Genomic DNA, 60,948 nt, shown 5'->3' on the forward strand with positions numbered 1-60,948 from the left:
AACCAGTTTGGTCGACCCTGATCAATAAGTATAGATCACCCATCTACATATAAAGCAGTTTTTCAATTTAAAATGTTGTACTCAATTAAAAACCTTAAAAGGCAGGCTAGATTAATGTATTTAGATTACCTTTGGTGTAATCACTGCAGCTACAGGAGAGGAAGTAGAAAACCAATATCGGAAATTGGATGGTGGGACAGAGGGGGGTTCGCTTTTGACACAGCAGTGGTTCTTATTAAAGAAAATAAAAAGTTACACAGAACTCAAAATTGCGTTCAGGAACTATTTGTCCTGTAGAGTTCTTCAGTTCACATTATTCTGTTGTTGTTGTTTTTTCTTAGAGCGTTTGTCCTTTGAGTGTGCACAATCAACACACCCATCAATAGCTCTCTCCCTCTCTCCTCCAGAAAAGCAATTTCCTCGATCCCCGGAGCTCCATTGTACAACATGAATGAACTCATTATTTAAAGCAATGCAAAGGGCCTGTGGAGGGCTCAGAGCGAACGGTGTCCCCTGGTGCCCTCTCTGCCAGCCGCTGACAGCACCACCACCACTACACAATCATGTCAATGGGCCCCACTGTTCCAGGGCTGTCTAGACTGACCCGGGCCTCCCTCCTGACTGCCTGAATACAACTTCTTCTACAATCCCGAGTCGAGTCATCCACTCAGACATACAGTACACTCCTGCTTAAGAGTCCTCCAAACACACTGCTTGTAGACTCCGCTTGCAAATTCGCAGCAACGACTGGCCAGGGAGGAGGGCTTCTGGGTGATGATTGGTGGAGGTCCCTACCTCTGTCCATCTACAATACACACACACACACATTTTAAATGGTTCGAAGTCTTTGATCAAGAGCCAAATCTTTGCTTTTCTGACCAGTTGTAAAAGGTTTCGATGGGCGAGTAAACAGTAGACATGGGCTGGGTGTCACAGTGAATTCAATAACCTTTATTTCTTCTAGGGAGAAGTAATATCAGCAAACCACAAAAGTTCATTCAACACATGGAAAGCAAGGTGATCCCTTTTTTTTTACTCCCAAAATGCAATATAGTCAGAAACATTGAGGACCCCCCTAAAAAAAATCTCTCACCAAGCAAGGTCTGCATAATGTATATATCAGGATTTCATAGCGGCCATAAAACATTAATAGGGGCAATAATTTGGGACCATTGTGTTTGACCTGGTATGAGTGAAATTCTTGCTTACTCAGGCGTTGGTAATCGCTGTCACATTGAGGGCCTGGTGGAAAGGTCGTCTGTGTGACAGCAGAACGCAGCAGAAATACTGTTACATGAGGGAACGTCCGGCAGTTGGGTGGCTGGGTGGGTGGAGAAGAGGGTGTGTAAGGGGCCTCCTTTGCTGAATATGCACCAGCTCAATGGGGGGGAGGGGACATTACAGAGTCTGACATTGGAATTTACTTCATTCTTATTTCGGCTGCAGCATGTGACCTTTGCACACCTCCATCCATATATTGTTCATCATTATTGTTGTTCCTCTGCAGCGTCGGCATGACCACGGGCCTTCGTACCTCCGTCCTCCATCCCACATGCTCAGCTGGATTTCCCCCTCTTTCTTATAGGACCTGTATCAACCAAAAGGAACTCCATAGAGTCAATGACTGGAATTTTAATGGTGTTCCTTTCAGCCTGGTCTCCGAGCCATATGAAACATACTTTACGTATTTCTGAACACCTCCAAGACATATGATACCTACTAATGGTCTAGTTACTTTAGACAGAGACGAAAGTAGGGAGGTTGGTTGAGAAGGACGGGTGGGCGTAATCCGTGACAGTCTAGCAATCAAAAGGTTGTGTGTTTGAGTGCGTAGCGTTTTAGCTAACCCTTCCCCTAACCCAATTAATTTATCCTGCTAAGTAAATTCACCTACAGATGTAGGATCTTAGTTTGATAATTATTTTGTTGCAGAGAATCTTCCTGCACAGCAGAAATGTAAACTTCTAGTGTATTTGAGTTTTAAAAAGGCTTCTAAAGTTCTTCATTTCCACTTTGAAACTTCAGACTTGATTTGCCCTGATGGGAAATGTATCAACCCCTACAAAAATGTCCATTAATTATAATACACATAATAATTTGCATTTCCTGTTGCTGCAGGATTATTTCCCTCCTGTAGCAAAACTGGCTCAAATGAAGATCCTACATCTGTAACCTTTGTCATTTTAGTTCCCCTAACCACCAATGTAAATTATCCCTGTATTTTTAATTTGTTGTTACAGTACAACAAGCAACCTGTCCTCCAAATTGTATGATAAGTAACATCATCCAATTCGTATGCTATTGTACAACCGGGTAGGACGTATGATACTATGCATCCGATAATTTGTATGATATTGTACGACCGCTATTCCATTCCTAATGTAGCCTACCGTAACGTAATATATGATACTAAATGGGGTGTTACAGATTTACTTACAGAATAATACGAATTGCCCTGAGACCACGTTGTTCCTTCAGAATGCTGAGATTGCTCAGTGTTCTAGTCACTAGTCATGCCCGAGCCTGTTAATCAGGTGTTTTATTGCCCGGGGGACAGAGGGTGACGCATGTCCATGTTGATGTGACTGACAAGGGACAAACAATGTGTTTGGAAAGAAGTTATAACGTCCAGGCCATGACTCCCCAATACATTCACCCTGCCTCGTCACAAGGTGATCCCATGGATTTAAAATGGGAGGGACAAGATGTTGAGGGAACTGCAGATGGTGTCAGTGAGAAATCTCCCTCCAATTAATGCATAGACATACCTACAAATACACAGACAGAAAAACTGCACCTCATCATCAGAGACTGAAGGTAAGATCAAAGTAGCATATAAAGACACGAGAAGAAGCTAGTCTGAGAGATTTGGACAGAGCTAAGATTATAGATCCAAAGTGAATAAGAGAGATGTATGGATCCTGCGGGACTCTGAAGACACTACTGGTAGAGAGAGTAGAAAGGATTTTGAATAGCCCATACAGAGTTGACAGACAGCGTGGACTAACTTACTCCTTCCTACAAGAGAGAAAGGGAAGAGGAGATATAAGACAAACAACAAGAGCTAATGCACTATTCTGAGAGGACGGAAGGAGAAAAGTAAATTGGGGAGATGCTGACAATGAACTTAAGGCATGAAGCAGCTAATATAGTAGGTCTGACAGAACCAAGCAGCCAGACACTGTATGGCTTAGCATGGGAAGGTAGGTGGAGGCAAGGGAGAAGCACACACACAGATATGTATTCGATTCCAGCCTATAGCTCCTCCCACCAGCCTCCTCTGGCCTCCACCAACCATCCCAAGCTAAGCCATATAGCAGGGATCATCAACTTGTTTCAGCGGCAGGCCAATTTTGTCTTGAGCGAGGAGAAGCACACACACACAAACACAATGGATGCTTAACAGCAATCAGCTGAGAGCAGAACTGGAGGCAGCCGGACCAACGTGCTAATTAAGACTACGAAGGGGGAGTTGCTAATACGTAAGAGTTACTGAAGAAGACAGAAGGTTACATTTAAACGTTTTTTTTTTAACGGATGATAACCGTTTCATCATCTTAAATCAACAAACCAATGGCAACCTCTGAGCCAACAGTTTGTTAGAGAAGAAGGAGGAGGGTTTAAAGGAAGGGAGGTGCTTTGATGGTGAGTGAGTAATGAAGGGGAGGATGACAACATAATGAGAGAAGCTAGGGAGGCTCCAGGGGAACGGGCCCCTCAGAGAACGGGCCCCTTCATTACAGCAAAGAAGACATATGGTGTGGTGTTTATAAACAAGAGGTAATCCAAGAGTCAACACTGTACACTCTATAGGCTTTCCCCAAACAGAAACTCAGGACAGTAAAGCTATAGTCAATATTAAAACCACACACCCAGATAAAATAAGGTAAACAGGACTAGACAGTCTAGACCACGGATCATCAACTAGATTCTGCCACGGGCTGATTCTTTCTTGAGCGGATGGTCAGGGGGCAGGAACATAATTAAAAATCATTTGTAGACTGCAAATTGACCGCAAGAATCCCAAACAGATATAATATTTGAGTAAAACATAATAATTTCAAACCTTGCTTACATTTCTACAACGAGTGGGTCTAATCCTGAATGCTGATTGGTTAAAACCGCATTCCAGCAGGTGTCTATTCCACAAGTTACCACCGGCTAAATCTATGACATTAAAATGCCTATTCACTGTCACATCAGCCCAGCCAAACAATTAATAAACTTGATCTCCACTATAAAAAGCATCGAGACATTATGTCACATTTCTTTTAGACTAACATTTAGTTTTCAACAGTGGATTTGTATAAACCTTGCTGTCTGTCTCTCCGACAATTGCAACATTGTTTCAATATTCAAATTCAATCTCCAGCTGTCCCATAGTAATGAACGAGTCGGGAGTCGGGACGAGACAGAAAGACAGACAGGCAGACAGACAGACAGGCAGGCAGCTTTTCTCAACCAGTTGAAATCATGAATCAGCTTTTTATGGATATATACAAATGAATGTAAATTGAAGAAAGGTTAAACGAAACGAAGTGCTGCTAGTTTACCGTCTTTCCAGCTTCAGTTTGAAGTGATTGTGTTAGTTGTGTTGTTGGCTAGCTCCTCTGAACAACAGTGTCCTGACGAGAGAGCACATTTTCTATGCCAGGTGAAATCGCGCCTCATTGTTATGGATGTGTCCAAATAAATGTCTCTAGAAACAGCTTAAACAAATGTAAATGGTGTTACTTTGCTGTTATTCTGATTGCACTTTTTGCGTGACTGTAAGTTAGCCATAGTTGGTTAGCTAGCAAGCAAGGGAATAAGAATGTTGCCAACCGGTATGGCAATGGAACATTTAGAACGAACGACTAGGTCGCGTCTCTAGCAACCAAACCAATAGAACAAACGACCAGCCAGACTGGGTAGAAACCCTAGATTTATGTCGGGACTATATCTTGTGGAAGGATGAAATAGTATGAATAAAGTAATCTAAATAACGTTTTTAATGAAAATATGTCAATCATTATTTGAATATGTTGGTAACCCATTGTATAAAAGTGATAATGCCCTCGAAGCCGGTGTTTGGAGGATGTATTGGATATAGTGCCAATACACCGGCTTCTTGGGCATTATCACTTAATTGTATCACATCCAATGCATTTGAAAAGTATTCAGACCCCTTCACTTTTCCACATTTTGTTACATTACAACCTTATTCTAAAATGGATTCAAATTATGTTTGTCCTCATCAATCTACACACAATACACCATAATGACAAAGTAAAAACAGGTTTTAGATTTTTTTTGCAAATGTATTAAAAATAAAAAACAGAAATATCTTATTTACATAAGTGGAGATGGGAGAACCTTCCAGAAGGAGAACCATCTCTGCTGCACCAATCGGGCCTTTATGGTAGAGTGGCCAGACAGAAGCCACTCCTCAGTTAAAGGCACAAGACAGCCTGCTTGGAGTTTGCCAAAAGGCACCTAAAGGACTCTCAGACCATGATAAACAAGATCTGATGGTCTGATGAAACCAAGATTAAACAATTTGACCTGAATGCCAAGCATCAAGTCTGGAGGAAACCAGGCGTCGCTCATCACCTGGTCATTACCATCCCTACAGTGAAGCATGGTGGTGGCAGCATCGTGCTGTGGGGATGTTTTTCAGCCGCAGGGACTGGGAGACTAATCAGGATCGAGGGAAAGATGAACGGAGCAAAGTACAGAGAGATCCTTGATGAAAACCTGCTCCAGAGTGCTCAGAACCTCAGACTGGGACAAAGGTTCACCTTCCAGCAGGACAACAACTCTAAGCATACAGCCAAGACAAAGCAGGAATAGCCTCCGGACAAGTCTCTGAATGTCCTTGAGTGGCCCAGCCAGAGCCCCGACCTGAACCTGATCGAACATCTCTGGAGAGACCTGAAAATAACTGTGCAGCGATGCTCCCCATCCAAGCTGACAGAGCTTGAGAGTATCTGCAGAAAAGAAAACTTGGGGGGCCCAAAAAAATCATCTGCCAGCTGGGGAACCCTGGTGTATACAAAGGAAAGTACAGTATATGTCATCCAGGTGATTTTTAGTTTGAAAGCAACAGGGACAGGACATTTTAAGTCTCGGTGAAGTAATTAGAGGGTAGAGGAGATCAGAGATATCCATCTTACTGCATACTACCGACAATTGCCACATTTTGTGGTAGGGCTACTTGGCTATGTTAATTTCTAAAATTAAGGTAAACGGCACTTCCTGTGGAGCATCAACCACGTTTACATTTTACATTTTAGTCACTTAGCAGAAGCTCTTATCCAGAGTGACTTACCGTATTGAGTGCATAAATGTTCAGATATTTTTTCGTACTAGTCCCTCGTCGGAACCAAGTCTCACACAATATGAAAATCCATTACGAAGAATTTTAATAAAAAATAACGATCCATAGAGGACACAGGCCTCTGTGAACCAAAACAACATTTTGAGGACATAAAGAGAAGGGATATTTTTCTGCATTAACATATTGCATTCACCTATGTGCGCACACATTGGTCCACAAATGTCCTCTTTGAAACATACAGCACCTATGAAAATTCCATAAATCCCAACTATTTCCGTCAACAGCAAACTTTCGCACACCTTGACCTCCCTCTGAAGATAAAGCAACAGCCAGAACATATCGGATAGGTATGCTTTGATAAGTATTGGTTTTATTCCCGATTTTCTTTATCTGCGAGGGGGAGGCTTCCCCCCCAGAACCCAGTCCATATATTGAAATGTCAGCACCGGGGAGCCCCCGTGGCATCTGTTCTGCCAAAATATCCAGGTTTAATGAGAGCATTTAGTGATTTAGATTTTTTAAGGAGCAATCCAGAAGGATGGCGGAAGCGGATGTGGAACTTGAATCGGATGGCGGTGGAAGTGGGGATGAAGAGACTTTTGTCCAAAAGAATGGGAAAATAAGCCAAATTGAAGTTGAAAAGAAAATGTGTAGTGTTGATAATACCCCATCATATCTGGTAGGAGTACGTTTTCAGGGTGTATTGGTGCCCGACTTGGTGAATCTGTTGAACATATCCAAAATGGTGGAGAAAGCCTTGGGTGAAGTAAAATCAGTAAAGATTATGAGAAGTGTGCTTGTTTTGATTTCTTGTGTTTCTGCTAATCAGAAAAGGTGTGGGTTGGGTCTCACTCGAGTTGATGATTATGTTGTGTCGTTCTTTGAGCTACGGAGAAGGGCACCTGTCAAGGGAGTAATTTCTGGATATACTACAGAATATTAATGGTGGTCAATTGGCAGTAAAGTTTTTTATTTTTTATTTTATGTGGAGTCCCTCCCAACATGAGTGCAGCTGGGATATGTGTACTATCCCGTCAGAGCTTTGTATCCAGGCCATTACAATGTCATCGTTGTAAAATGTGTCTGCAGACAGAAGAAGCGGAGATGTGGGATGTGTGGCAAAGATCACTTTGAAGGTGATTCCTAATGTGTACCATAAGAGAATGGGGCGAAATCCTTGGAATGCCTGAGTAGGGTGAAAGAGACTGAGGTTGCCAAAATCAGTGCAGTTGAAAGTGTCTCCAATGCAGAGGCTGTCAAAAGGGTAGAGAAATTGAGTATCTCTGAAGGTCCTGTGGTAGTGAATCACCAACAGGACCTAGAAAATCTTCATGTGAAGAAAGTGGACTTTGTGTCTTTTATAGCGATGGTGGTAAACGGCACTGCACAAGTTGAAAAGAAGTCAAGAAAGATCGACTTCATTGTTTATGCAGCTGAACTACTTCTGGGATTAAAATACTTCATATCTGGCGAGTTATATGATCTTGTGCGGTCCCACCCTCTCAGGCCCTAGAGCCTGAGCAGAGTATGAGTGTATATATATTTTTTATTATTGTTAATTCCTTTTTTTGTTGTTTGTGTGGATTATTTTATTTTTTTGTAGGCACTAACGGGGGTTGACTCCGCCATGGCTCGCTGGCCAAAGCCTATGGGGAAATTAATGGGGGTTTTGGATAAACATAAATGCCGAAAATAAGGTCTGTGGTAAACAGGCTTAGGAGATCTTAAACATTTTGTTCTATGAGATAATCTTCATCAGCTAAAGTAACTTTTTGTGAATTTATGTAATCAAAATAAGTCCATAAAGCACATACAGGCTTCATAATTCTTAAAGGCCATGTTAACCGACTGATATTATCTCATAGAACAATACATTTAAGATCTCCTAAGCCTGTGTTAACCTCAGACCTTATTTTTGACATTCATCCCAAAACCCCGTTCTTTCCCCATAAGAAAGGCTCAACGAACCAGTTTCACGTTACGTTTTTTAGGACTACAAACTGGAAAGCTTTATATTCCCAATATCAGCCAGAATCAACCACCCTGCATAACCTTGACATCCCATTTTATTTTTCAACATCACTACAGATTTGTCTCATTTACCCACTATCTTGTGCTTTCATGTATAAATAGAATCTTTGGTTTCAATTCAATTGACATGCAAATCAACCATGTAAATACATTATTTATTTTTATTTAACTACATAAGTACGTTCTACTTGCTTACACGGTTATTAACATACTAAGTTTTAGGATGATGGAATAACCGTTCAAGCTAAAACAGTCTTGTACTCAAGCTGGAAGTGCATTTCTGAATGTTCTCTTGAATGGTTGAGCTGCTGTTCAATTGTCTGATCACTGACTTGTAGGTCTCTACTGCCATCCAAGGGCCATATGACTAACTGCAGCCTTACCCTTTGGTATGTGCCTCCTTCAAGAACACCCCCCCCCCAAGACACAGCTCATACCAACCTCTTCTAACGCAGAACCACCATGCAAGTTCAAAATGCTATTGACACTGCTTAGGATTCAGGATTACTCACTGGGGTGCTTGGATCGATCAACAAACAAGGATATGACAGAGGTAAGTATTGCTGTCATCATACAAAACAATAGCAATGGAATGATTGAGTGGATAGGGTAGAGTCATGTGGTCACGACAGGCTCATTTCCAAGGACATTTCCAAAGCATTCAATACTAATGACGAACAGTTTTTTGATGACTCCTAAAACCTGGTGTGGACGTTATGTTCACTTACAAGAAACAGACTAAACAGATTTTTCTAAATATATTTCTTAGAAAACAAAGCATTAGCAAGAGGAAAAACAAAAAGGGGCCCCCAAATACAATTGTGCTTTATTGACATACAATTGTGCTTCATCGGCAAACGATTGTTCAATCTCTACAGTTGATTGCAAAGGCAATGTCCATCCACCAAATGCCATATGAAAGCTACACAATATACTTCCTGTTCCATGCATGACAAAACCTCCCTTCCATGCTTTAGCTATTGCCGTGACACTCAGATTACAATGCTTTTCCACGGTCCTGAAAAGACAGCTGGAAAAGTATTGGGGATTGATAAGTGCATGAGAATTGATTGATTCTGGATTCATGTCATAGGATATGGCATTAGAATTGAAGACTCGTTAAGGTAATGACGAGTGAGCGACGGTGGTTGTTATCCAAATGGTACCATATTCCCTACATCTATAGTGCACTACTTTTTACCCAGAGCCCTAGTGCCCTGTTCAAAAGTAGTGCACTACATAAGGAATAGGGTACGTCCCCAGATTCAACAATCAGTTCTCTGTCCCCTAAAGTAATCTGTGTAGAATGTGTTTTACATGCACATTAGGCAGCGTGGGGAAAAAAGGTCCTACAGAAGGAGAGCACTGCGGTCGAGTGTCCACATGGTTCGAAGTCATTGAGAAACGAATGGAGAAATCTCAGTGAGGAATTTTTACCTGACATCTGAGACTTCAAAGTCATAAAACAAATACAAAAAAAAGGGGGGGCAGCACTGGGATTAGTGCATAGCACAATCTGGCCAACATGTTAATAAGAAAACCAGTAAAATGGCAGATTATGGAAAAATACAATTTCAGGCAAGGGAATTACTGCCACCATATCACAATGTGGTGGGCTCTGTCATGTCAAAAGTCCTCACTTGTCTAATGGATTCAGCGTAAGAAATAACCACAAGTTCTGAACATAAATGTATATTGTGTAGTACGCTACATATGTACAATATTCACTTTTACAACTGCAAATGCTTTGTGGATTGAGGGCTTTGAGGCGAACCACTACAAATAGCCTTCATTCATTCATTCATTGCAGGGCAGATTAGTGACTAGCAAGTAAAGTACAGTATCATTGGTTATTAATCTTGGTATTGATTGACAATATTTACATTCCAATTTTCTGAGTGTATAATCTGCAATCAGCACAAACACTTAAGAGTGTGCAAAACAATAAGTGTAGAAGGACAGTAAGGCTTAAACATGGTGAGAACATATTTCATACAGACCAGTATAGGCCACCCAAATAAATCAAATACTAAATCATAATTAATTTCAGAAACTAGGACTATGGTTAACAAAACAGAAAATAATATTTCCAGCATACGTGGGCAAACATTGAAAACGTGTATAGATTACAGAGTGGTAGTACAATCAAACTCCCTCCTGCCCAGGATTTCCTGAAGCAAGGAAAAGTGGGGCAAGCAAGCGTTTGAACAATGCAGCTGGAAAAAGGCTTGTTTAGTTCTTTCAACTTCCTTCTCTGCTCAGAAGATGTAATCTTGAGTCATCTTGAGGGAAGGCATGGCCTCGTTGACGTTCTGGTCCAGCCGATGATACTCCACATTGTTGCGAGAACACAGGCCATCCCTCCAGCGCCGACTCTGGGCTAACAGGAAGATCTGGAGAGATGGGAGAGTGGATATTCAAGTTAACCTTTTTATTGAATACTGGGCTGTCCATTCATAAAGCGTCTCAGAGTAGTAGTGCTGATCTAGGATCAGGTCCCCACTGTCCATGTAACCCTATTCATCAAGATCTAAAAAGGCAAAGCTGATCCTAAATCCGCATTCTTACTCTGAGATGCTTGATACATACGGAACCAAAAGTAACTAAAATAAGCGCCATCAGGGTGATGTTCAAAGGAACACAAAAAGGACAATGAATGGAGACTACCCACGCTAACAATGTAGCTAGGCTACCTAAAAGGGAAGTAAATAGTCACTCAATATGCATTTCTGCATAATGTTAATATTTAAGATGACTAAAGTTCATATTTAAAATTGGGCAACTTTTATAGGGGTGGGGCCCCCCCAAAAAAAAAATCTGGCTCGTGGGACTGTGTACCCACATCCATCCCCTCACATGCAGTCAGAGCTGGCCCTAACCTTTTGGGGCCCCTAAGTGACATTTTGTTTTAAAAGTAAATTTGCTGCAATTTTACACATTTTGCCATGGGGCAGAGAACTTTTTTCAGCTAATTTCTTGAAATTCTACACATTTTGACATAGGGTAGATAGAGAAATGTTTGCAGTTTTTAATATTATATCTGAATGAGAGTGACAAAATGTTTAAAAATGGGGGCCCCCGGTCTGTAATTCAACCATGTTTACAAGTTTAGATAGCAGTCTAGACTACCTTGAAAATAATTGTTAGCTGATTAAGTGACTGTCAGCAGCTGACATAAAAAAATATATATATATATATAAAAAAAAAAAAATTCAGCAAATAATATATATATCTTTTTTAAAAGGCACTTTGTGTATTGTACCATTCTCTCTCAACAGTAAGTTGAGAACTTGACTGAATCCCTCCCCCACAAATTATTATTATTTTTTGTTGTAAATTGACCCACGGGCCTACAAAAAGGGGGGCCCTGACAGATGCCCATCCCTGATTTAGTGATCAAAACAATATTTAGCATATTTTGAGTTTCTGTAATACGTCACATTTTCTGTGTTCTGTTTGCAACACTCAAGGTGCGGGCTGATGGTCACTAGACTTGTAATGGACTATTCTCATATGTTGATAGTGATTGACGCCAGACTGGAGGTACAAGGACCGAGGACACTGATTATTCACTGTCGTATTGATGACATTCTATGAACACTGTGATTCTGTAGCAGCTGACAAAGACACCCTTTTGTTTGGACTTCCCACAAGCCTCTTGGGCTGGTGTTTGGAGAACATTTGGTGCAGTCTGATTAGGAGGACATAAAGGACCTATCTACCAGAGGCCAGTTAGACATTTTCTCTGCATCTGTGCTGGGTGGCGTCTCCCTATTGCAACTTGTAAATAAACCTGATTGACATTATCTGCGACTGCTCGTCTTTTGTTCACCTGGAAATTCCCATTACAGTGTGTGTATACACTGTGTACAAATCATCAGGAACACCTGCTCTTTCCCTGAGTGATTGACCAGGTGAAAGCTATAGTATGAGCCCTTATTGATGTCACCTGTTAAATCCACGTCAATTAGTGTAGATGAAGGGGAAAAGGCAGGTTAAAGAAGGACTTTTAAGCCTTGAGACATGAATTGTGTATGTGTGCCATTCAGAGAGGGAATGGGAAAGACAAAAGATTTAAGTGCCTTTGAACGGGATATGGTCGTAGGTGCCAGGCGCACCATTTTGTGTGTCAAGAACTGCAATGCTGCTGGGTTTTTCACGCTCAACAGTTTCCCATGTGTATCAAGAATGGTCCACCACCCAAAGGACATCCAGCCAACTTGACAACTGTGGGAAGCATTGAAGTCAACATGGGCCAGCATCACTGTGGAACGCTTGACACCTTTTTGTCCATGGCTCAACGAATTGAGGCTGTTCTGAGGGCAAAAGGGGGTGCGAATAGGGCTGTGGCGGTCACGAAATTGTCAGTCAGTGATTGTCAAGCAAATAACTGTCGGTCTTACGGTAATTGACATGAATTAACATAACACATTTAGCATCTGCTGGCTTCTACACATAGCCTACAAGCCACTGATGCAGACCTTTGGAACATCTACATTTTAAAAAGTCTAATAAATTCATGTAATATAGCCTACACCTTCACAATAAAGCCACTGTTTATTTTAGACAGGTCTAAAGAAGCATGACAAGAAGAAATGTAGTCCATTTCAGGAGAACAGAGTTGCCCTTATGAGGTCGTCACCTGGAATAGTATTTAAATTAATTGGTGTGCCTTCTTAATAGTTAATTTGTGGAATTTCTTTCCTTCTTAATGCGTTTGAGCCAATCAGTTGTGTTATGACAAGGTAGAGGGGTATACAGAAGATGGTCTTCTACCAAATAGGGCTAAGTCCATATTATGGCAAGAACAACTCAAATAGGCAAAGAAACTGACAGTCCATCATTACTTTAAGGTCAGTCAATCCAGAAAAAGTAAAGAACTTTGAATGTTTCTTCAAGTGCAGTCGCAAAAACCATCAAGCGCTATGATGAAACTGGCTCTCATGAGGACCGCCACAGGAATGGAAGACCCAGAGTTACTTCTGCTGCAGAGGACAAGTTCATTCGAGTTACTAGCCTCAGAAATTCCAGCCCAAATAAATGCTTCACAGGTTGAATTGCTGCGAAGAAACCACTAATAAAGGACACCAATAAGAAGAGACCGGCTTGGGCCAAGAAACACGAACAATGGACATTAGACCAGTGGAAATGTGTCCTTTGGTCTTGAGTCCAAATTGGTTATTTTTAGTTCCAACCGCCATGTCTTTGTGAGACGGGTGTGGTGTGGGTGAACGGATGATCACCGCATGTGTATTTCCCATCGTTTCCCCACACTTAACCTCTTACATCTAGACGTTCCGCTAGCGGAACACCTGCTCCAATATCCAATGATGGGCGTGGCGCAAAATACAAATTCCTCTAAAATCCGAAAACTTCCATTTTTCAAACATATGACTATTTTACAGCATTTTAAAGACAAGACTCTCGTTAATCTAACCACACTGTCCGATTTCAAAAAGGCTTTACAACGAAAGCAAAACATTAGATTATGTCAGCAGAGTACCCAGCCAGAAATAATCAGACACCCATTTTTCAAGCTAGCATATAATGTCACAAAAAACAAAACCACAGCTAAATGCAGCACTAACCTTTGATGATCTTCATCAGATGACAACCCTAGGACATTATGTTATACAATGCATGCATGTTTTGTTCAATCAAGTTCATATTTATATCAAAAACCAGCTTTTTTACATTAGCATGTGACGTTCAGAACTAGCATACCCCCCGGTGAATTTACTAAATTACTCACGATAAACGTTCACAAAAAACATAACAATTATTTTAAGAATTATAGATACAGAACTCCTCTATGCACTCGATATGTCCGATTTTAAAATAGCTTTTCGGTGAAAGCACATTTTGCAATATTCTCAGTAGATAGCCCAGCCATCACGGCTAGCCATTTAGACACCGACCAAGTTTAGCCCTGATCAAACTCCGATTTACTATTGCAAAAGTTTCATTACCTTTGTTGTCTTCGTCAGAATGCACTCCCAGGACTGCTACTTCAATAACAAATGTTGGTTTGGTCCAAAATAATCCATCGTTATATCCAAATTGCGGCGTTTTGTTCGTGCGTTCCAAGACACTATCCGAAATGGTAAATCAGGGTCGCGAGCATGGCGCAATTCGTGACAAAAGATTTCTAAATATTCCATTACCGTACTTCGAAGCATGTCAACCGCTGTTTAAAATCCATTTTTATGCAATTTTTCTCGTAAAAAAGCGATAATATTCCGACCGGGAATCTCCGTTTAGCTAAACAGAGGAAAGAAAACAAAGCTTTCGGTCGACGCGGGCACGAGCCTGAGTCTCACAGTACTGTAACCAGCCACTATCCAAACGCGCTACTTTGATAGTCCCACAAATGATAGTCCCACTAAGCTCAAACCAGATGGGACGGTGTATTGCTGTAGAATGCTTTGATAGCCATGCTGGTTAACCTGTTATGGCTAGGGGGCAGTATTTTCACGGCCGGATAAAAAACGTACCCGATTTAATCTGATTATTACTCCTGCCCAGAAACTAGAATATGCATATAATTATTAGCTTTGGATAGAAAACACTCCAACGTTTCTAAAACTGTTTGAATGGTGTCTGTGAGTATAACAGAACTCAAATGGCAGGCCAAAACCTGAGAAGATTCTGTACAGGAAGTACCCTGTCTGACCATTTCTTGGCCTTCTTGATTATCTCTATCCAAAACAGGGGATCTCTGCTGTTACGTGACAGTTCCTATGGCTCCCATGGGCTCTCAGAAGGCGGCAAAAAGCTGAATCGTGGCTTTGCAGGCCCTGGCTGAAAAACATTAGCGCGTTTGGATAGTGGCCGGTCAGAGTACTATGAGACTGAGGCTCGTGCACGAGTCGACTCCATGTTTACTTTCTCTCTCTTTGAACGAAAACAACCACTCCCGGTCGGAATATTATCGCTTTTTTACGAGAAAAATGGCATAAAAACTGATTTTAAACAGCGGTTGACATGCTTCGAAGTACGGTAATGGAATATTTTGAAATGTTTTGTCACGAAACACGTCGGGCGCGTAACCCTTCGTCACCCTTGGATAGTGTTTTGAACGCACGAACAAAACGCCGCTATTTGGATATAACTATGGATTATTTTGAACCAAACCAACATTTGTTATTGAAGTAGCAGTCCTGGGAGTGCATTCTGACGAAGAACATCAAACTTTTCTAATAGTAAATCGGAGTTTGGTGAGGGTCAAACTTGGTGGGTGTCAAAATAGCTAGCCCTGTGATGGCTGGGCTATCTACTCAGAATATTGCAAAATGTGCTTTCACCGAAAAGCTATTTTAAAATCGGACACCTCGATTGCACAAAGGAGTTCTGTATCTATAATTCTTAAAATAATTGTTATGTTTTTTGTGAACGTTTATCGTGAGTAATTTAGTAAATTCACCGGAAGTGTTCGGTGGGAATGCTAGTTCTGAACGTCACATGATAATGTAAAAAGCTGGTTTTTGATATAAATATGAACTTGACTGAACAAAACATGCATGTATTGTATAACATAATGTCCTAGGCGTGTCATCTGATGAAGATCAAAGGTTAGTGCTGCATTTAGCTGTGGTTTTGTTTTTTGTGACATTATATGCTAGCTTGAAAAATGGGTGTCTGATTATTTCTGGCTGGGTACTCTGCTGACATAATCTAATGTTTTGCTTTCACTGTAAAGCCTTTTTGAAATCGGACAGTGTGGTTAGATAAAGGAGAGTCTTGTCTTTAAAATGGTGTAAAATAGTCATATGTTTGAAAAATTGAAGTTTTGGGTTTTTTGAGGAATTTGTAATTCGCGCCACGCCTATCATTGGATATTGGAGCAGGTGTTCCGCTAGCGGAACGTCTAGATGTAAGAGGTTAAAATGTAGGCCTAGTGTCATCAGAACCACCCATTGCTTCACTAAAATGTATTGATCAATGGCTGATAGAAACATACATGCAACCTGTCCATAGCCGATTTAGTTGTTGTCAATTTTATAAGCCTAGGCCAGGCATTTCACAACTCCTCGAGTACCCACAACAGTACACATTTGTGTCTGTATATTGAAGCAGTTCGGTACATCAGAAATCAAACAAACAGTCTCGTATGGATTAATAAAGTATTCCCCCTCTGCTTACCTTCCTCTTGTTGTGGTAGGTGATGTATACAATGGCCACCAGGAAGGCCAGGATGACCAGGTGGAAGAAGAAGTGGGAGTCCTCGTCCTGGGTGGTGTAGATGTTGGTGTCCTTCATACGTACGTCTATCTTCCCAGCACTCTTTGCTGGGCTGAGCACCACCTGGTCATCGTCGGCGTCCACTATGCCGTCGTCGTTCTCCTCGTTGAGGTCTTGGCTGCCAAAGTTCTGGTTCTGGTCCAGAGGGACCTCAACACCTGGTCCCAGGTCATAGTCGTCTTCACCACCGTCTTGCTCATTGTCTCTGTTGTACATGCCTGTCTCTGTCTGAGACTCCAGGGTGTTGACAGGCCCTTGCTCATCCTCTGTAGGGTCCATGGGGCTGACGAGCTTGGTGTTGGAGGCAGGGCTTGGTTTCTCCAGGATGGGCTTCGCAGGCTCTGGGGCTTTGACTGTGGTGGTGCTGGTGGCTGGAGCTGCAGTCATGGCCGGGGCAGCATCTGAAGCAGCAGGTTTGGGAGGTAGTTTTTCAGGAGTCAGTCCTGCTTTATCCAATTTGGTTTTGTTCTTGTCTGCAGTTATTGCATACTTGCCAACAGTTGTTTCAGCAATAATGGCAGTGGATTCAGCTATAACCTCCTCTTTGGCGTATGGTGCATCATCACGTGCTATTACACCATCGATAGCCGCGTCCTTGATGGGGGTGTCAGCCGCGTCCTTGATGGGGGTGTCAGCCGCGTCCTTGATGGGGGTGTCAGCCGCGTCCTTGATGGGGGTGTCAGCCGCGTCCTTGATGGGGGTGTCAGCCGCGTCCTTGATGGGGGTGTCAGCCGCGTCCTTGATGGGGGTGTCAGCAGCGTCCTTGATGGGGGTGGCAGCAGCGTCCTTGATGGGGGTGGCAGCAGCGTCCTTGATGGGTGGGGCAGCAGCGTCCTTGATGGGTGGGGCAGCAGCGTCCTTGATGGGTGGGGCAGCAGCGTCCTTGATGGGTGGGGCAGCAGCGTCCTTGATGGGTGGGGCAGCAGCGTCCTTTGCATCTGCTGTTACAGCCTTAATTACTGTTGCATTAGGTGTTGTAGCATTGTCACTGGTTACTGTGTCTGCTTTGCCGTCTGTTGTACCAGTGCTGATGGCCATTTCTGCATCCTTGCTGGCTGGTGCCAAAGGCAAGGGTTCTAAACCATCAACTGATGGATCCAGAGAAAGTGCTGAAAAGTAGAGAAGTAGGAATTGAAAACAGTCACCACACTCATTTGAACATCTGTTCACATTCTACACTTTACAAAACAAGTCAGTCACGAGGTTTAGTCTTTTTCGTAGCCTACAGGAGATTTGAAAATAAGCGTGGTGAAATCTTTAGTGGAAAAACGTAGCCAAGTTATATAGCCTAATCATCACATTGTAGCCAAGTTATATAGCCTAGGCCTAATCATCACATTGTACATGACACACACATCTTACCACTCTACATCTGACCAGTAATGGTTGTCATAGCACCATCCCTTTGAATGTGTTTTGTGTTAGATAAAAGAAAATAGTAGGTTCTCTTTGCCCTCCGAGTAGGGTGTCCAATCAAAAATGCATATAAAAACAAAAAAGTGTACCAATGGTCCAAACCTCATAATCCGTTAATGAATTTTTACCCTTGTAAGATGGCTAAAAGTACAGTGACTAAATCAAGAGAAAAAGTGAGAAAAAATGAAATAGGCTGGATTCTGTGCAAGAATTAAAGTTACTTGCTACCTGACATGCTCAATTTCCCGTTGAACTCATCTTTCATCTCGAATCCGCAGAACATAAAATATAGATGTATGATGGGATATCGATTGAGACATGACATGTAGCATTTTAGTATATGCTTTTCATTTTAAATTGAAATCCTTGTCCTTTTTCAAAAACAAGCACCTCTCTCTGAAATGTCAACTGGGATATACCAAGCTTTTTATTTTCAAAGCCATTTAATTCAGCTCGTGTCATGCTTATTTAGCTTTTTCCGACCCACGGAAACAACGCACACAAAATGTAAAAGCCTCAAAAGTTAGGAGAAACCTGCCCACCTACAGTGCCAGTCAAAAGTTTTAGAACACCTACTCATGCAATGTTGTTTCTCTTATGTTTACTGTTTTGTACATTGTAGAATAACATTGAAGACATCAAAACTATGAAATAACACACGGAATCATGTAGTAACCAAAAACAAAAGTGTTAAATCCAAATATATTTTATATTTGAGATTCTTCAAAATAGCCACCCTTTGCCTTGATGACAGCTTTGAACACTCTTGGCATTCTCTCAACCGGCTTCACCTGGAATTCTTTTCCAACAGTCTTGAAGGAGTTCCCACATATGCTGAGCACTTCTTGGCTGCTTTTCCTTCACTCTGCGGTCTGACTCATCCAAAAACCATCTCAATTTGGTTGAGGTCTGGGGATTGTGGAGAGCAGGTCATCTGATACAGCTGGTGTCCTTTAGTAGTGGTTTCTTTGCAGCAATCTGACCATGAAGGCTTGATTCACACAGTCTCCTCTGAACAGTTGATGTTGAGATGTGTCTGTTACTTGATCTCTATGAAGCATTTATTTGGGCTGCAATTTGAGGTGCAGCTAACTAATGAAAACGTATCCTCTTCAGCAGAGGTAACTCTGGGTCTTCCTTTCCTGTGGCGGTCCTCATGAGAGCCAGTTTCATCATAGCGCTTGATGGTTTTTGCAACTGCACATTAAGGAACTTGCAAAGTTCTTGAAATGTTCCGCATTGACTGACCTTCATGTCTTAAAGTAATGATGGACTGTCATTTCTTTTTGCTTATTTGAGCTGTTCTTGCCATAATATGGACTTGGTATTTTACCAAATAAGGCTATCTTCTGTACACCACCCCTACCTTGTCACAACACAACTGATTGGCTGAAAACGCATTAAGGAGGAAAAAAAAGTCCACAAATTAACTTTTAAGAAGGCACACCTGTTAATTGAATTGCATTCCAGGTGACAATCTCATGAAGCTGGTTGAGAGAATGCCAAGATTGTGAAAAGCTGTCAAGGCATAGGGTGGCTACTTTGAAGAATCTCAAATATAAAATATGATTGATTGGTTTAACTTTTGGTTACTACATGATTCCATGGGTGTTATTTCTTAGTTTTGATGTCTTCACTATTATTCTACAATGTAGAAAATAGGAAAAATAAGGAAAACCTTTTGACTGGTACTGTATATCAGAGCTCGGTGCTTATTATCGGATGTATTAGGTTATGAAATCTGAATTTTTGGATATAATGTTAATGATATTGTAATGTAACAGGCAGGGAGCAGGTCTCGAACCCTCCACCTTCTAGCCCGAAGTCCAGCGCGCTATCGACTGTGCCGCAAAAGCATGCTCGTGCGGCAGAGTCGATATCCGCGCTTATAAACCTAGGGTCGTTCAATTTGTTAGAAAAGGACCCCACTGAGCAATTCAGAACATTAATAATCTTACTTGTCTTAGTCAAATTTGTTTTAATAACATAAGGAAGTGAAATTTCCTCACCAAACCGTGTTTTCACCCACGCTGGGCAGAGCGGGTGGACACCCTACTCTGAGTTTATCAGTATACACTTCTCACTGTAGAAATGTGCAGTGTACTGTACAGTAAATATCAACTTAATTCATATGCATTTTGTCACTGGATGCCTGACTGAACGTTTTATACAATGAGAGGGATGTTTGTTCTAGCTGCTGCCATCTCACGCCTTTGGCCGGTCCTCTTAAATCAATGACCCGATTCAACCAGAGTCAACATGATTTTATACTCATGGGACTTTTATAGGCATCGGCCAAGCTGTGGGTTAAGATGGGCGGGGAAACTGAGGAATTGAGGCCAAGTTAGCAGTAGCCACAAAGAACGGGAGTATTCATTCCTGGAAGCTACTGCCAGCATCAACATTGAATAAGAAGAGGCATGGCCGTCAGAAGATGATTAGGGACGGGGGTGGGTTGGGATAATTATTTCTCCCCATGCTGCAGACGGCTATTTCGATCCGCTCAAACAGTAGTAAAGGCCCAGTGCACTACTTTTGTGGGAAGAAAAAAATATATATATATTTAAATCAGGGAGTGCTGCAGCACGCTCAGCAGCCCTACTTCCCGTGGCTATGGAAAGACGGGTGTGAGACAAAACACCTCTTTAAATAGCCAAGTAAATGACTGGAAAGTATGGCCCATCTGCTCTGTGTAGGGACATCCAGACATCACGCAACACGTTGTCTCGTCAATATCCTTAAGTGGGATGATTTCTTCCCTCTTGCAATCTCTGTACCTAGTCTAGTGTTGCATACCAAAATATGAAAAACGGTTCGGTAGTAGATTATTTATTTTTTGTCACGGATCAAGTCTATCTGCGCAGCAGCCAATGTCCCCGTTATAGTTGGAGCGCGCAACGTGCCTGCTCCACTTACATCTCTATCACACCGACAGCGCCATTGCATTTTGGTACACCAGAAGTACATTCACTTCCAATGGAACACTGCGTTTTCCTTGCAGCATTGCGCTGCAAAGGCAGCTGCAGTGCGTTCTGTGTGGTGCATACAGTATGTTGGATTTATCTAATGCATGCATCAAAACTGTATGCAGACTGCTTGACAGAAATGGTAGCAGAAGGTGAATGTTGAACTTTTGTTGCACACATATCCAGATGATGCTGCGCACCATTTGTTGCGCAATGACGCCGTCAGTGTGATCGAGGCGTTAGCCTGCACTAGGAGTCTGGGCTGCATCATTATCGCGGGGGAAAGAGCCAATAACGTGTTGTGATACCAACACCTGACTCACATCTGCGTGACAACGTCGTCTTAAAAAAATAGCATTGAGCATCTGCAGGCTATTATAATACAGTAAACCTCAACTGTGGAAGGGTCTACTCATACAATTTTGATAGTGGTGTAGAGTACCTAATTTCTTTGGGATAGGGGGCAGTATTTTCACGGCCGGATAAAAAACGTACGCGATTTAATCTGGTTACTACTCCTGCCCAGAAACTAGAATATGCATATAAATTAGTAGATTTGGATAGAAAACACTAAAGTTTCTAAAACTGTTTGAATGGTGTCTGTGAGTATAACAGAACTCATATGGCAGGCCAAAACCTGAAGATTCCATACAGGAAGTGCCCTGTCTGACAATTTGTTGTCCTTCTGTTGCATCTCTATCGACATTACAGCATCTGTGCTGTAACGTGACACTTTAACTCTTACATTGGCTCTCAGAAGGCGCCAGAAAGTGGAATGGGGTGTCTGCTGTCTCTGGGCAAAGAACAGCAGCAGAATTTGTGAGTGGTCAGCCTGGGGACAGTGACACAGATGCGTGTCCACGAGACTACTCAATTTTTTTCTTTCAGCCTTTGAATGAATACAATGTTGCCCAGTTGGAATATTATCGCTATTTTACGAGAAAAATAGCATAAAAATTGATTTTAAACAGCGTTTGCTAAGTGCTAAGTACGGTAATGGAATATTTAGAATTTTTTTGTCGTCACGAAATGCGCTCGCGCGTCACCCTTCGGATAGTGACCTGAACGCATGAACAAAAACGGAGCTATTTGAATATAACTATGGATTATTTGGAACCAAAACAACATTTGTTGTTGAAGTAGAAGTCCTGGGAGTGGATTCTGACAAAGAACAGCAAAGGTAATCCGATTTTTTTTAATAGTAATTCTGAGATTAGGTTGTCCCAAACTTGGTGGGTGTCAAATTAGCTAGCCTGTGATGGCCGAGCTATGTACTCAGAATATTGCAAAATGTGCTTTCGCCGAAAAGCTATTTTAAAAATCGGACATAGCGATTGCATAAAGGAGTTCTGTATCTATAATTCTTAAAATAATTATGTATTTTGTGAACGTTTATCGTGAGTAATTTAGTAAATTCACCGGAAGTTTGATGGGTATGCTAGTTCTAAACATCACATGCTAATGTAAAAAGCTGTTTTTTGATATAAATATGAACTTGATTGAACAAAACATGCATGTATTGTATAACATAATGTCCTAGGAGTGTCATCTGATGAAGATCATCAAAGGTTAGTGCTGCATTTAGCTGTGGTTTGGGTTTATGTGACATATATGCTTGCTTTGAAAATGGCTGTGTGATTATTTGTGTCCATGTACTCTCCTAACATAATCTAATGTTTTGCTTTCGCTGTAAAGCCTTTTTGAAATCGGACAATGTGGTTAGATTAACGAGAGTCTTGTCTTTAAAATGGTGTAAAATAGTTGATTGTTTGAGAAAACTGAATTGTGGTATTTTAGTTAGTTTTGTATTTCGCGCCGTGCGATGCCATTGGCTGTTGGCTAGGGGTTCCGCAGGCGGAACGGCGTATCTGTACTTCACTATATATATTTTTGACTACTTTTACTTCACTGCATTCTTAAAGTAAATTATGTACATTTTACTCCATACATTTTCCCTGACACCCAAAAGTACTAGTTACAATTTGAATGCTTAGCAGTACAGGACAAAAAAGTCCAATTCACACACTTATCAAGAGAACGTCCCTTGTCATCCCTACTGCCTCTGATCTGGTGGACTCACTAAACATAAATGCTTCCGTCGTAAATGATGTGTTGGAGTTAGCCCTAGCTGTCAAAAAAAGGAAGTCGTGCCATCTGGTTTGCTAAATATAAGGAATTTGATGTATAGCATTTACTCTGTACTTTTACTCAAGTATGACTTTTGAGTACTTTTTCCACCACTGTACTTAAGTACATTTCAAATCTGATACTTTTAGACTTATTCAAGTAGTATTTTACTGGGTTACTTTTACTTCAGTCATTTTATATTAAGGTATCTTTACATTTACTCAAGTATGACAATTGAGTACTTTTTCCACCTCGGAATTTTGATTAGATTTTATTTATTTTAGGTTCAAAGAAGCATACTGGTAACTGTAGCTTTTATTCCGCAGTTTGTTACATTTTTGGCACCATTGCATTTGATGTAAACAGCATGGCAATTACGCACTCCAAGAGTAATTATATGCGACATGCATCAATCCATTCTAGGCCTATCATCATCCTAGCCTATATATAGCTAGGATCTTTCTACCTCATATCAACATCATTATTATATTGCTGACATTACAACTCGAATCGATTGATCAATTGGATACAGCCTACTGTTACCTGATAGATGTGCCATATTCGTGTCATAAGCCCCCCCCTCCCTAAAATAACATTTAGAAAAATGTAATGCGTCAGTCACTTGCAAAGTATATACTGCTGCGGTCATTTTCAGTGGCAATAGGCTCCCTCAACAAAATGAAGGAGCTGATCGTGGACTTCAGGAAACAGCAGAGAGCATGCCCCTATCCACATCGACGGGACTGCAGTGGAGAAGGTGAAAAGCTTAAAGTTCCTCGGCGTACATATCACCGACAATCTGAAATTGTCCACCCACACAGAGAGTGTGGTGAAGAAGGCGCAACAGCGCCTCTTCAACCTCAAGAGGCTGAAGAAATTCGACTTGGCCCCTAAGACCCACACAAACTTTTACAGATGCACAATTGAGAGCATCCTGTTGGACTGTATCATCGCCTGGTACGGCAACTGCACTGCCGGCAACCGCAGGGCTCTCCAGAGGGTGGTGCGGTCTACCCAACACATCACCGGGGGCACAATGCCTGCCCTCCAGGACACCTACAGCACCCGATGTCACAGGAAGGCCAAAGAGATCATCAAGGATATCAACCACCCGAGCCACAGCTTGTTCACCCAGCTATCATCCAGAAGGCGAGGTCAGTACAGGTGCATCAAAGCTGGGACCGAGAAACTGAAAAACAGTTTCTATCTCAAGGCCATCAGACTGTTAAATAGCCATCACTGCCCGGCTACCACCCAGTTACTCAACCCTGCACCTTAGAGGCCGCTGCCCTATAGACATATAATCACTTGTCACTTCAATAATGTTTACATACTGCTTTACTCATTTCATATGTATATACTGTATTTTAGTCAATGCTACACCGACATTGCTCATCCTAATATTGAAATATTTATATTTTACTTTAGATTTGTGTATATTGTTAGATATTACTGCACTGTTGGAGCTAGGAACACAAGCATTTCGCTACACCCGCAATAACATCTGCTAAATACGTGTATGTGACCAATAACATTCGATTTTATGTTGTTGAAAGTGGCTAAAGAGGACACAGTAATGAGAGAAAAATCATATACCAGGCCTACTAGAAAAATAATATGCTACTGAAAATACTAGGATAACCATCGTATAGTACAAATCATTAAAGGAGCTTGGCTACGTTTCATTCTTTGCGCCCCATTTAATAAGAGACGAAATGCAAAACGGACACCAATGCTGTCATCATTCAAATCAAATTGTATGTCACATGCGCAGAATACAACAGGTGTAGACCTTACAGTGAAATGCTTACTTACAAGCCCTTAACCAACAATGCAGTTAAGAAAAAATACAAAAAAAAGGAATGAAAAAAGTAACAAATAATTATAGAGCAGCAGTAAAATAACAATAGTGAGGCTATATACAGGGGGCACCGGTTCATTGAGGTAATATTTACATGTTGGTAGAGTTAAAGTGACAATGCATAGATAATAACAGAGTACTAGCAGCGTAAAAGAGGGGGGCAGTGCAAATAATCTGGGTAGCCATTTGATTAGACGTTCAGGAGTCATGGCTTGGGGGTAGAAGCTGTTTAGAATCCTCTTGGACCTAGACTTGGCGCTGACTACAGTTCTCTTTCTATCTAATTAAAGAGAGCCCTATTTTAGGAAACTTTCTGGAATGGACATAGAGAGAATTAGCAAACCATACATTCACACCCACCCACCTAAAATGATCCATCAATGAAAGCCGCCTGCAGCGATTCTCACTCAGACTCAAGCAAATCACATTAAAACCTTGCCTTAGCTTCAACTCCTTTCTGTAGGTAATCAAAAATGAGTCTACATTATAGGAAAATGTTAAAATCAATGTAGCCCATCATATAAATTAACAAGGAAAGTTAAGGGGAAGATAGACAGCAGTGATATTAGCCTGGTCTCAGTCTAGACATAACATAGTAAATGTAAATCCAAGATGTTACGTTTGGTATGGTTACATACAAAAGAAGGTTACTTAAGGCAAAAAACAAAAGGAGTGTGCATGGGTGGGAGTATAACACAAATGTCTAGCAACCCAAAGGTTGCATGTTCAAATCTCATCACGGACAACTTTAGCATTTTAGCAACTGTTCGACTACTTACTACTTTTTAGCTACTTTGCATGTTAGCTAACCCTTCCCCTAATCCTTTTAGTTAACCCTTCCCCTAACCTCTAGCTAATGTTAGTTAGTGGCCTTGCACAAGCCTTGGCTAGAGCAAGCCAGAATGCCCATAGCCTCCTGCCCTATCTCCTGATTCTATAGCGTGAGGCAGCTAGATCTACATGTACACCCCCTGGACAGGATGCTAGTCTATCCCCTTAATACTGAGTGGCAAGCAGAGAAGCCTCAGGTCCCATTTTTTACAGTCTGGTATAAGCCGGGGGATCGATCTCACAACCTTCCAATCTCAGGGCAGACTAACCACAAGGCCACTTGAGCTAGCTAACGTAAAGCGTTACATATTGTACGTTTCGCAAATTATCATACGAATTGTAATTTGTAACATATATGAAGTGGGTAGAAATCCACAAATGAATACATACCATATGAAACGTAACATATAATACTAAATGGAGTGTCCCGCATTTCTGTACAGAATAATACGAAATGCTCTGAGAACAGGTTGGTGATAGGCTTAGGTCAATGAACAAGCACACCTGATTCAGCTTGTCAACTAACCGACAAGCCCTCAATGAGTTCAATGAGGTGTGTTTGTTAAGGGCTACAACAAAACGGTGTACTGTTGGGGGTACTCGACGACCAGGGTTGGGAAACACTGGCCTGGACTATATGAATTGGAAATTGACAACCATTAAATACAAACAATACATTTTAGTGAAGCAATGGGTGGTTCTGTTGACACTAGGCCTACATTTTAATTTGAGTGCTTTATCCAAAATTGGTGCAACCACTTATTGATAAAGAGTAGCCTAAACTCTGGCGGATATTTCACTGTAATTCATGCATCTCCGCTGGCAACTCGCCCATCTCTTCCCCTTCTCTCTAGCTCGTAAACTAGTAGCCTTGGCTATACACCGAGTGCACAAAACGCGTTCCTAATATTGAGTTGGACCCCCTTTTGCCCTCAGAACAGCCTCAATTCGTTGAGGGATGGACTACAAGATGTCGAAAGCGTTCCACAGGGATGCTGGCTCACGTTGACTCCAATGCTTCCCACAGTTGTATCAAGCTGGCTGGATGTCCTTTGGGTGGTGGACCAGTCATGCTCTGCAATAATATAATCAGAGTTTGATTTCTAAACCAGATGAGTTCTCAAACAGCAGCTGCCCAATTCCATGGTGGGCATACATAATGTTGGAAGCATTAGAATATAATATATGGAGAATGATAAAGAGCCTGTAGGATTATATAAAAAGTAGTTGGGAAATGAATGTTTGAGTTTCAAATACTAATTGTTCAGTGAATGTGTGTATATTTAGATGGTTTAAATGATTAACTTTCCTACTAACCTAAAAGTTAACGGTGCCAATCCATTATTCTATTAACTATGAGTGCGAGACATGTTTTCCATAATGTTTGTTTCATGCACATATATGCGGAAAAAATAAGTGCTTCCCCATTTATTAAGGACGGAAACAAATCGCAAAGGCGTCTCAGGCAGTATTTAAAGTATCTAAATTGTATTTGTCACATGCGCAGAATACAACAGGTGTAGGTAGACCTTACAGTGAAATGCTTACTTACAAGCCCTTAACCAACAATGCAGTTAAGAAAAATATATTTAAAATGTTTTTTTTTTTTTTTTTTTTTTTTAAGTAACAAATAATTAAAGAGCAGCAGTAAAATAACAATAGCGAGGCTATATACGGGGAGTACCAGTACAGAGTCAATGTGCGGGGGCACCAGTTAGTCGAGGTAATATGTACACGTAGGTAGAGTTATTAAAGTGAATACGCATAGATAATGACAGAGCAGCAGAAGTGTAAAGGGGGGGGGGGGGGGCAATGCAAATAGTCTGGGTAGCCATTTGATTAGATCTTCAGGAGTCTTATGGCTTGGGGATAGAAGCTGTTTAGAAGCCTCTTGGACCTAAACATGGCGCTCCGGTATCCCTTGCCATGCAGTAGCAGAGAGAACAGGGCCATCCTCTGACACCACTTGGTATAGAGGTCCTGGATAGCAGGAAGCTTGGCCCCAGCGATGTCCTGAGCCGTACGCACTACCCTCTGTAGTGCCTTGCAGTCGGAAGCCGAGTAGTTGCCATACCAGGCAGTGATGCAACCCGTCAGAATGCTCTCGATGGTGCAGTGTTAACTTTTTGAGGATCTGAGGACCCATGCCAAATCTTTTCAGTCTCCTGAGGGGGATTCTTCACAACCTTCTTGAGATGCTTGGACCATGTTAGTTTGTTGGTGATGAGGACACCGAGGAACTTGAAGCTCTCAACCTGCTCCACTGCAGCCCCGTCAATGAGAATGGGGTCGTGCTCGGTCCTCCTTTTCCTGTATTCCACAATCATCTCATTTGTCTTGATCACATTGAGGGAGAGGTTGTTGTCCTGGCACCACACGGCCAGGTCTCTGACCTCCTCCCAAAAGGCCGTCTCGTCATTGTCGGTGATCAGGCCTAGCACTGTTGTGTCATCGGCAAACTTAATGATGGTGTTGGAGTCGTGGAGTGCAATGGAGGGCACAACCTTACAGTCCAGAAATGAGAGCTTTACTATCTATGCCAAAAGCCTGGGTCTCTTGGAGAATGTAGAACTGTCATCAACACATGCTTCTCTCTAGTAGCATTTGTGTGCCCAGGCCACATACGCGTATTGAAAAGATCCCACCATGGTGACCGATGCAGAGGGACGTTTACCTTTTTCACATTTGAGTCATTTAGCAGACGCTCTTATCCAGTGCGACTTACAGGAGGCTCAAGGGCACAGAGATTTTTCACCTAGTCGGCTCGGGTTACTGGCCCAACAATCTTAACCGCTAGGCTACCTATAGATTTTTGTAGTCTCAAATTATTACTTGGAATAAACAGAAAGCTAAAATGCTCCATGTACCGAAATGACAAGCTAGCGAGAAAGCTATCTGATCCTGCTAGCTAGCAACAGATCTACTTGTTAAAACGAGCAAGATAGCTACATTACTATGGTTTCTGTGTTCAGAGTTGGGAGTCCTTTTACAGCTTGCATAGAAACGTGATACAATCAATAACTTCATAGTTTGATTACAAATAACTAAAAATACTTTACTTGAGAGCAGTTTGTCAGACAGAGATTCCTCTCTACTACCTTAGATACAAATAACGTGATTGGCAGACGTGATAAGCAGAGATAGTACACAAATTGTGATTGGTTTACAGTTTAGTACTCAGCGGCGTTTGCCTGTCCAGCTAGCGAACATACAGTACCAGTCAAAAGTTTGGACACACCTACTCATTCAATGGTTTTTATTTTTACTATGTTCTACATTGTAGAATAATAGTGAAGACATTAAAACTATGAAATAACACATGGAATCATGTAGTAACCAAAAAAAAGTGTTAAACCTCAAATTGTATATATTTGAGATTTTTCAAAGTATCCACCCTTTGCCTTGATGACAGCTTTGCACACTCTTTGCATTCTCTCAACCAACTTCACCTGGAATGCTTTTCCAACAGTCTTGAAGGAGTTTCCACATATGCTGAGCACTCGTTGGCCGCTTTTCCTTCACTCTGCGATCCAACTCATCCCAAACCATCTCAAATTGGGCTGAGGTCAGGTGATTGTGGAGGCCAGGTCATCTGATGTAGCACTCCATCGCTCTCCTTCTTGGTCAAATAGTCCTTACACAGCCTGGAGGTGTATTGGGTCAATGTCCTGTTGAATAACAAATGATAGTCCCACTAAGCGCAAACCAGATGGGATGGCGTATCGCTGCAGAATGCTGTGGCAGCCATGCTGGTTAAGTGTGCCTTGAATTCTAAATACTCTGCGTCTCAAAGTCACGCTGGCTGGAACCGAAAATCTAAAATTTGGACTCATTATACCAAAGGACAGATGTCCACCGGTCTAATGTCCATTGCTCGTGTTTCTTGGCCCAAGCAGTCTCTTCTTCTTATTGAGGTATTTTAGTAGTTCTTTGCAGCAATTCGACCATGAAGGCTTGATTCACGCAGTCTCCTTTCAACAGTTGATGTTGAGATATGTCTGTTACTTGAACTATGTGAAGCATTTATTTGGCCTACAATTTCTGAGGCTGGTAAATCTAATGAACTTATCTTCTGCAGCAGAGGTAACTGAGGCTTCCTTTCCTGTGGCGGTCCTCATGAGAGCCAGTTTCATCATAGCGCTTGATGGTTTTTGCGACTGTACTTGAAGAAACTTTCAAAGTTCCTGAAATGTTCCACATTGACTAACCTTCATGTCTTAAAGTAATGGACTGTCATTTCTCTTCCCTTATTTGAGCTGTTCTTGCCATAATATGGACTTGGTCTTTTAACAAATAGGGCTATATCACCCCTACCTTGTCACAACATAACTGATTGGCTCAAACTCATCGAGAAGGAAAGAAATTCCACAAACTAATTAACAAGGCACACCTGTTATTTGAAATGGTTTCCAGGTTACTTCCTAATGAAGCTGGTTGAGAGAATGCCAAGTGTGTGCAAAGCTGTCATGAAGGCAAATGGTGGCTACTTTGAAGAATCTGAAATATATTTTGATTTGATGAACACTTTTTTGGTTACTACATGATTGCATGTGTTATTTTATAGTTTTGATGTCGTCACTATTATTCTACAATGTAGAAATTACAAAAAAATAAAGAAAAACCCTGGAATGAGTAGGTGTGTCCAAACTTGACTGGTACTGGATATATAATGTATCTTTCCTCTCTGTGTTTCATAATTTTCCTTCAATTCGCAAGAGGCTGAATGCATCACACAGGAGAAAGCATCCGAGCGAGTGAAACGGCGCCCCTCTGTCTCTCTACGTGTAGGCCATTATCTGATGCTGTCTGTTCCAAACAAGTATGACATTGTTGCCGCCCGTAGCATTGAAGGCAAGGGATGCCACGGAGTATCTGGCCTCCCTTGACAAAAAACAAAAATGTGCCAATCAGCGTTGAGCGAAACTGAGCAAACTCAACTGAATGGTCCTGGCGCACCAAAAAAAAAGTTAAGGGAGGCCAGCTTGGATTTGGCGTCACTCCCAACTAATCCTATTGAGAGCATACATCATTGACAGAAAAACTTGAATTGTTGCATCTCATTGTGTTGTTGTTGTCCTCCAGTGGCTAGCTCGCCAGCTAGCTAAAGTTGGCCCTTTCCTAAATTAGCCATGGATGGAGATAGGGACTTGTGGTTTTACTTAATTCTCTGTAGTGGCCAGTGATTATAACAGCGATTCTGATTCAATCATTAATTCATACATTGTTGTGCCCCTGGCCTGAGAGGATGGAAGTTCAATATGAAGCTAGATGTAGAACGCTAATGTTAACTAGCTAACGTTGCCCAAGAATGGAAGTTAGGCTAGCGAGCAAGCATTTTAGCCAGGAAGCCTAGGACAACAAAAAAACGTACGCGTGTACTGTATGACAGAGTGATCAACATGAAAGAGAGGATGGCATTGCCGTTTCTCTACAAGTAGGGTGAGTCAACATGTTTTTCTACTTGCACACACACAGCAATCAGAGCCATGGACAGCCACATAATATTTAGCTTACATTAATTGGACTAAAAGGTTGATATGTTTCAGTTGTCACTAGATTAGATAAAGCAGAGGTGATTTGATGATGTGTAAATGGTGCTGGAATAGTGGAGGCAGCTCCTGTTTTCTTTGTGACTTGCGGTAACTCTCTGTGGTTCTAAATCAATAGTTGTTTAGTGGTCCGAAAAAGTAGGAAACATTAACTTACATGACCATTTATTCTGCCACTGTGGCATCTTATTGTCTCAGCCTTTTGGCCTACAGCTGAAGTTTACATACACTTAGGTTGGAGTCATTAAAACTCATTTTTCCAACCACTCCACAAATATCTTAACAAACTATACTTTTTGCAAGTCAGTTAGGACTTCTTTGTGCATGACTGGTACATTTTCCAACAATTGTTTACAGACGGATTATTCCACTTATAATTCACTGTATCACAATTCCAGTGGGTCAGAAGTTTACATACACTAAGATGACTGTGCCTTTAAACAGCTTTGAAAAATTCCTGAAAATGATGTAATGGCGTTAGAAGCTTCTGATCTCCAATTGACTCAAATGATGTCAGTTAGGCTGTGTACCTGTGGATGTATTTCAAGGCCTACCTTCAAACTCAGTGCCTCTCTGCTTGACATCACGGGAAAATCAAAAGAAATCAGCCAAGACCTCAGAAAAGAAATTATAGACCTCCACAAATCTGGTTCATCTTTGGGAGCAATTTCCAAACGCCTGAAGGTACCACATTCATCTGTACAAACAATAGTACGCGATTATAAACGCCATAGGACCACGCAGCCGTCATAACTCTCAGGAAGGAGACGCGTTCTGTCTCCAAGAGATGAACGTACTTTAGTGTAAAAAGTGCAAATCAATCCCAGAACAACAGCAAAGGACCTTGTGAAGATGCTGGAGGAAACAGGTACAAAAGTATCTATATCCACAGTAAAATGAGTCCTATATCGACATAACCTGAAAGGCCGCTGAGCAAGGAAGAAGCCACTGCTCCAAAACCGCCATAAAAAAGTCAGAGTATGGTTTGCAACTGCACACGGGGACAAAGATTGTACTTTTTGGAGAATTGTCCTCTGGTCTGATGAAAGAAAAATAGAACTGTTTGGCTAAAATGACAATTGTTAAGGGGGAGGCTTGCAAGCCGAAGAACACCATCCCAACCATGAAGCACGGGGATGGCAGCATCATGTTGTGGGGGTGCTTTGCTGCAGGAGGGACTGGTGCAGTTCACAAAATAGATGGCATCATCAGGATGGAAAATGATGTTAATATATTGAAGCAACATCTCAAGACATCAGTCAGGAAGTTAAAGCTTGGTTGCAAATGGGTCTTCCAAATGGACAATGACCCCAAGCATACTTCCAAAGTTGTGGAAAAATGGCTTAAGGACAACAAAGTCATGGTATTGGAGTGGCCATCATAAAGCCCTGACCTTAATCCTATAGAAAATTGTGGGCAGAACTGAAAAAGCATGTGCGAGCAAGGAGGCCTACAAACCTGACTCAGTTACACCAGCTCTGTCAGGAGGAATGGGCCAAAATTCACCCAACTTAGTGGCAAGCTTGTGGAAGGCTACCCAAAACGTTTGACCCAAGTTAAACAATTTTAAGGCAATGCTACCAAATACTAATTGAGTGTATGTAAACTTCAGACCCACTGGGAATTTGATGAAAGAAATCCTTCTCTCTACTTTTATTCTGACATTTCACATTCTTAAACAAAGTGGTGATCCTAACTGACCTAACACAGGGAATTTTTACTAGGATTAAATGTCAGGAATTGTGAAAAACTGAGTTTAAATGTATTTGGCTAAGGTGTATGTATTTGGCTAAGGTGTATGTAAACTTTGACTTCAACTGTATATATCACGGTCGCAAGGCATATGAATGAACATCTTGGCTTCCCCAGTGATTTTACCCACGCTCTGCTACTGACAATAATGTGGCCAATTGCCAAGTACAGTGGTAAGAAAAAGTATGTGAACCCTTTGGAAATACCTGGATTTCTGTATAAATTGGTCATAAAATTTGATCTGATCTTCATCTAGGTCACAACAAACACAGTCTGCTTAAACTAACACACAATTATACATTTATGTCTTTACTGAACACACCATGTAAACATTCACAGTGCAAGGTGGGAAAAGTATGTGAACCCTTGGATTTAATAACTGGTTGACCCTCCTTTGGCAGCAATAACCTCAACCAAATGCTTTCTGTAGTTGCAGATCAGACCTGCATAACGGTCAAGAGGAATTCTTGACCATTCCTCTTTACAAAACTGTTCCAGTTCAGCAATATTCTTGGGATGTCTGGTGTGAACTGCGCGAGGTCATGCCACAGCATCTCAATCGGGTTGAGGTCAGGACTGGGCCACTCCAGAAGGCGTATTTTCTTCTGTTGAAACCATTCTGTTGTTGATTTAGTTCTGCCTTTTGGGTCGTTGTCCTGTTGCATCACCCAACTTCTGTTGAGCTTCAATTGGTGGATAGATAGCCTAACATTCTCCTGCAAAACGTCTTGATAAACTTGGGAAATAATTTCTCTGTCGATGATAGCAAGCTGTCCAGGCCCTGAGGCAGCCCCAAACCATGATGCTCCCTACACCATACTTTACAGTTGGGATGAGGTTTTGATGTTGGTGTGCTGTGCCTTTTTTCTCCACACATAGTGTTGTGTGTTCCTTCCAAACAACTCAACTGCAGTTTCTTCTGTCCACAGAATATTTTGCCAGTAACGCACTTTTGCAAACTTCAGTCATACAGCAATGTTTTCTTTTAACAGCAGTGGCTTCTTCTGGGGCGTCCTCCCATTAACACCATACTTGTTTAGTGTTTTAGGTATGTAGACTCGTCAACAGAGATGTTAGCATGTTCCAGAGATTTCTATAAGTCTTTAGCTGACACTCTAGGATTCTTCTTAACCTCATTAAGCATTCTGGCAGTGCTCTTGCAGTCACCTTTGCAGGACAGCCACCCCTAGGGAGAGTAGCAACAGTGCTGAACTTATTCCATTTATAGACAATTTGTCCTACCGTGGACTGATGAACATCAAGGCTTTTAGAAATACTATTGAAAACCTTTCCAGCTTTATGCAAGTCAACAATTCTTAATCTTAGGTCTTCTGAGATCTCTTTTGTTCGAAGCATGGTTCACATCAGGCAATGCTTCATGTGAATAGCAAACTCAAATTTTGTGAGTGTTCTTTATAGGGCAAGGAAGCTCTAACCAACATCTCCAATCTTGTCTCATTGATTAGACTCCAGGTTAGCTGACTGACTTCAATGGAGAAGTCATTAGCCTAGGGGTTCACATACTTTTTCCAACCTACACTATGAATGTTTAAATTATGTTTTCAATATAGACAAGAAAAATACAATATTTTTAATTAGTTTAAGCACACTATATTTGTCTATCGTTGTGACTTAGATGAAGATCAGATCAAATTTGATGACCAATTTATGCAGAAATCCAGGTAAATCCAAAGGGTTCACATACTTTTTCTTGTCACTGTATGCTCCCCGCAGGCCCAGTTATTCAGGAAAGCTTGCTCTGCCTTTCCGTTCCGACCAGCTAATCTTTGCGCATCTCGAACCCATAACTCTTCAACAGCATATAGCCTAAATATTTGTCATTTAACTTTTAAAATGTATTTCCTTTTATGTGTGGCATAAACACAACCAGTCAAAGTTGTAATCTGATTAGGCTAGTTCAAAAGTCTCCTGTAGGCTACCTGCGCACGTTCGTCCAAAATATACTGAACAAAAATATAAAAACGCAACATCTAAAGTGTTTGTCCCATGTTTCATGAGCTGAAATACAAGATCCCAGGGCCTGGCTCCCTAGTGGGTGGTCCTATGCCCTCCCAGTCCCACCCATGGCTGCACCACTGCCCAGGCATGTGAAATACATAGATTAGGGCCTAATTTATTTATTTCAATAGACTGATTTCCTTACATGAACTGTAACTCTGTAAAATCCTTGAAATTGTTACATGTTGCATTTTATATTTTTGTTCAGTATATAATTCCAGCAGCCAAACTGTGCAGATTCTAGTGTTGAAAATGCAAACCATGTTGAAGCGCCCAAAGTCTGTATGTTTTGCCTATTGGTTATTGTGCAGAAACCTGTTGGTGGAAAATTCGTTGCATACATTTTATATATTGCATCAAAATGTTGAAAATCAGATCTCCACCTAGCTGGTCATTGTCTGCAGCCGGCTCTGATTGTATTGTAGGTTTAACTACAGTTATTGTTATTTGTGGTCATAAAATGTTGAACTGTCCCATAGGTGAATTGGTGAGAGGTATCAGTAGTTTAATTAGTTGAAATGTAATTACTTTTCGCATAACAATGCAAGAACACTTTACAATGCAAGAAGATACCAGTAGCTTCCAGCCTTGTAGGCTAACTTTCCTTGCTATACTAGCTGACAGCTAAAATTAACATAAATTCACTAGCCTAGTACTTTGTGATAATTTGCAAACCATAATGTAAAATATGCTGATTTCAAAGATGATTGCCACCAAAACTTTATTAATTCACTTAAAAATCAGTCTCTTTCTCACATCTCTCTAAGATGTTCTACTGCCTCAGCGAACTGACTAGGGATCCCATGGTCAGATTTGGGTACAAGGGATCTCAGAATTGACTTTTCGTAGCAGGTTAGGAGAATTTACGCAGCAGGTTAGGAGAATTAACGTAGCAGGTTAGGAGAATTTGGTATTCATTTATTTAACTAGGCAAGTCAGTTAAGAACAAATTCTTATTTACAATGACGGCCTACCCCGGCCAAACCCCAACGACGCTGGGCCCAATTGTGCGCCGCCCTATGGAACTCCCAATCACGGCCGTTTGTGATACAGCCTGGAATCGAACCAGGCTGTGTCTAGCACTGAGATGCAGTGCCTTAGACCGCTGCGCCACTTGGTATCAGGTTAGTAGAAATAACATAGCACGTTAGGATAATTAGGTTATGGTTAGGAAAATGGTTAGTTTTAGTTAAAACTAATTTTTAAAAAACATCCCAAGATTACTGGTTAAAGACAGTGCGCAATTTTTTAAAATAAGCTACTTCTATACAAATAAGCCCCAAATTTCAGAGAAACAGATTTTCATGAGACTACAGATGACATCAGCCAAAACAAGCTCAATAACTCAATGCATGCACACATTCCTACCGAATACACATTCACCTGTATTGATTTACCCAGAGCTTTACCATTCAAATAAATTACCATTATGTTGTTATGTCGTTAAATTGGTAAAAGGCAAATTGATTAAATGAATACATAGCCGTCTCTGAAAAATATTGACGTAACATTTTTCTAATGTAATGATGCCCAACGATTGCAAAGAGCAGTAGCTGAGTTTATATGTCTGGATCAAGTGTCATTCTGTGCCGTTGGCTAATATGCCTTTTTTTGCTGTGGTATCGTTTTAGTATCGAGTATTGTGATACTCAGTTGGTAGAGCATGGTGTTTGCAACGCCGGCATGGTGTGTGCAACGCCAGGGTTGTGGGTTCGATTCCCACGGGGGGCCAGTACAAAAAAGAAATAAAAATGCATGAAATGAAAAGAAAATGAAATGTATGTATTCACAACTGTAAGTCGCTCTGGATAAGAGCGTCTGCTAAATGACTAAAATGTAATGTAAATGTAAAGAAATGCTCTCCTAACAGGTTAAACGCAGTAGGATGACAGGTCGACAGATGGGCTCTCTTTCCGTAACTCAATAAACTCTGGGGGCAATCTCAGCAGCCCGCACAGTGAATGGGCTACTGTTGAGAATGATTAGACACTGTTATGGATAGCACGTCATGTCAATTTGGATGCCCGTAGGAATAGGCCACATGGTTTCGCTTTGCATTAATGTGGCATAATGCAATGCTCCTAAAAGAGGAACAATGATCCTAAAAGAGGAACTCGTGGCACAAAAGGGACATGACTGGCTATATGAGGCGATAAGGCCAGAGTTGTTTTATCCCCCCAAAAAATCTGCTCTGGTCTCAAAAATAATGATATTTTCCTCATCCTCAAGACATTTTCATAAGGCAATAAGGACCTTGGAAAAGTATCCCATGAAAACAAGCTCTATATCAATACCATATATACAACATTATTCAAGTAAAACATGTTGATATTAAAATGATGTACAGGCAGAAACTAAAACATTTTATAAGTAGGCTTGTGATAAGGAAATCATTTTGTTGGCGTTTCCTTAGTGGGCCTCTGCTTAGAGAACAGCGTTTCCATTTCACTGGCAGAATGCTTGTTATTTCAGATACATGTTGGGGGACACCTGGACGGACAGTCCGTTTCTCTGAGTCAAACCTGGAATTAGGGTCCAAGACCCAAACATAACTCGCTAACTGTAGCTGGCTTGTTATCACCAAAATAGTATCTATAAAGTGGGTATTCTAACCATTGAGATACTATTAAATGCATATTCTAATACTTAATTATATGATTCTAACACTAAAGTATTGTGCTACTAGCTAGCTAACTACCAAATTATCAGCAGAATCGTGACATAATGAATCTTTACTTTCACTTTGACGCCAAACTAGCGAACCCTCTGTGGCTAGGATTGGAAACTGTAACGTCCGTTAGGTAACGTTAATGGTCACTGATGACAGATTAGATGATTAAGCCTGTAACATTTTAACCGACTTCTATTTCTGACAGAGTTGGCTGCCATGCTCCTCATCTGACACCTTGGCAAGTCACTAGGCGGCACCCATATACCTCAGTCAGCGGCACAGCAGGAACTGGTCGCCGACTAGTTACTGTAGCTAGGTGAAAGCTAAACGCACATAGATATTGGTTCAGGTGAAAGCTAGCTACGTTAGCTCATCTAGCTCGGTCTCAACATAAAACTAACCATAATCCATGGTAACTTCGCTTTGAATATTAAACATACCGTTTTGGGTTGCCAGCGGAGCCGAAATACAGTTGGGAGGAAACAGTTGTAACAAGATAAACACGAAACATAGAATTTTCCAGCTCCGTCCCATCTTCCTGCAAGTTGCCATCTTGTTTGTGAGTGATCATTAAGGGGCGTGGTTAAAATGCAAACAGGTTACGTGGAACAGATGACAACCGAAACTGAACGCTCCTTTGTACTTGACACCTGAGTGGGGATGAGGACTCTCTGATCAGTTGGAAAGATAGCTTTATGTATACTGAACAAAACTATAAACGCAACATCAACAATTTTACTGAGTTACTGTTCAAATAAGGAAATCAATAAATTCATTAGGCCCTAATCTATGGATATGCCCAGTCAATCAGAAGTAGTTTTTTTTCCAGACGAAAGGCCTTTATTACAGACAGAAATACTCAGTTTCATCAGCTGTCCAAGTGGCTGGTCTCAGACGATCCCGCAGGTGAAGAAACCGGATGTGGAGGTCCTTGGCTGGCATGGTCACACGTGGTCTGCGGTTGTAAAGCCGGTTGGACGTACTGCCCAATTCTCTAAAACGATGTTGGAGACGTTTTATGGTAGAGAAATTAACAGTTATAATCTAAGGTAGATATGAATATAGGCCTACAGCAAATCCAAGGCTTTTGTTTCCATTATCATTGCATTATGGGTGAAAAAAAGCACAAAGGCATTCAAGATGTTCTTTATTGAACAGGGAGTAACAACGTCAGGTACACAGAGTTTGTCTGTTCCAACACCATCATCGGAAGACTACCATTCCTTGTAAAAGCATTTGTATTAAGAGGGATGCTGAATAGTGTGCAGGACATGTTACCTTTCTCTTTAGGAACAATTGAGGTTTGCCTTAAACTTCACAGGCAGGTTAAGTATTCAAGAATATTGTTAATAAAAAATAATTCACACCAAATGCACAGACAGACGAGTCAAAAACAGGTTTTTATCCTAAATGGCACCATATTCCCAAAAAGTAGTGCCCTATTTAGTGCCTCAGAGCTAATGCTGCTTAAGTGAAGGACCACTTACCCATCCCATAATAATATAATATCTTAGACACTTCCCTTCTTTGTCAGAGTGTTTACAAGGAGAGAACTCTCCATTACAGAGGAATATTTCACCAAGGAATGTTAATGTTGTAATCCAGTACCAATGATCTGTTTAATGCAACAGCCCCACCATGTGGACAGAAAGTAAACTGTATGTTTACCAAATCCTTTTTTTTATTTTATCTACAGTATCTTATTTTCTCTTATCCGCTTTGGGAAAAAAAAAATAGAAATATATTAGTGTTTACATGATTGTAGTGAAATACAAATGCATAAGACCTTAACAGACCTTTTTCATTTTTATGTTTTGCCGACCTTTAAAACATCTTATAGTTTTATACTAAACTGGGCCCTGTATTCCGAAAAATATTTGATCTGAAATGGTCCTGTAAAAGTGGAATATCAACTGTAGTGTGATTTCCCCACGTGTGCCGCCTCACCTCAACCAAAGCACATCTACTGTAAGGGAAACAAGGTTGTGAGGATAGCTATTTCAATAAAATATTTGGAGGTTTGGGGTTGTTGTGTTCCTTGCCTTATGCCTCAAACTCTAGGCCGAGACCGAGCTTGTGCCCGCCGGTGTTAATGTTTTTCCCATCCAGGAGAGCAGAAAGGGTCAGCTTAATGCCTGTAGACAGAGAGACAGAGACAATACATCAACAAGAGGGAGTAACAAGTACGGCTGTGGTGATCACGAAATTGTCAGCCGGTAATTGTCAAGTTAATGTCAAATTAACATTTAGCATCTCCTGGCTTCCAGACCTTTGGAATACCTACATTTGAAAAAGTATAATAAATCCATGTAACATAGCCTACACCTTCACAATAAATCCATTATTTATTTTATACAGGTCTAAAGAAGCATGATATGAAGAAAATGTAGTCTTATTTCAGAAGAACAGAATAGCATACTCTGAGTTGTCCTTATGTTAGGTCCTGATCTGGCTATGCCAAATGGCTATAGGCTACACTAGTTAATTTAGCAGACAAGATTTGCTAAGAATTCCGTGGCATTATTTTTATTATTTTATAGTTTGAAGAATACAATTGAAAAAAGCTGAATAAAATAGAAAGGATATTTTCTCCAAAAGATTTGAGGGAGTGCACACACGGGGCTATTCTGTGTTGAGCGGTTAACAAAGAAATAGGTATTCCTATATGCATAATTTAGAGTTATTAATGTAACTTTAGTTGTTCTACAAACATTGGAGTATATGTTTGATTTTTAATACATTGTAAGGCTGCATGATGCGACTAATGTTGATTTGAAAAAAGTAGCTTGGAAGGCATGAGCTCTGCCTTGTTTTTTGCACAGGCTGTACACACTACAGTAGTCACTCATTCGCAATTTGACAAGCACTTGATAATGCTTAGAATTTCACAGCGGCATCCCCTTTCTGTGGCCATAATGCACCCTAAAAAAATCCATGCCATTTGTGGCCAGTGGCCGTTGTGCCTTTCTCCCTGAGTGCTGCGCACTCCATTACGTGATCAGGTCTTTCTCACAGGCTACAAGTGAAGACAGACACATCGGGGACACAACTGCACGCGTCCTTATCCAATTCCGAGGTGCATATTGAAGATATTAGAAGAACTGTCCACATATACTTTTTGCCAGCCAACAAGATGAGTAGGCCTAAAGAACAGCAAAAGCACTAGCCAATGTCAATACACCCCATCGTAAAAAGTTTGACCTATTATATTCTAAGCAAGAACTAAATATTCCAAACATAGTCTGGGACAGTTGTGGGATTCGATAGATCCCAAATTAATACAACCACTAGTATCAAAAAAACAATTTTTACGCAATGTGGCTGACGCAACAAATCAGAACATTTAGCTTTAAATCTTGATAAACTATTAGGCTATTTCTTCACATTATAGGCGCAGCAATGTGCACATGGTAGTAGGCTATAAGCACAAATGTTCCATTAACAGAAAACACCATTATCAAGTGACCACAAATGCAATTCTTTTATTATAAAAAGTACATTTTTATGGTGAAAATGATCTTCCCCAAACTTGAAACTCACATGCTGCTTATGTATGCCAGTTAGGCTCTACACCCCTTGTAAAGCGGATTAATGTGCTTCATTTTAAGAAGTTATTTAGCCACTTTAGTTGTGATACAAACAGTATTAAAACATATAGGCCTATGGGCTAGGCTACATGCGGTGTGCGACTGATTCGAAAAAGTCAAAAAATAGATAATATATAATTCACAAGTGATAGGTCAATATTGTCACCCATCAGACTATTATTGATTTAATCTTGTCTTTACATATACTACATCATATGTGAAATGTGTTTGATTTAGAATGGACCCTTATCATGCACCTGTATCGAAATAGGCACAGCGGGGAAAAAAATACATGGAATCTATGCACTTAAATAGAGAATGGAGGATGCTTTTCCCTGTGGTTTATTTTCATGCCAGCCAGGTAGGCTATACTCCTGTTGTAAATATAAACATTAATATTAGGGAAGTTGAGAAATAAATATAGTAGGCCTAGCCTATAGAAAGCTGATGCTCCTCTTTTTAATAGAGGCCATCACTCTGTTTTCTCACGCAATTGCATAGCCTACTGAAATGTTGTGCAACATGAGCTCTCAAGAAGTGTTTGATTAGATTTTCAAATACATTTGCATTGATGTCAGAGTGATTAAAGGGACAATAGAGTGCTGAGGACGAGGCAGTTAGCAAGTTTGGTAGGCTACTAATGACCATCAGCAGCATCAGAGCTTGGAGAAGCCTAATTACCATGACTAAACAGTCACGTGGAATTTGCCTGCCTTCATTACTCGTGACCGCCGGTGTGGTGGTAATACGGTCACCGCAACAGCCCTAGTGACAAGTGACAAGATCAGGGCTCATTGACTGGCTGAGGAGGTCAAAGATCAAGTGCACGCTGCTGTTCTGTCATTTCTTCCCTAAATACAGTGGAAAGGTATTTCAACTGCACATTTCATCTACACTGGCATGGAGAAAAATAATATTTCACAAGACATTTTAATAAAACTTTTGAAAATTACTAACCAGGCTTCAGAGTCTGAGTGTATCCCAGGCCCACGAGGCTAGAGTTGTTCACTCTGGCCTGTTGGAGAAATGTATAGATTAGAAACATGATTATGATAGGATAAAAAAATTAAAAAGTTAAAAAATCATTTTAAACTTATTAGCCTAGTAACTCCCTCTACCTGTCCCCTGAATGTGACCCCAGGCGGAGGTCATGTCTCAGCCAGTAAGAGGACTAGATAGAGTGGCCCCTTACCGAGAAAGATGCGTCGGCATCAATCTGGTACTTGGCTGCAATGCCAAAGTGGGTGTTGCTGTTGCCAGCGGTCCAAGCCAGGTTGACTGCTGTCTCCAGCTGGTCGTTCACCTTCTGGTAGATGGAGCCCCCGAACTCGGTGCCGTCATTTCTGTCATAAAAAAAAAAAAGAAGGTTAGTCATTATTACTATGAGAATGGGGAACTAACATGTATGCAAGTATATTGCAACATCACTATCCATTCCAGTATTCATGTTCAATAAAAAAACTAAAACAAGAACTGTTACAACTACCTAATATCACATGAATTGCAATCAGAAGATCAATATTCACAGTCTAAACTATCAAACTGAGTGTACAAAACATTAGGAACAACTTTCTAATATTGAGTTACACCCCCTTTTGCCCTGAGAAAAGTCTAAATTCGTCGGGCATGGACTCTACAAGGTGTGGAAAGCGTTCCACAGGGATGCTGGCCCATGTTGACATCGATGCTTCCCACAGTTGTTTCGAGTCGGCTGGATGTCCTTTGGGTGGTGAACCATTCTTGATACACACGGGAAACTGTTGTCGTGTCTTTGGCTATGCCGGATTAAGTGAAATGACATGCTATCCTATAAAATCCTTTCTCTGTAATTAATATCACCTGATTAGCTAATCATGTAAATGTAATTAACTAGAAAGTCGGGACACCACGGAAGAGTGTTTATAGAGCCGTTATCTTCCGAATAAACTCTTAAACTTAGTATTATTTTACATCGATAGCAGTCAATATTAATCGTCACCTTATTTTCAGTCTCATAATGAAAGTTGTAAATTCTTGGTTATCTTCACAAAACCTGGCTAACAAGTTGAATCAGCAATACAAAATTGGGTTTAATTATTTATTTACTAAATACCTAACTAATCACACAGAATTACATATACACAGAATACAAATTATGTCATACAGAAAACGTCCCTGGTGGACGGAGCCGACATGGCGGCTTGTTACACAAAGAAAGGGGGTTGGGCTTGAATGAAAGAGCGGGAAGACTGAGGAACAAAAGAAACAGCAGCTATGCTATCGTAAATACATCATCGTATGCATTCTAAATTACCGCCCATTTGGAAAAGGAAAATGCAATAAATATTTACTCTGAGCTGCGCTTCGGTAGGTTGGTCGTAGATGCTGGCCGGGTTGCCCAACAGATCTTCCTGTCCTCGGAAGAATGTCTCTGGTGGTAAATTGGATACGTTGTGGTATCTTCGTCGTGTGTTAGACTGGATCCGTCGTCCGTCCTTTCCTAGTCCACGTCTACAGCGGCCGCTGCTAACTCAACGGCTAGGAAGTATCACTTCTGTAGTGAATGAGCGTTCAAAGTTCATACCATTCACAACCAAAGCTCACGCCGAGGTTGGCTTAGTTCTGTACTTGACATGTGTCCTTTTAACGCAGAGGCTGCAGACCTCACGTAGTGGAACTAACTGGTTACATTGTGTCATTCTCTTATATAGCGGCGAGGGGAGAAGGATGTGTTTCATCGTTTATGACCCCTGTCTCTTCACAGGGGCGGGCCACTGATCAAGCAGGGCACTTTCCTTATGAAAACCCAATTCTCTCAATTGGAAGCTAAAATTACATTTAATCTCCTAACAAACAATTTCAATATCAAACATTTCAATTGCATAACAATTCCATGTGACTCTGATAACTAGAGGGTGTATACTTTCCCAAGTACAGTTTATGACATCCTGTCATCAGTCATAATGTCTCAGATGACAACCGAACTGACATCCATATTCATTATGTTCCAACGCATATTTTCAACTGGTTTTATTACCGAAATATGGTTCCTTTTCCCCCATTTATTTGATGTTCCCAGGCTCTCTATATTTAACAAAGGCTATTCAACAGTCCTTCAGTAGGGTCAGAGAGAGAGGGGAAGGGAGAAAGGTATTTATGGGGGTCATAAACCTTACCCACAGGCCAACGTCATGACACTGTTGAGCGTGAAAAACCCAGCAGCGTTGCAGTTCTTGACACACTCAAACCAGTGCGCCTGGCACCTACTACCATACCCTGTTCAAAGGCACTGAAATCTTTTGTCTTTCCCCATTCACCCTCTGAATAGCACACATACACAATCCATAACAGTGTTTGTATATGCTTATTGGTCATAGTATGGATATAGTTAGCATGCCAAAAGTTCCCAGATGTCGTACTACATTCGCCAAAATACAAAGTATACAAGCAATGGACACTTTTTCCGTGCTTTTCGGGTCAGTAATTCAATTCTACAGAAAAAGAGGAAAATGGCGGAAAATATGCAGCTGAAGTCTGACGAAAGCGGATACAAATTTGTTGCTTTAACAAATTATGACAAATGTTATGAAAATGTTGAGCAATGTAATAAAGTAATTACTTTTCAAATAAGTTACGTTACACGTTATGTTGGCTGACAATTTGCTAGCTACGCTATCCTTACAAACCACATACCCGGTACATACTGTTGTAATGATATGCTATGTTAGCTACCTACTGTAACGTCATTTGGCTACTAATATATCGGACTTGCCAGTATATTTACTTTATGCTAACTACCCAACATTTATTAACTTGATTATTCACGTCATTTATAGCTTAGCTAAGTGGTAAAGTGGTTCGGGTGTGTTTGTAAATTCTCTCTGGCTACCTACTCCGATTTCAGAGCACTCTGGTCTGACTGTACCAGAGCGCAGAATAACTGATGAATTTACAAACGCTCAACACCCGTTGAATGTGGCCGGTGTCAGTAAATGTCAGCAAAAAAGTGTAATTAAATTGTTGCCAGCAGCACCATTACAGTTACCAACAGTCTGGATAACATAAAAACTGCCTACCAGCTCTGCTAGGGTGGGTAAATTGGTCAGAGTGAGCTGTTCTCTCATTTGTGTCTGGAAGTAGCTAGCCAGTTAGCTTGGGTGCTTGACTGCCAGTGAGGTCAGAACACTCGGATCAATCCTACTCCTGGGCCAGAGATTCCAGTATGCGCTCCAGAACGCACTCTGACACTCCAGATTGAATTTACGAACACACCTGAAGACTAGCTAGTAATTTGTTATGCAAACAATAGGTTGCATAGCAACAGCATCAACTTCCAGTAGACAGAATAAGCTCAACTGAAAGGATACCATTCGTTTACAGTATACTAAAATTAACTAATAGTATATAGTAAGTAGTATATACTCATTATGTAGTATACAATATGTTCGTATGGGTATGCGAACACAGCTCAAGTCTCAATTGTCTAAAGGCTTAAAACTCCTTCTTTAACCTGTCTCCTCTTCATCTACACTGATTGAAGTGGATTTAACAGGTGACATCAATAAAGGATCATAGCTTCACCTAGATTCCCCTGGTCAGTCTGTCATGGAAAGAGCAGGTGTTCATAATGTTTTGTACACTCAGTGTATATCAAGGATGAGCTGTCAAATTATTAAATAGCCATGTCTCAGAGCTAATTGACCTTGTCAAAAAAGTGATCATGAATGGAAGGCAAGGTCGCGGCAGGAGGTTAGCTTACTATCCTACCAACAAAGCCCTTTGACAAATCCCATCCATGTGGGATACATAAAATAACTGCCAGTCTGCATCTGAGGGACCAGAGAGACTGCAAGTGCTTAGGGCTGCTAGTGTCCAGACAACGTCAGCTCTCATAGTTCAGAGCTGGAAACAAAATGTTAGTGACTAGTCGTTCAAAAAGCTCAGATGGTTGGAGCATGGTGCTTGCAACAGAGTTGGGGGTGTGCCATATATACAAAATACTTCATCACTGTAAATCATTTTGGATAAGGGTCTTAAAGACCATATATATGGTCCCTAAGCCCCATCACTGGCTTACTGTCAGTGTTGTTAAGCCCCATCACTGGCTTACTGTCAGTGTTGTTAAGCCCCATCACTGGCTTACTGTCAGTGTTGTTAAGCTCCATCACTGGCTTACTGTCAGTGTTGTTAAGCTCCATCACTGGCTTACTGTCAGTGTTGTTGAGCCCCCTTCTTACTTCCATTGTTTGCTGAAGCGCGGAGGCCTACCTGAACCATATTTATGCATCTATACAATGACGGGGTAGGCCGTCATTGTAAATAAGAATTTGCTATTATCTGACTTGCCTAGTTAAATAAATATATCTACTTACACATTTGTGTGGAGCTGGAACTCGTCGGTCTTGTAGCCCACGGCGAAGTTGCTCTGGGTGACCCTGTTCTTCCCGGCCTCAAAGGTCATCTGGTAGCCGGCCAGCCAGCCCTCGTAGCCCACCACCGCCATGCCGTGCACAGCCGTCCCGTTAATGTCATAGTCCACATCACACCCCAGGTTGATGTGCTCCCTCTTGTAGCCAGTCTTAATCTTACCACTCTTCTTGCTGGAGGTGGGGATATGAGAGGAATGGAAGGAAGGAAAAACTTGTGAGTATGAGGTAATATAGGAATCACAGTGACAGAATGGCAAATACATCCAACAATCTACATTGAGCTGAGCAGAACAAAAAAAATGGCAACATGTATTGTGTGATGACATCATTGATTGCAATTAATTAACATTGTGAAACAATTAAATGCTATCTTCACTGAATTAATTGGATAGCCACTTCTTACCCAGTGTTTGGCGAGAAGGAGGAATCAAACGTCAGTTTAAGCCCTTTGGCCAACTGAAGGGAGAAGGTGAGAGAAAGATGGAGAGGTTAAGAAAGATGGAGAGGTTAAGTAAATTAATTTCCGAGACAGATGGAAAGAACGATTAAGAAAGCATCGTTGCGTAATTAAAAGGCATATTGCTATGAGCATTTCACCACTTAACAGGGTGGGGGGCCCCATAGGGAACAGACTCCCACACGAAGAAGACTAAACATGTAAAGTTATGTGTATATATAGTCGTAAAATATATAATAAAAATCAATGAAACAAGTCAGTGAGTGCTGATCTTTTTTATATTTACACTCATTGGCTTATAGCACCCTTCGAACAATGACAGATTGAAGAAAACGGACTAGAGTACACCCTGATCTAAAGAACACATAGTCCTGACCTGGTCCTCCAGAGTGATCTCGGTGCCCAGAGTGTTGTCGGTGTTCCACTTCTCAGTGAAGGTCAGTCCGTGTTCGGCCCACTTGTACTTGGTCTCCAGGGTGCCGGCCACTTTGCTCGTCTCTGTGTTGGCAGAGCCCGTGCTGGTGAACTCCTGGGATTGGGGTCAAACAGAGGTCAGATGTGATCACGTTATTATAGCATCAGACATTATTAGTGAGGATTTGGATCGCTGAGGACCACATTGGCACGTCACAAGTGACGCGGACAATCCGAGAGGTCTTTCACAGGTGTCGATGAGCCAGATAACTAAACAGAAGAAAAATATAAACACAACATGTAAAGTGTTGGTCCCATGTTTATTGAGCCGAAATAAAAAAGCCGCTTATTTCTCTCAGATTTTGTGCACAAATTTGTTTACATCCCTAATAGTGAGCATTTATTCTTTACCAAGATAATCCATCCATCTGACAGGTGTGGCATATCAAGAAGCTGATTAAACAGCATGATCATTACACAGCTGCACCTTGTTTTGGGGACAATAAAAGGCCACTCTAAAATGTGAAGTTTTGTCACAACACAATGCCACAGATGTCTCAAGTTGAGGGAGAGTGCAATTGGCATGCTGACTGCAGGAATGTCCACCATAGCGTTTGCCAGAGAATGTAATGTTAATTTCTCTACCATAAGCTGCCTCCAATGTCATTTTAGAGAATCTGGTAGTACATTCAACCGGCCTCACAACCGTAAACCAGGTGTATGGCGTTGTGTGGGTGAGCGGTTTGCTGATGTCAATTTTGTGAACAGAGTACCCCATGGTGGCAGAAGGAGTTATGGTATGGGCAGTCATAAGCTACAGACAACAAACACAATTGCATTTGATCAATTTCAATGCACAGAATACCGTGACGAGATCCTAAAGCCCATTGTGAGGCCCATTTTTTTGATGGTATCTGTGACCAACAGATGCATATCAGTATTCCCAGTCATGTAAAATCCATTGATTAGGGCATAATTCATTTATTTCAATTGACTGATTTCCTCATAACTGTAACTCAGTAAAATCTTTGAAATTGTTTAATGTTGCGTTTATATTTTTGTTCATCAAGACTGTTTCAAGGACAGCTTTTTTCCATCTACGTAACATTGCAAAAATCTGAAACTTTCTGTCCAAAAATGATGCAGAAAAATGAATCCGTGCTTTTGTCACTTCTAGGTTAGACTACTGCAATGCTCTACTTTCCGGCTACCCGAATAAAGCACTAAATAAACTTAATTTAGTGCTAAACACGGCTGCTAGAATCTTGACTAGAACCAAAAAAGGTGATCATATTACTCCAGTGCTAGCCTCTCTACACTGGCTTCCTGTTAAGGCAAGGGCTGATTTCAAGGTTTTACTGCTAACCTACAAAGCATTACATGGGCTTGCGCCTACCCATCTTTCCGATTTGGTCCTGCCGTACATACCTACACGTACGCTACGGTCACAAGACTCAGGCCTCTTTATTGTCCCTAGGATTTCTAAGCAAACAGCTGGAGGCAGGGCTTTCTTCTATAGAGCTCCATTTTTATGGAATGGTCTGCCTACCAATGTGAGAGACGCAGACTCGGTCTCGACCTTTAAGTCTTTATTGAAGACTCATCTCTTCAGTAGGTCCTATGATTGAGTGTAGTCTGGCCCAGGAGTGTGAAGGTGAACGGAAAGGCACTGGAGCAACGAACCGCCCTTGCTGTCTCTGCCTGGCCGGTTCCCCTCTCTCCACTTGGATTCTCTGCCTCTAACCCTATTACAGGGGCTGAGTCACTGGCTTACTGGTGCTCTTCCATGCCGTCCCTAGGAGGGGTGCGTCACTTGAGTGGGATGAGTCACTGACGTGATCTTCCTGTCCGAGTTGGCGCGCCCCCTTGGGTTGTGCAGTGGGGGAGATCTTCATGGGCTATACTCGGCCTTCTCAGGATGGTAAGTTGGTGGTTGAAGATATCCCTCTAGTGGTGTGGGGGCTGTGCTTTGGCAAAGTGGGTGGGGTTATATCCTGCCTGTTTGGCCCTGTCCGGGGGTATCGTCAGACGGGGCCACAGTGTCTCCCGACCCCTCCTGTCTCAGCCGCCAGTATTTACGCTGCAATAATTTATGTCGGGATGCTATTATATGCTGTTATATCTGGAGTATTTCTCCTGTCTTATCCGGAGTCCTGTGTGAATTTAAGTATGCTCTCTCTAATTCTCTCTCTATTTTTCTCTCTCTCTGAGGACCTGAGCCCTAGGACCATGCCTCAGGACTACCTGGCCTGATGACTCCTTGCTGTCCCCAGTCCACCTGGTCGTGCTGCTACTCCAGTTTCAACTGTTCTGCCTGTGGCTATGGAACCCTGACCTGTTCACTTCTTTTGGCTCAAGGGGTATACGGATTGCAGTGGAACTTACCAGTCCATTCTCTGACTTTGTTTTCAAGTCCAGCTTGATGAGACCAAAACCTGAAAGGCATGGAAGAAAATTAAATCAAACTGTTGTAATTACAATATATTCTATGAGTGCTTTTTAAACTGATGATATATTCCTGTTCAGTTCATTATTTCCACTAACATTCCTAGCAATCTGTTAACGCATGGCTTCTGTTGTTTTCAAAATAAGCATGCCGTCTCTTGCAGACTTATTTTATCACTTCATAAACACATACAGTGCTTATGAAGTGACATAACGTAACAAAATATAGAAAAAGTCAAGGGGTCTGAATACTTTCCGAATGCACTGTAAACCACTGTTCAATACATCCCTCTCTGAGAAATACCAGTCTAGCCTATCACACATCCATTACAACTATTACATTACATTGATAGATTGAGTTTATTGATTTGATGTGGTTTCTACTAGGGCTGTGACAATACCAGTATCACAATATTTTTCTCCATAAATGTGACTCAGGATGACTACATAATGGATGTTTGTTTCCAACATTTGGGCTGTTTTCCTAAAGTTAAATGTGCTTTGTTTCCTTGCCACGATACTAACGAGTACTGCGATACTGGCATCTTTCCCAGCCCTAGTTTCTACACTAGAGTACATTGTCACGTCAGGCACAGTTCACCGCACCAGCTTCCTTCCCATCCATCTCTGTGAGGCAGTGTGCTGGTCGTCCCACCCTCGCCTGGGGGATTTACCTGGGAATCCCCATAATAAGGCCTAGGCCTCAATAGCTCAGTACAGCTTTGTGTCTCTCAGTCAATAACTGCCTAAGGACAGCCAGTCTTACCAAATGGCTATAACACTAGGCCAGTACGACTACAGTCCACTCCTGATTCTCTGCAGGACAGGAGCAAAGGCTGAGTTGAAGAATGATCTAGGAAATAGTGGATAGTAAGTAGTACTGCTCAGTGCTCACCGTATCCCTTGGTAAAGACATCCTTGGCGGACTTGCCAAGGTCAACATAGGTAGGAGGAACGGCCATTATCTGTAAAAAAATAAAATAAAAAAAATCACAAGGGAAAAAAAGGACAGCTTTGTGTTAGGCTACTGCTTAGCACAAAGCTCTGTGAGATAGCAATGGCATACATAAAGCATTAGCAGTGTGCTAGGCCTTCACTGACATAGCAACTGAGGAGAGAACACTGCGTGTGGGGGAGGAGGTGGGAGAGGATTGAGGTCATTGATGGACGGGGTGGCCCGGTAGGGGGAGGGGCAGGCAGACATGCCTCACATCTGCCTGAACAGACTAACCCGTTTGCTCTGACTCATCAGAAAAAGGGTGATGTGCTTGCCTTGCCGGGCTAGAGATTTCACAACAGCAGCCAAACCTGATACACTGGACTGACAGCCAAATTAAAAACGCAAAAACACAGAAGGGTCAGCTAATGAATCAATAAGTGATTTCTAAATGGAAGGTTAGATGTGTTTTATCACTTGTTAGACAACCTCAACTCCACTCTTGCTATAAGAGAATGTGTGGGCAGAGACTTCAATGTTGAGTAACAGGAGGGAAAAATCTGCTTGTTGCAGATTCCATAAAGGATTTCGGCATTGATCATGCTTTTTCGTCCAAGACTAGGCTTAAACTAGAACACTTGCCCTCTACACACGTGTGCACAATGCTAATTTGCAAACAGAATAGCCTATAGCCCAAATGGCTATTTTGTACAGCAGCGCATGCCACATAGCCTACAGCCTCGATCACTTCCTTCAAACACTATTTAATAGAATATTAATGATAAATTACTACACCTTTCTCCCTGTCATACACTGAACAAAAATAAACGCAACAATTTCAAAGATTTTACTAATAAATTCATTAGGCCCTCATCTATGGATTTCACATGACTGGGAATAAAGACATCTGTTGGCCACAGATTCCTTAAAATAAAAAAGTAGGGGTGTGGATCAGAAAACCTGGTGTGACCAGCACTTGCCTCATGCAGCCCGATACATAAAGTAAAGCCCCGCCTTATCTCAGCTCACTGGTCACCATAGCAGCACCCACCCGTAGCACGCGCTCCAGCAGGTATATCTCACTGGTCACCCCCAAAGCCAATTCCTCCTTTGGCCGCCTTTCCTTCCAGTTCTCTGCTGCCAATGACTAGAACGAACTGCAAAAATCACTGAAGCTGGAGAGCAATAACTCCCGCACCAGCTGTCAGAGCAGCTCACAGATCACTGCACCTGTACATAGCCCATCTGTAAACTGCCCACCCAACTACCTCATCCCCATACTGTATTTATTTATTTATCTATCTATCTATCTCTTGCTCATTTGCACCCCAGTATCTCTACTTGCACATTCAACTTCTGCACATCTACCATTCCAGTGTCTAATTGCTATATTGTAATTACTTCGCCACCATGGCCTATTTATTGCCTTACCTCCCTTATCTTACCTCATTTGCACCCACTGTATATAGATTTTTATTTTTTCTACTGTATTATTGACTGTATGTTTGTTTATTCCATGTGTAACTCTGTGTTGTTGTATGTGTCGAACTGCTGTGCTTTATCTTGGCCAGGTCGCAGTTGTAAATGAAAACTTGCTCTCAACTAGTTAAATAAAACTGAAATTTAAAAAAAATTTAAAACATCTCCTTCGCATAGAGTTGATAAGGCTGTTGATTATGGTCTGTGAAAAGTTGTCCCATTCCTATTCAATAGCTGTGTGAAGTCGTTGGATATTGGCGGGAACTTGAACACGCTGTCGTACACATCGATCTAGAGCATCCCAAACATGCTCAATGGGTGAAATTTCTGGTAAGTATGCAAGCCATGGAAGAACTGGGACATTTTCAGCTTCCAGGAATTTTGTAGAGATCCTTGCGAAATGGTGCCGTGCATTATAATGCTGAAACATGATGTGATGGCAGCGGATGAATTCACGACAATGGGCCTCAGGATCTTGTCACAGTATCTCTGCGCATTCAAATTACCATCAATACAATCCAATTATGTTCGATGTACGTAGCTTATGCCTGCCAATACCATAACCCCACCGCCACTATGGGGTAATCTGTTCACAACGTTGACATAAGCAAATCGCTCGCCCACACGACGCCATGCACGCTGTCTGCCATCTGCCTGGTACAGTTGAAACCGGGATTCATCCGTGAAGAGCACACTTCTCCAGCGTGCCAGTGGCCATCGATGGTGAGCTTTTGCCCACTGACATCGGTTACAATGCCGAACTGCAGTCAGGTCAAGACCCTGGTGAGGATGACGAGCATGCAGATGAGCTCCCCTGAGACGGTTTCTGTAAAACGATGTTGGAGGTGGCACATGTTAGAGAAATTAACATTCAATTATATGGCAATAGCATACCAATTGCATGCTCCCTCAAAACTTCAGACATCTGTGGCATTGTGATGTGACAAAACTGCACATTTTAGAGTGGCCTTTTATTGTGCCCTGCACAAGGTGCACCCATGTAATGATCATGCTGTTTAATCAGCTTCTTGATATGCCACACCTGTCAAGTGGATGGATTATCTTGGTAAAGGAGAAATGCTCACTAACAGTGATGGAAACACATTTGTGCACAAAACTAGAAAAAATGTATAATAATGTGCGTATGGAACATTTGTGACCCTTCATTTCAGCTCATGAAACATAGGACCAACACTTTAGTTTATATTTTTGTTCAGTGTAAATGCATGGTTTAGTGACACCCAAAACCAATTATTACACATCTCTCATTTCTACATGCTTTGAAATTCAGTGGGGTGGCTGGTAGCCTAGTGGTAGAGCATTGGGCCAGTAAGCGAAAGGTTTCTGGATCGAATCCCAGAACTGACAAGGTAAAGATCTGTCATTCTGCCCCCGAGCAAGGCAGAACGACAGATTGTTCCCCGGACGCCAAAGACGTGGATGTGGATTAAGGAAGCCCCCCGCACCTCTCTGATTCAGAGGTTGGGTTAAATGCGGAAGGCACATTTCAGTTCAGAATTCAGTTTTTAATACGAGCCATCTTCAGTGACCAACAGGCACTCGCTCGAAGGGGACCACGGTAGGAGACAGGAAGTGTCAAACATCAGGCATTCCAGAATACACACACACACATCCCGCTCACACACATTACACAAATACACACACAGGAAGAAGCACTGAACCTTTGAGGATCATTATTGGTGGGAGAGGTTAGAATATTAGGCCATACAGAGAATAATGTCCGTGGGGTCTTGAGGAATGTACTAGCTAGTCTACATAACAGGGTCTTCAAGGAAAGCCACATAATGTGTCCTTCTGGTCCCTCTTGAGATAGAAATACTCCGTTGCACAAAGTCAATGAAATCTCATCAGACGATAGCTTTTTCAAATAAGCATATCTGAACAGAAATATCAAGGGAACATCGACTGACAGGACCTTGAGATAGGAGATTGATCAAGCAGTCAATTGAGAACGTTAGCATTGTTGCATTAAACCATCTGTCTGACAACGGGTCTCACGTTCCATGTACACTAGAGAGATGGAAATGCAATGTACACGTTTCCCAGACAGTTGTCACAGAATCTGCAACCTGCTGCCTGATACGAGCAGTCCTTCTGCCTGGTGATGTCCAAGGGGTTATGCAACAAGGCGGCAGAAACATCACTGCTTGTGCTTAAACATCTTTAGCTTACTTGCTAACGAAGTAGAAAACTTGCTCGCTTGCAGAGGTTGGCAAGCAATTGGTGGACTGCGGGACAAGCGCATACACTGCACATTATCGCTGGCTATAGCTAGTAACTTTAATCAAAATGCAGAGAACAGTACCTAAGCTCATTCAATTCAAATAAGAATGCGTCAGGGTATTAGGTAGTTACTCGAGGCCATGTTCACGTAGTTAGCTAGCCAGATAGCTAACTCATCAGGCTAGCTTGCGGTTTGCTGATCAGCATTTCTCCTCCTGGACTGCTTCTAACGCAACGTTACTGGTTGCGTGGTGGATACTCGTGCCATCTCTTCCGACTCAAGCCAAGAGGTCAATGTCTAGAACAATAGTGCCCCATAATATGCCACAATACTAGCTACATTTCAACATACCTCTGTCAGTGCTTTCCAACCCTGCCTGAGGAGATTCCTGTCAACTCGACAACGGGAGGGGTAAGAGGAGGTGCCACAGCGTTTCACACGCTAGAAGTCAAGCAAGCGTATGAAAAAAAAAGAGGCATGACTCTTGCGTTGTCTTTGTGGCGCACGCGCTGTCGATCGTTTGACGTCCGCATAGCGCGTCATCGGTAGGCTTCAAACCCGCCACCGTTAACAGCCGATCTAGAATCAGCTCGTCCCACCTCCTCACCAATCCCCATCATTATGGGCTTATAACAAAACCGTCCCTGGTCAACGAGTAGCCTAATCGCTGGAATGCAGGAATGTCGCATCAACGTTGCACAGGAGAGGCAGGAGGTGACGTTGAGCACTCATCACAATCGACTTCTGTAAGGCATTATCTGTATCCCCAGCAAATCCTGGCTGTTTAACGCAATTTATACATTAAAAATGTGCATATTGTGAAGGCCTTTTTATGTGTAAGCCTATCATGCAGTTGCAATTTTGAACTTTTATTTGTCATATACAAGTCACCTCAGTGCCAGTTTCTATACTGTGTTCTGCACTCTTGTGAGCCTCATGAGTGTTGTGTATGGCAGCATAGGTGCAAAGCTTTTTGTGAAATAGTGTGTAACTTGTTTTCATAGAATAGTGTGGAAGTGGTTGTGTGGAACCCTGCCAAACCCCACGACTTCCTCTGTCATAGTTAGGGTGCAGCTGGCAGCAAATACCTCCAGCTATTATCTAGTGAAAATAACTACAATGTGATACCGTCTATAGCAGTTCACTTTCGATGTCAGATTAGTTATGCTCAAGATAACATATTTATATATATATTTTTATTTTTATTAAATCGCTGGTTACGGTACGTGTCTATAGGCACCCAGGTGACCCAGGAAGTAGAAATGCAAAGCTAGGCCAATGGAGAGCATTCAGTACCATGTTCATCTTCGAAACTATGATATGCACCTACGGTAATTATGTCTCCCTTTATTGAATTATGTTTTTATCTTTGCTGCTACGAAATAGGCAAAATACCCTACAAATAAAGACATTTGGAAAGCCGTTTGTTTTGCAAGCATTTATGAACATTTGCAATCCCAAATGTGCTCGAATGGCTTCTAGGAAGGTTAGTAGCACTACAATATCTTCAGAGGACAAGGGGACCATGAAACTGCCTTATCAAAGAACCAAAGGAGAGGCCGCAGACTGAATGAGGGCATGGGAGAAGCTTTGAGCTGTTTTGGCCAGTAGGTGACAGTGTAAGCAATGTAATGTGACTCCTCTCTGTTTCCAGAAAGCACAGTGAAAGTCTCCTCAAATTAGCAAAAAAAATAAGAACTTCAAATTCATTTTAATAATTTGATAAATCTTCATATAGTATTTTCTTGAAGTTATTTGATTGATTAGAAAAGGTTAGTTACTGTATGAACTTAAACTATTTGTATTTCTAAAAAGAAAATCAATTTGGTTTCAATGTTAATCATATGTTGAATATACTGCTAAAAATAACATATACTGTTGGGTTTTAGCTCAGTTGAAAAGAATAAGGAACATGTTGTATTTCTCTGACTAATAAACACATTAATATCACATAAAATAGCAACACCTCAAATTAAATAAAAAGCCTCAGCATTTTGAAATAATTTATGTGAACATTCTCATACTGTCAGCCAGAAAAGAACAACTACTATGAAAATGATTTAAGTGTTATGTAGTTACATAACTATCTGATAGAGTCTTTATATTTGCCTTAATCTTAATAGCAACATTTCAATTCTTATTTTAATTGATAGTACTTTAAGTGGCATTTATGTTATTTCATTTGAGCTAATTCTTCAAAGTAAATAGGAGCTGTTTTTGTCATTTAATTTCTGTAATAATTGATTAATTCCAAGATAATATCATGCCGTGTTTGAGGCAGTTCTTTTGTGATTTAATTTTCTTTAAGATGGCTTGAAGTAAGTCATGTCAGTAAACAATAATGAATGATGTTAATTATAACAGCAGAGCAGTTATAAACAGCATGATTCCGAACTAACAAACACTCTGTCATTGACGTAGAGACTCTTATATTTATTTATTTATTTACCAACATCGACTGATTGTTTTAATTAACTCAAGTTAAAGCTACAATCCTTAGTTGCTACATCCATTTTTGGACTTATAAATGTATGATATATATATATATATATATATATATATATATATATACCCATTGATTCTTGAAGAATATAACTTAGAAATGCCTCGTGAGCTTAGTTCAACTGTCGTACCACATCAGAACCCAAAATATAATCTTGTTTTGCTGCAATATTTGTAAACAATGTAAATTAAAACAAACACTGTATAGCCTCAAAACATGGTTTAAACTCAACATTTTTTATATCATGGATAGTTAGTCCTTGCATCCATAGCTCTGTCTATGAATTTAAGAGTGGTTGCATTTCTTAGTTTTTTACCAAAACAGAAGCGGTTTTGTTATTGTTTCAATTAAGGATTCTAGCTTTGAGGTATTTCCTTAAATTCTTGAATTGCTCTTTTGTCTTGAACATGCAAAATTGCATTTTGCTGTTCTTGTGTCATTGTATCCTGAATCACATTTTACCACCAATTTCTCATTTGTCGCCTTTCAGTCGCCTGCATATGAAGCCAAATTCATTTTAAAATTATCCTCAAGTAATATCTGGATTCTCCTTTCATCCCCACGCATCAAAGCCAACCAATGCACACTTCAAACAGCCATCACCAACTGCCAATCACGTATCTAAAGATGACAAACACAACAGAAAATGCTAATCAACCCAGGGCCCGCATCTACAAAGTAAATAAAGAAATTATAAACAGATGCCATAATTTACAACATATGGATAAATAAAGCACTATGTCATCTTTTTCAAAACAGCGGTTCAAGCGAGGTCCAAAACCCTCCCATCCAACCAAGCCCCTCGTGAGTCAATGACTTCACTGGAGCCTGATGTATGTTGATGCTTTTTCCATTCAGCGCTGAATGGAAGTCCGCAACCCAGACTCTGGTTATGGTTGTATAAATCATTTTATTTTCCCCAAGTTCCTACTCAAACAGCCGCTCTCCAAAGACCTTCTAACTTCCATTAACTATAGGCAATGATTGAATATGGTAACTGACGTTTTTGAAGATGGGATGGTTTATTGTCTCGCACTTTTCTAAGTAAAACATCATTTCTATTAATGATTGGAAATGTTTTTTAGAGAGGGGGTGACACAGAATACAATAAGTAGTTAGTAGGAGATTCAGTCAACCTTTTCTGGACTTCTTGACTTTTTGAAACCCCCATAGTCCGCTGTTGGCTGTCCTGCCCTAGCACATAAAGTTAGTAATGCCAAAGATGAGCTAAAACAATATGAAAGGTGTCACGCCCTGACCGTAGAGAGCCCTTGGTTCTCTATGGTGTAGTAGGTCAGGGCGTGACTAGGGGGTGATCTAGTATGTTTATTTCTATGTTGGTGCTAATATGGTTCCCAATTAGAGGTAGCTGTTTATCGTTTCCTCTGATTGGGGATCATATTTAGGTAGCTATTTCCCCACCTGTGTTTTGTGGGATATTGATTGTTAGTGTGTGTTTGGGCACTACGTCCTCACGGTCTTTGTAAGTTTTGTTATTTTGTTTTGTTAGTTTCACTTAAATAAATATGTGGAACTATACTCACGCTGCGCCTTGGTCTGATCATATTCAAGAATGTGACAAAAGGTGTACTTTGAAAGGGTTTGTTTTTCTCTTCAGTTCAACGTTGCAGAAGTTGTTAACATTATAGGGGGGAAAAGATGTGTGTGTGTGTGTTTCCTGGCTGAACTTTGGTAGAAGGTATGAGACATGTCAAGGCTTGACTGTGGTCAAAGCTGTTCTTGCATACGTACACACACACACACACACACACACACACACACACACACACACACACACACACACACACACACACACACACACACACACACACACACACACACACACACACACACACACACACACACACACACACACACACACATTTGAGCCTTGAGTCACTCTTGCTATGCCTGCATGTTTTGTTCTAAGTGTGAGAGACTGAGATCTTTATCTAGCTACCATGCACTGTAGTCCAGGGATTGCAGTAAGATGGGTAACAGACAGTTTCACAGTAGTGGAGAGATCTGTGCTGATAATTGGGTATGCTCAGATGCACCTTTTTCCAGTATAGAACAAGCTTTGTTGTGGGAACAAAAGTATTTCTGCAATCGCCCACTTTCTATTTCCCAAATCACCTCGCAGTGTAACACTGTGGTAATAATTCCATAGATATGTTATCAATCTTTCTGTTTACTAATAGAAACATATGAAGGGCCAATGTGTCTAGATTAATATTTTCAACACAACAACTGATCATTCAAACAATGATGATATTTTTGCCATTCATAATAACAACACAGGTTTGACTCAGAGAAGGGAGAGGCGTTCAGCATTGACGTTATTGGACAACAACTATACAGTTCAGAGAGGCCTGCACCTCACTGTACCCAACATCAACATGTGTACTGAATGTGATCATCTAATCAACAGATTCTCCATATTCTCCCCCCCCCAGGTGTCTGCACATCAAAGGGGCAAAGGATGGAACGGTATCTCTATGCCTGCACTTACTACTGTGAACAAGCCTGGTTTTAACCCACTAGACATGGCCAAGAAGAAACCTAGGATTTTGAATTTCATTACTCTACCGCTGCATGGTTGATGTGTTGATACCATTTGCAACCTTTAGGTAAGGTTGGACCACAAAAGAAACAAAGCCCTAATTAAGATTCATTATCAAGTAAATACTACAGTACTTTGACAAGATGTAGCACAGAGAAAGGAAAATGTAATCAATCACACTCGACCCTTTTGAAATGAACATATTTTCAAACACAGCAAACAGCAACTGAGAGGCAATGATGGATGATAACTTCCAGACTGTTATGCAGTGGAAACAAGCGTTTTGCTTGTTGTGTAACACCTTACTGAGAAATGTGCAGCTCCTTTATCTAAAGTGTAAAGAAATCAGACAACAAAAGGAGATGTCTACTCCAAGGCTTGGCATATGTGCTAGCTTTGAGGAGATAGACAGGAAACCTTAAATGCCAGGCTTGCGTCTCTGAGTAACGAACATACAGTACATCCTCAGACCGTCTTGTCACATCCAAGCAACCCTAAATAAAACTTCTAAACATACATCATTGCTTTTCCCCTCAGTATGAGAAATATCAGTCTCAGTCCATCATCTTTTATAGTTCTGAGGAGGAGACGTAGCGTTCCCCAATGGCCCCAATAGATCCCCTTTATTAATTCTGGTCCCGGATAACGAAATGACATACATTATTTAACATGATGTATTTTTGTCTTTCTAGTTCGAGTCACTATGGACTCTAAAGCCAACTTTAGTGATGGTGCATCTTTGGCTTGCTCAGTGTAAGAATAACACATTTACAAAGCTCTACATAGTTATCTCTTTCCCCAAAACCGTAACTGCTCAGCCCTGACAAAATATTTTTAAAAACTTCAGTTTGGAGCAAATATGTGAAAACCAAGAGTCCTTAACACCATGCAACAACAATGGCTATTATATCAACCACTGCTCCACCAACCACCATTCAAGACCAATACATCATATCAGTAGTAAAGATAAGAGGTCTATCTAGCCTCAATGAATGTTTTCAGTTGTTCCAGTTTAGAAAATCAAGAGAAATAACAACAGTTGATATATGTGTGGTGAATCTCTTGCTGCCATTGCCAGAGCAACCCTGTAATCTAGCCCATCATAAAACCAGAACAGATTTGGTCTA

At 41.3% G+C, this 60,948-nt stretch overlaps 2 protein-coding genes across 3 annotated transcripts; both read right to left on the minus strand.

Annotated features, from left to right (window-relative positions):
• Nucleotides 1-9,157: 9,157 nt before the first annotated feature.
• Nucleotides 9,158-38,501, minus strand: kct2 (Keratinocytes-associated transmembrane protein 2). Of its 2 annotated transcripts, XM_014136760.2 has the most exons (3): nucleotides 38,224-38,501; nucleotides 16,493-17,700; nucleotides 9,158-10,743 (listed from the first exon to the last, which is right to left on the minus strand). In XM_014136760.2, the coding sequence occupies exons 1-3, from the start codon at nucleotides 38,333-38,335 to the stop codon at nucleotides 10,609-10,611; spliced, it is 1,455 nt and encodes a 484-aa protein (XP_013992235.1). In that variant the 5' UTR covers nucleotides 38,336-38,501; the 3' UTR covers nucleotides 9,158-10,608.
• Nucleotides 38,502-38,917: 416 nt separating this feature from the next.
• LOC106567523 (voltage-dependent anion-selective channel protein 1) lies at nucleotides 38,918-55,280 on the minus strand. The gene is made up of 9 exons (XM_014136870.2): nucleotides 55,107-55,280; nucleotides 50,990-51,059; nucleotides 50,035-50,084; nucleotides 47,612-47,764; nucleotides 47,182-47,234; nucleotides 46,722-46,949; nucleotides 42,563-42,713; nucleotides 42,328-42,385; nucleotides 38,918-39,918 (listed from the first exon to the last, which is right to left on the minus strand). The coding sequence occupies exons 2-9, from the start codon at nucleotides 51,054-51,056 to the stop codon at nucleotides 39,827-39,829; spliced, it is 852 nt and encodes a 283-aa protein (XP_013992345.1). The 5' UTR covers nucleotides 51,057-51,059; nucleotides 55,107-55,280; the 3' UTR covers nucleotides 38,918-39,826.
• Nucleotides 55,281-60,948: the final 5,668 nt, after the last annotated feature.

Source organism: Salmo salar, chromosome ssa13, assembly GCF_905237065.1.
Source record: "Salmo salar chromosome ssa13, Ssal_v3.1, whole genome shotgun sequence".
Classification (NCBI taxonomy): Eukaryota; Metazoa; Chordata; class Actinopteri; order Salmoniformes; family Salmonidae; genus Salmo; species Salmo salar.

Bases quoted from the DNA above. Each gene is read 5' to 3' on its own strand.
- kct2 (XM_014136760.2), bottom strand. From the start codon at position 38,335: ATGGCAACTTGCAGGAAGATGGGACGGAGCTGGAAAATTCTATGTTTC. The intron at 17,701-38,223 runs GTATGTTTAATA...TCTACTTTTCAG, and splicing joins TCCGCTGGCAACCCAAAACG to CACTTTCTCTGGATCCATCA. The intron at 10,744-16,492 runs GTAAGCAGAGGG...CCATCTCTCCAG, and splicing joins CCTACCACAACAAGAGGAAG to ATCTTCCTGTTAGCCCAGAG.
- LOC106567523 (XM_014136870.2), bottom strand. From the start codon at position 51,056: ATGGCCGTTCCTCCTACCTATGTTGACCTTGGCAAGTCCGCCAAGGAT. The intron at 46,950-47,181 runs GTAAGAAGTGGC...CCCCACCTCCAG, and splicing joins TCCTTCTCGCCAAACACTGG to CAAGAAGAGTGGTAAGATTA. The intron at 39,919-42,327 runs GTTAGTAATTTT...CTCTGTCTACAG, and splicing joins CACTCAGACTCTGAAGCCTG to GCATTAAGCTGACCCTTTCT.